Source organism: Rhipicephalus microplus, chromosome 7 (genome assembly GCF_043290135.1).
Source record: "Rhipicephalus microplus isolate Deutch F79 chromosome 7, USDA_Rmic, whole genome shotgun sequence".
NCBI classification, from domain to species: domain Eukaryota; kingdom Metazoa; phylum Arthropoda; class Arachnida; order Ixodida; family Ixodidae; genus Rhipicephalus; species Rhipicephalus microplus.
In genome coordinates this window covers 66,643,765-66,697,963 of record NC_134706.1, presented here as the reverse complement: position 1 = coordinate 66,697,963, position 54,199 = coordinate 66,643,765, and the positions used below count along the sequence as shown (strand labels likewise).

The window sequence follows — 54,199 nt, the reverse complement described above, 5'->3', positions numbered from 1 at the left end:
CGAGTACCCCCCAGCGCCGCCTGTGCGTCACTACGTGACAGTGATACCAACCCCAAGGATGTATCGCTAGGGCTAGGGATTTTCTACCTCTTTTGGCGATTTGGCGTTCTTTTCGTTGAATCTAGGGGTTTTCGTAAGGCACTGGAATTATCAAATTACGTGGCCTCATAAAGGCGTGACTTAGTAATCACGCTCTTCTTGCTAAAAAGGCTGTAAAAAACAATATTTTTGGCTATCTCATGTTTTTTTCTATTCAAGAAAGCCTTAGGGGGTAGCAGCTCTGTAACGCGATACTATTATATGCTGAATACTGGGGAATCGTACTCTGTTGTTGTAAAAGTTAAGCATACGCGCGCATATCTTGAGCACCTTAAGTGATTGCTGCTCTGCGAATAAAACAAATTTTGTCTTGTAGTGCACATAAGCTGGTGTTTACAGGGGCTGCGTGCCTTTGCCTAGCAGTGTCTTCATGTGAATTACCTTAGCCAGAGGGCTTAGAGAGGAACAGAGCCAAACTACGATTGGGTAAGGTGTTACAGCTTCAATATTGCGGAAACGTCGGCGAGATGAAAAGAGACAAGAAGACTTGTTCAGGTGTTCTCAGTGTTTCCGTTGTGCCAAATACATGAGGGCACAAAGGTAACGAAAATATTTGGTCAAACGGGGAGCTGACTGAAAGTACCGAGGAAATGAGTAGCTATCAGCCAGTAAAAGAGGGCCCCCATACATCAACTGCTAGCAATACATCTGCCTATATATATATATATATATATATATTCGTCAAATATAATATATTAAACTAATAAGTATAATAAAGAATTATAAATATTAAACTATAATAATATTTGTTTCCTGCTCACGGCTGGTTATTTTCTCACCCACTTTTCTTCTTATTTACATTCCATTGGTTGTAATAACTTCCCCTGTACATTCCTTGGCATTACTGTCTGTTAGATCTCATTAATATTGTGTCAAATACAGGGAAAAACGAGCCCTAAGGTATGCACTTCTTTCCCTTATATATATATTTATATATATATATATATATATATATATATATATATATATATATATATATATATATATATATATATATATATATATATATATATATATATATATATATATATATATATTGTGAGGAACCGGTTTATTCCGCCAGGCTCGAGCTAAATCACGCGGATGATGATATTTTTAGATGAAGAAGATGTACAGGTGATGATGATTACAAAGAGAATAAAGAGTCATTCGCTTGTCGCGCTCACACTAATTCCCCCGCGCGGTGAAAGCGGCCGCCTGGTCGCTTGACAGTATTATGAAATGCGTCGCGTATAAGGCTTTAAACGAGATATGTGCACTATCTCTGTTCGTCGGCAACGATGATCAGGACTAGCGCTAAGAGGAGAAACGCGGTAATTGACAGGAGATGTCTGGTCAACCACCGTGTATGGCCCAATGAAGCGACTGATGAATTTTTCGCATAGGCCGGGGATACGTAGTGGAGTCCATAGAAGAACTTCGTCACCAGCGTAAAAACTCACAACACGGCGAGACGAGTCGTAGCGAGATTTCCGAGTGTCTTGAGAGAGGCCGGTGTTAACACGGGCCTGGTGACGGCAGTGTGCGAGACGAGATAGGAATTCTTCAGAGAAAGGAGCCGTCGAGGGTGCAGGGGCCGAAAGGAAAGAGACATCCAGAGCGAAACTCGGCGAGCGACCATGGACGAGAAAAAATGGAGAAAAGCCGGTAGTGCGTTGGGCAGCCGTATTATAGGCGAATGTCACGAAGGGTAGAATTGCATCCCAGTTCGTGTGGTTGGGGTGAATGTACATGGCGATCATGTCCGATAGGGTCCGATGAAACCGTTCAGTCAATCCGTTGGTCTGCGGGTGGTAGCTAGAAGTGGTCTTGTGAACAGTGTTCGAGGCACGCAAAACTTGCTCGACAATGGAAGATAGGAAGACTTTGCCACGATCACTGAGGAGAATGCGTGGAGCTCCATGACGCAAAAAGATGTGGCGAAGGAAGAAATCGGCGATCTCAGTGGCAGTCCCAGATGGTATAGAAGCTGTTTCTGCGTAGCGGGTAAGGTGGTCGACTGCCGTGACAATCCAGCGATTCCCATTGGATGATATAGGTAGAGGGCCATACAAATCGATTCCAACAACTTCAAAAGGTGAGGCGGGACAAGGAAGAGGTTGCATTAAGCCAGCCGGAGCAGTTGTCGGTTGTTTTCGCCGTTGGCAATGGACACAGGAGGCGACGTACTTAGCGACGGCTGAAGAGAGGCCAGGCCAAAAACAACGACTTCGTATTCTGTCGTAAGTCTTGTGGTAGCCTAGATGAGCAGCGGTTGGATCATCATGAAAGGCTTCCAGAACTTCACGTTGCAGAGAACGTGGGATGACGGGTACCCACTTGTTGCCATCGATGTGGTAAATGTAGCGACATAAAGCATCACCGACAAGCTTAAATTGTTTAAGTTGTCGACGGAGTCTGGCGTTTGGAGGAGTAGTAGAGCCGGTCAAGCGGTCAAGAATGGTGCGGCAGTATGGGTCGACACGTTGTTGAGAAACAAGGACGGATAGGGTGGCAGGTGATGAACTTAGCGCTGCGATTGGAGAGGTGCTGTCGTTTTGGAGTATCGATGGTGAATTGCTTCCGCTGGGCAAAGGACAGCGCGATAGAGCATCAGCATCTTGATGCTTCTTCCCAGATCTGTAGGCGACATCGAAATCATACTCCTGCAAGCGAAGCGCCCAGCGACCAATGCGACCCGATAAGTTTTTGAGCGATGAAAGCCAGCATAGGGCGTTATGGTTGGTCACGACGGTAAAATGACGACCATGAAGATATGGTCCGAATCTTTGCACTGTCCAAACAACAGCAAGGCACTCCTGCTCGGTGATAGTGTAGTTCTTTTCTGGAGCGGTAAGAGCACGACTTGCGTAAGCAACGACGCGTTCGCGTGAGTTTTTGTCACGCTGCAAGAGTACCGCACCAAGACCATGACTACTTGCGTCGGTGTGAAGGATGGTGGGTGCGGTGGAATCGAAGTGGCACAGTACCGGATTCGACGTGAGGGCTTGCTTCAATGCCGTGAAAGCGCTTTCGCAGTCTTCGGACCAAATGAAGGGGACGTTCTTTGCGAGGAGTTGATGGAGCGGAGACGCAAGTTCCGCGAAACCACGTATGAAGCGCCGGAAGTAAGAAGATAACCCAAGAAAGCTGCGCAGGTCCTTTTCTCGTAGTGGACGAGGAAAATCGTGGACAGCGGCAAGCTTCTCGGGGTCGGGCCTAATTCCTTCTTTGCTGACAAGGTGGCCGAGAACCTTGATTGTCTTGCTAGCAAAGGTACATTTCTTGGTGTTAAGCTGTAGACCGGCTTTTGCAAGGCATGTGAGGACTTCGTCAAGACTTTCTAGGTGCTGCGAGAACGTGGATGAAAACACTACTATGTCATCGAGATAGCACAGACATGTTTTCCATTTCAAACCACGCAATACGCCGTCTATCATGCGTTCGAACGTGGCGGGCGCATTACAGAGTCCAAAAGGCATCACATTGAATTCGTACAACCCATCTGGCGTTGAAAAGGCGGTCTTCTCTTTATCAGACTCCGACATTGGTATCTGCCAGTAGCCTGACTTAAGGTCGAGGCTGGAAAAATACTCTGCGCCCTGTAATGAATCCAGTGCATCGTCGATCCGAGGGAGGGGATAAACATCCTTGTGCGTTATTTTGTTTAGCGCACGGTAATCGACGCAGAAACGCACTGTCCCATCTTTCTTTTGAACGAGAACAACTGGGGATGACCAGGGACTCGAGGAAGGACGTATGATGTTGCGTCGTAGCATGTCTGAGACGTTTTCCTCGATGATCTTGCGTTCTGCCTGAGACACGCGATATGGACGCCGATGTACAATACGAGAGCCGTCAGTCTGGATGCTGCGAGTAGCGGTGGTAGTCATGCTGAGGGCGGGCGAATTCACGTCAAATAGAGAACGGTGTCTATTTAACAGGGCGAGCAAATCTTTTTGATCAGGTGTTAAGTCATCGCTTATTGTTGCCGACGCAGGTGTGGCAGAGGCATTGAACGGCAATGATTGCGACTTCGGAACATCGTTGTGGTTGTTGTTCGGAAGAGTAACAATCGCAACAGGCTCACTATCGACCACGCAAGATACTGTGGAGCCACAGAGGAGCAGTACACACTCGGTCGTTTGATTTATCGCGGTTAGGTACGTACACCCATCGAAGAAGCGAATAAGCCCCGGTGTGATCACAATGCCCCTACGTAGGGTATGACCGTAAGGGAGAATCAGTACGTCGCCATCCACAATGTCGGTGCAATTAACACTTATAATTTCTTCGATGTATGGTCGAAGTACATAATCTGACTTGGTGACAAGGCGCATGCGTCCATCTTGTTCAAGCGGAGAAGAGTCAGTGGCATTTAGATGCAGGAGGCGCTGATGACATGATATGAAAGCGGACGCAGAAGACAAGAAATCCCACCCAAGAATGAGAGCGTGGGTGCACTCACAAAATACCGTGAAAACAATGTGGTGATGAATGCCTTCTATGCAGACACGAACGGTACACTGTGCAAGTGGACGAATGAGAGTGTCGGTCGCCGCACGTAGAGGTGGGCTGCCTTAAGGTGTGGTGACTTTTCGAAGGCGGGAACAAAAATCAGCACGAATAATTGAAACGGCAGCGCCAGTGTCTACAAGAGCCTCAACACGTACACCTTCTACAAACACTACTATCAAATTCGATGGCCGCTCTGGAGGAATTGTTAGCTGTCCAAGGGATGCAGTTTCCCCTCCTAAAACTGCATTGGGGAGTTTTCCGCGTGGGCGTTCGTGGAATGGGAGGCGGGCCGTAGAGGCGACACTGAACGGCGACGTGGCGAAGGCGACCTGCGGCGAGACGTACGGGAATTCCCAGGCATGTCCGTATGGTAATTAGGTGACGGTGAACGGTAATATGACGATCGGGAGGGTGGCCGTAAGTAGTTCATGGTCGGACGGAAGCTTCGATGTTCTTCGGGAGCGTAGCCGCGTTGCTCGTCTTGTTGTCGCCTTCGACAAAACCGAGCTATATGTCCTCGATAGCCGCAGTAGTAACAGATTGGTCGAGGTGGGCGCTGAGGTGCGTAGTAAGGTGGTGCACGCACTGGCGGTGATAACGAAGCCACCGGAGTATGGTCTGCTGTTGTAGGCACAGAAACGGTGGGTGCGGCAGAGAGCGCGGCAACTTCGGCGTACGTGCGCGTCTGGCGCACGCAGGGACTGTTGGAACACGTCGCACGCGATGCGGAGGCGATCTCTTGTTTAATCAGGTCTCGCAAGCTATCTTTTTCAGGAGGTGAAGTAACTTCCGCAGTACAGGACGAGCAGCGCCCGTGCAGCTCTTCACGAACCATGTCGCGAATAAGCGCACGCAAGTCGAGGGGTGCAGGCAAAGGAACGTCGGTGGTATCGTAGCAAAGGCGAAGAGACTGAAGCTCGTCAAGCCGCTGACAGATGGTTATCACGTCCTGGGTGGTGGCAGGATTTTGCGCGGCGAGGGCGTTAAAGGCGATAATGCCTTTAATAATGTGGCGTATTTGGTCGTTTTGAGACATGCCGGTGTTAACGCGCTTGCACAGTGCAAGGACATCCTCAATATAAGAGGTGTAAGATTCACCCGGCAGCTGCGTGCGTTGAGCGAGTTTCTTCTTTGCTGCCTCAGTGCGAACTGCAGGGGCACCAAATATCTGACGAACTTGCTGCTCGAAAGTTTCCCAGTCGGGAAGATCCGGGCGGTGGTTCCAGAACCAAGTTTTCGCAACATCGGACAAGTAAAATGGTACGCTGCGCAACTTCTGTGGATTGTCCCACCTGTTCAAATCGCTGACGAGGTCGTAGTTCTTGATCCAGTTTTCGACATCATCGCCTCGGAGACCGGAAAACACAGGTGGATCACGCAGGCGAGTGTTGTTGGGCGGAGCGGGTGACGGTGGCTGCAGTAAAACGGCGACGTTGGATGGGCCAGGGTTTTCTTGGGCCGCCATGGCAGGGGGTTGTATGCGACGACCCGAGCGGAGCTCCAGCGAGAATGGGCGAGAGGACTTGAGGGAACGAAAAGCACAGTCCACCACTAGTGAGGAACCGGTTTATTCCGCCAGGCTCGAGCTAAATCACGCGGATGATGATATTTTTAGATGAAGAAGATGTACAGGTGATGATGATTACAAAAAGAATAAAGAGTCATTCGCTTGTCGCGCTCACAATATATATATATATATATATATGTCATATAACTGCCCGTCCAATACATCTACTAAAAATAACGCAACTGCATTATTTTTAGTAGATGCATGGAGGCCCTCCTAATTTCCACATTCCTGTCCTGATTTTCCACATTTGTGATCACTGTTAACAGTGATCCCAAATGTGAAAAATTAGGAATGGACCGAAGTTGCAGCTAAAAAAGATTCTATAGAGTTGCAGTTGACTGGAATGGTTGCATCTATGCCTTAATGCATGTGCAAAGTGAATTTTATGTAAAGATCTGTTTCTGTGGCAACTGATGTCATCAACACACACTTTACATGCAACTTCACAGAACGTATCAGTAGAATCGGCACTTGAAATGCATGACGTAACTGTGACTTTAGCGCATGAAGAGACACAAAGGAACACGGGACTCACAACTAGAAGATTTACTGAAAAAAGAAGAATATAAATGCTGAACAAAACGAAACAGAGATCAATGCATGCGTGTGAAGGCAAGAAGGACAACCATGACAACACAACAGTCGGAAAACAAAAACAGAAAGATTATCCGAAAACATAATCTAGAAAGGCAAAGTCCTCATCATGTAGCACTTGTCCTGTGTTCATTTGTGTCTCTTCGTGCGCTAAAACAACAGTTACACCACGCATCCACAGAACATGTAGAAAAAAAAGACAATAAAGGTGGTTAATACGGCTCTTTTTACTTTCAACAAAATTCAGAACAACTTGGCCACAGAGCACGTTATCTTAATACATAGTTAACAATTAATTAGACAGAATAATGAGCTTAAAAAGTTTTCAAGAAATTTTTTCGTAGTCTGGAGATTTTTCGAGCGTCAGTCTAGGGATAAAACTTTGTCCTATGCATTACTGCTACGTGACTACATTTGATGATGAAGCAACATGACGAAATGCTCTCCAGACAATGCATATCTCAACTACACTAATGAGCAGCAAGTCAATAAAGCATAGCACACTGTTGCACCAAGTTTGTGAGGCTGCTTATACAAGAGTCTATTAATGACAGGTAGACCATAAATGCTTACCTTATTGCTATCATCGATGCTTTGTTTGGTAAACAGAGCAGCGGGAACTTCACGAACAGGAAGTACCATACTTTCTTTTTCGTTTAACACCTCCTTGATCATTACGATTATAACTGCCTGTCCCACGTTGTACTGCAGCTAGCGTTGCAATAAAGAGTCTTGTCTTGAGAGCAGCAACTGGCTACCATAGCTGGCGCATCTGCATATGCTTCGTACAGTCTCCCCTGACCACAATGGTAGAGGGAGGTTGTGGGTGAGGGTGTGGTGTACAAAGCATACACGTGCACATGTTAAGATAGGCTTTGAATATACAAGACTAGCTGCCAAACATTAGCTCCAGTGACACCCTTTGATTAAGGATTTGTCATCTTCAAGCTTCCGTCTCGTACAGAAGTTCTGCATTCCACTGCATCAAAACTCATCACTCTGTCAGCAAAGAAAAAGTAGAACAAGGCACAGAGCTGAGGGCAGGAAAGGTGTGCACATTATAAGGAAAAGGAATGCTAGAAAAAATACTTAAGGTCTCTTTGGCTTGAGAAGAATTCCATCTAGGCCTAGTTGATACTCCTTACTGTAGCACCCCCCTAAAATAGCGAAACATAAGTGCCGCCGATGTCGTTGTGTTCTTCACTCTTTTGAGCGCGTTTCTTTAATAGTGGGCAAATGTCATACAGCGAGTCTCCTATGCTATCGCTAAGGTGACTCAAAGGCGAAATCCTAGGTGCCAACGTATGTTTTATCATAATCCGACGACTCCTGCTCCATTTTGTGCCTGTCTAGCCTCCCAAGCAGTCGCGTACCACTTCGGCCCACCACACAATCCACTAGTGTGCATCTTCCATAGCACTCTCTTCCGGCATTACTCCAAAGCTGTCAGGAGGCAGTCACACGAGTGCCGCCTTTACAGCCGATATGTAAAATGTCCTCGATTTTTCGCAGTGTCCGTCCGTAAGCGAAAACCCCTAGCGCCATCTAGAAAACAGTGGAAGAAGTTGTGTATTGAATCATTTTGTAGCACAAAAATTTAACCTATGGCACTTGCTATGGAGTGGCGGAAAAAAAAACTTCTTACCAGTGCAAAGGCTTAAACCCAGGTTTCGACACTTTCTTCTCAAAGAATTTCACTTTAGCATTCTTCGATCCCGTTTCATAGCATCGCCTTCCTATACTTCTGCTCGTGTTGACCACCATCATAAAGTTCGCATTCCATTTCTTCGTACCACAACATACAGTAACTCATTTCTTCAGAAGACGTGCGCTGATTGGAATCCCCTGCCTGCCTCATTGGTGACTGTCGCAGACATTAATCTTTTTCGCGGTGCACTTACAAACCTTACCTAGAACGTATACCCCTATGCCTTACCTGCTTATCTTTTTTTCTTTATGCTGGTGATATGAAGGTGCATATGCTAAATCCAACTCTGAATTTTTCCACTGCAATCTATTTTTGAGTTCTTGCCTATGTTCACTTTATATTCGTATTGTTTATTCATATTACTTCTTAGCAGTGTGGTTTTCAGTTGTTTTCACCTTATACTTGGTATTGTTGTTAGCAGTGTGTTTTTCAGTTTTTGATCACATTTACCTTATACTTGTTATTGTACCGTAACATGCGTGTTGTGGCTCATGCCTTTTTTTGCTGTTGTTTTTTTTTTATTTCCCCGTTTTTTACGTGCCTTATAATCCACTATTGATGTAGCCCCTCCCCTCTGTAACGCTTCTTGTAAGCCCTGAGGGTAATGAATAAATACATGAATAAATAAATAAATTATTGAGAAGCCAGTATTTTGGGTTCTGAGGGAGCAACTTTTTGAAATAAACATATAACATGAGCTCTCCAACTCACTCACTGCTAATGTGCAAAGTTTGAAAAGCATTTTAAACAACTTCCATAACAGGCAAGAATCGGTGGTGCAGCCGGGATGCTTATAAACCGTTTATTTTTCTCAACAAACAGGTGAACGAGCAGCAGGGAATGTATATTACAAGGAAGGAGAGGAGAAAAATATAATATACACGACTGTAGCATAAGGCAGAGGGGGGCAGCAGGAAAAAAAAAAAAGTTCAGACGTGCACAAACACACCGTAGAGAACACCCGCGTGGACAAGAAAAAGAACACGTCCATCCTTTTCAATTGCAATACCCCAGGTAGTTTCTCCTGATCGGAGACAATGACTAGCTCAAAGTTTGATGTGTATCATACCCTGGAATTACGGAATGCTTCCTCCCACCCAGAGCACTAACTAGGTCGAGCGCTGGCCCTCCAGACAACGTGTGTGTGGGCCCAAGGTCGCAGCAGTAACCACACACGTAAAATTTCATTTTGTCTGCTCTATGGTCTCAAGCCAGCTGCACACGCTAGCACTAGTTGTGGGGCACTTCTCGCATCTGTACCCACTTGCATCTGAAGCTCTACAACCAACCCATCATCTATACATTGCCCACATGAGTTTTCTTGCATGCTTAAAAAGCAGCATACACCTTAAGAAACAATTTGTTTAACAGCAGTTACTGAGAGCAATACAAAAGTTTTGTTCTGGTGGATGCCCAAATCATACTTATGTTTTGTCATTGAGACATTAAGGTGCAACTAAAAAAAAATCCCTACAGTCATAAAAAGGTCTGTGGTTCTGTTTCTCTTGCCAATGATAGTTTTTCCAACAGACAATAATCGAGGTCCCATATCAACCCTGCTGTTGTGCCAGAGTGCAACCACACTTATCCTGTCAACCTCTCTGTTCAGCCATCAAAAAAAAAATATTTCAGGAAACAATTTAAGAATCTAAGCCATCATAGAGTACAATGAAGTTCTCTGCTGCTGAATTAATGCACAGTGCAATGTCGCGACATAGATCGATGATCGATGCATACAAGTACTAAATGCTGCCAACACATACAAGATTGTGCCAAAGGGCCCAATTGTTAGGCACTTGAAAAAATTTGACAAGTAGTTTTCATACATCATCTTAACTTCAATGAAAAGTTTCACCATGAATATTTGACTGCTGTGATTTGTGGGGTTTAACGTCCCAAAACCAGCATATGATTATGAGAGTTGCCGTAGTAGAGGGCTCGGGAAATTTTGACCACCTGGGGTTCTTTAACGTGCACCCAAATCTGAGTACACGGGCCTACAACATTTCCGCCTCCATTATTTAACTGCTGTGCACCTACCCATATAAGCCTATGTAGACAAGGTAAATGCATATACAGAGAGAAAAACGCACAATATGGCACCTTAAATTGCCTCAGCCAACATCTACTAAACATAAGGAGCCAAGTACAGCAAATCAGTATCCAGAGTAAAAAAACGAAATTATGAGATATCACTCCCCTGTGCACTCTTTGCAGCCCACAATTGTAAAGACCTCCACCAAGAAGATTCGGCATGCTAGCTGCAATGTGTAGACAGGATTATATATGCACCACACTATTTTCTGTCTCTTAACTAAATTATTCGGTGCTCCTTAGCACTATTCAAGCAGGTATGGGTGAACCTGTACCACCATGCCTGTGTGGAGTAGGTGAACCTGTCCGTGTCTGTGTAGAGCACGCTAGCAGACAGTTCTTGCTCTGCAGGGACAGAACGACGACACATAGACAAGAAGGACCCGAAGGACACTGTGTGTCATTCTGTGTTGTCAATCTGTTCTCGCGCTATAACTATCGTCATGTCATACCAACTAGCCCAAGCTGCCACACTTTTAAGTTTGTCTGCGAGCATGCGATGGCTGAAGACGACACCGAGAGGAGCTACAATGACGGCACAGTGATGCAATGGTGGCTCCACAGCTGATAAGAGTTTGATAAAATGTTTCATGAAAATCATTCAGAGGCTAAGAAATTAAGAACTTCGTTCAAAATTTTGCTGCAATTGCGTTTCTAGCATAAATGAAATGGTCAACCAATACCTACTGGCAGAACTGAATGCGAAAATCAAATAAGATTGCATGTCATTAATGAGAGTACCATGGTCATGGATGGAAGCAACTTCAGCGAGACTGCCCCTCCCTGCATGTCTGCACTAAACAGAATAAAACTCCAGAAGCTCTCTACAAGCTCAGGTTGGCTACTACTATCATTGCAGCCACAGTTTCGGGTCAGTGATGATTCAAGGTCTTGTTATTAATATACCGCAGAGGAATCAACATTTGGGTGAGTCGATACTGGTTGAACCTCTTGAAGGGGTAACGCGACAAAGGACACAAAACAGGAGTGAAGACAGGACCACGGTGTCCTCTGTTCCCTCCCTGCCTTGTGTCCTTGTTTCTTAAGCTACCCTTAAAGAACTTTCTACACCGCATGATTTTCAAAACACCAATTAAGTTTTCTGTTAAGCACAAATAAATGAAAGATTACGCCGACTGACAGAGTGCTAGGCAGTAACCTTGAGAACCATACTGTAAGACTTCGACGATTTTTTACATTTCATGACAACAGCTGCAAGGCTGTATCTGTGTGCTGGTAGTCATCAAATTCAATGAACTTCAAGGCTGCTGCTGCTGCTCTGTAATTGTGTTGACAGTAAAGAAAAGCCCCAGAACAGTTTCATGTATGCGACTCACACTCATCGCTACCTTCTTTATCCTTGCAAGATATGCAAAAAAATTTGTACACCTGTATTTCTAAACAAGCCACCTCAGCTACGAGGTTTCCTCTTGCACACCTGCTGCTGATATTTTGGTGAAGAACAGTATTAAACGTTACACTGTTATGATACTGTATGTTCTCACGCATGGTTCACGACAATGTTTTCCATTTCTGCCATACACTTTTTGTTCCCTCAGTTTCTACACATGAGCTTTCTTCGTAGTCAGTAACTGCACTTGTGTACTTCCCGTTTCGCACACAACTTCGATGCACACACTATATGCTTTTTGCTCTTCTGTTGTTTGAAAATCCATGCACCTAAGAAATGGATAAGCACATCACTTTCTTGGATAAAAAGATAGGCTTAATGTCTGGCCTAATGTTAGGCTTAATATTAGGCTTAACTGATAACTTAGGCCTAGCTTCAAGCCCCTTCATCTTAGGCCTAACTGACAATTTAGGCCTAGCTTGAAGCTCTTTCATGGCGCTTTGAAATGAAAAAATTTCTACACACAATGCTTCCCTATCTCTCCCGCACTCAAGCACTTACATTAAACATTTATGCTTGGGTGAAAGATTTTGGCGACTGATCAAAGTTTGAAAGCCTGTAAAGTACTCATACTGTTAGAAATTTGAACTTAACTTCTTTACGTATAGTGAAAATAAACGTACTTATTGAATGTTTCTCTTTGTTTCGCAAGATAAAACAATGCTGAATTTTTCATGTGTTGTCAAGCATGCAAGAAGAAATAAACAGACCTACCAATTAGGAACAGCTCAGTAGTTTCTTCTTCAATAGTACACCCGATCATGCAACATAGATGTTGGTCATCTTGGTTAAGAGCTTCTTGAGTACAAACAACTAATTCAAGGCACTGAAACAACAAAGCACACTCACTACAACAGCACATTAACGACAGATACGTCAAAGCAAGAAGTCAGACCCACATGACACCAAAAACCTTGCCAGCATGAAAGGACAGCTCGAAGTCTAAAAAAAACGACACTTGTGAAAATGAGTCTCAAACGGCAGCTCTGTTATGACAAACAACCTACTTTTTCTTTTTATAAGCTGTGAAAACTAGTGCTATTCCCGCAGCACATGTTTCAAAGCAACACGAGGTATTCATTTCTAATTCGTTTTCTTTTTACTTCAACTAGGCCTGCATTACCTTCTGCTGGTCTCGGTACAAATAATTTTGATTAACCAGGAGCTTCAAACTTCCTAACGCACAAACAGTGACAAGATCGAGCGAATCAGAACACAGTGACACACTTTTAAGTATACTGCATGCGCGTTATGCTGCATTTCTCGACAAAACCTGTGCACTAGGAGAAAATTCCAAAAGAAAAAAAATAAAGAGGGAAGGAAACCGTGGCACTGATGAGTGAATGTCCCAACCACCCGTCTTCTTCTAACTTAAAGAGACAATTATTACCCCTGCCAAAATACAGTGAGAAATGAACACTGCAACTAGGCCTAAACATCAGAGCCCAGAATGCCCCCCTCCCCCCACAGCGCATCCGAGCGTCGCCTACACAACTATCTACTCTCGGAGCTCGTCCCCGCGAATTTTATGCCTTGAGTGAGGCATCCTCATTCTCTCGTTTAGTCGTATGCTCACGTCTGCTATTGTTATCGTCTGCAAATACCTGCAATTCGCAGCTAGCATGAAACCTGTATTGAGCCACACAGGGGGGCATAGGATTTGGTCGAAAGTCCAGAGCCATCACAGTAAAGCAACAGACGACATGCTCAGCTGACATCATAATCTAGAGCACACAGCACAAAGACAGGCAAGAGTCATCATCAGTCAGTTGACGCCCAAAGGCCAGACGTAAGAGCTCTCCGGGTCGATGGCTCGAGGATGCCAGAAGAATCGCTGCGGAATGTGCAGGGGCTGGATCGTGTAATGGCACTCACAGAGGCTCCGAAAGTAGAAGCGCGGCAGACGCAGGCATGTGTGTTACAAACAGCAGTATCGTCAACCTGCAGTAGCGACGGTGGGGTAGTGGCAGCGGCGGTGGTGGTGTCCTCGGGTCTTCTTGCCGGGTGGCTGTTGTGATCATGAGGTGGCAGCAGCGGCTGTGTCGATGGGGCAATCCACTTCGCCGGAATGTGTGTGGTTCTCCTCCTCGATGGCGTAGCTCAGCTTGTATTTCAGGCGTACGTGGTCCTGTAATGGGGAGATCAAGCAGCATCTGGCTATGTGCGCCGGCAAAATCTTCGTGATCATAAATGTCGTGCCTGTGACCCCTATGGTGATAAAGGCTGTGCTCTAGACACTTGTGACGATAAAAGCACTTAATCACAGTTTCTTGTGTTACACAACATATGTCAAATTGGACATACAAATTTGATCACCACGAGTTTCTTCCATCATAACACAAAACTTGCCTAGGCAAGTGATAGCTTCAAAGGCTCCATGATCTACTACCACTAATGAAAATCTTTTAATTAAATGGAACTGCTGCCTACACAGAACTGCCTCTGATATGAATGGTTTCGTACTTAGATTCTGCACCTTAGTTCATCTCTCACTTAACAGAAGTCCTGCTAAAGAGGGTTTATTTTCCTTGGTCCCTTCTGGTTCCATATCATGGGAGTCTGCTTGAGAACCAGGCTTTGATACAATTCAGATGCCAAGATATCTGGGTTTTACTGTAAGCCATATGGCACGTAGTAAACACCGCAAACCCCAACTTTGATATCAAAATCAATAAGAGGCTCAATAGTCTCCAATCACAGGCATGCTACTTGCACCTTTATGACCACAACTCAATTCCCATTTTTGTCTGTCACATGAGTGCCTCTGTCGCATAGACCCAATCCCTTTCTGAAGACTGCTAAACCGTGCTTCAAGATGTGCTTAAAACAAATTTTGGATGGTATGCATCTTTTCCCAGCCTAGCCCAACTTGAAGTGGGGCTGACACAAAACATTGCAGGCAAGATAGCCTGGGTGATCAATTCCCATGAACATGAGTATATTACCTGCAAAATATATACAGCAAGTATGGTATGCAAGCTATTTTATATGTATTCCGAAGTTACACGCCCGACTGAGCACATTACGTTGCACTTCGCAGCAATGACACCCCCGAATATGACTCAATGATGGGCCCCTACTTTCTTCATGTCACTATGCTGCAGCCGATACAAAAAGCTACAAAGACGTCGCAGTCGTCAATACTCTTTTGCCGCAAATGTGCCAGCAAACTACCTCGCGACGACTGCTTGCGAGTTTGTGATTGCAGCGCACGCATTGAAAGCTCTTTGCTTGGTTATACTGCTTTCCCATTTCAGTTTGAAGGGTCTTCTTGATGTGGACCATGCGGAAGTGCGTCACAGTTCTGTGTGCTGACAAGGTTAAGCGTTGCACACGCTAGGTGGTAATAGCTGCATTTGGTGGCTTGTCATTTTTGGAGTTCTTTGAAATCGAAACTGACACTGGTCGGTTATGAGAAGTTCGTAATTATCTGTTGTGCGTCGCAGCAAATTATGTGCCGTGTTACGACTAACAGGCTCCCAGCAACGTATTGTAACAACAAAAAAAAACACAAAGCCACAATTTTGTGTTCCAGAGCTCTTTTAAAGATTGAAGACCAGAGCTTTCACTGGTCAGAAACATGTCTGTTCCACTCACTTTGGCAGGGTTGGCAATCAGCATAACCTGGGTGATGGCAGCAGCCGGCAGGATGGGGTTGTGAGGTGGAAGCTCAGTCGCTGACGGCGGTTGCAACTTGATCCGCATCGTCTGTTTGAGATGCACGAACGACAACACAAGCAGTGGGAGAGCGAACTAAGGGCAATCGTTTGGGCTAGTTGGCTTTTCGTGTATTTTGTACAATGACAGAAGAAGAAAAGGGGAGTGTGCAATTCATGTATTGGCGTTGTTTGAAGATCGCAGGGATGGTCTCTGCCTGCGGCGAGTGGTATTTTCATCCACTATTCTTTATTCACATTTACATTATGATTACTTTTAATAACAGCCCCTATATGTTCCTTGGCATAATCGTCTGTTAGACCTCATTAATATTGTGTTTAACAAAGAAAACAAGCCATTAAATATACACTTCTTTTCTTCATACATAATGTGGTGACATTTTTGTGCAAAGTTTACCCTACATAGTGGTTACAACTATACATTTGGGCGATTTTTTTTTAAGTGTGCGGTCATCGTGCAAGTAAACATGGTACGCAGGGAAGTACTCGGCAACTTGTTTGAGACTCTTGAAAGACTTGTGCAAAAGTATTTTCAACAGTGGCTAGAATTATGCCTAGCCACGTTTATTAAAACTTTATGGGCTTGTTTTAGGCTTGTGAAAATATTAGAATGCTTCAAATGTTTGAACGACTAGCAGAGTATTCAAATTTGCTTCGTTTCAAATTTGAATTACAGATAATTTCGAAGTATTCACAATGAATGAATAGATGTATATTAATTCGCATGTAACCACCCATAAATGTGGTTTCACTGCAGTGTAGGGATGCTAAGCCATGAAAAAACTTATCCAGAAGAAATACGCTTTGCCGCGAAGCTCCACTTCAATCTTAAGGTCCCTGAAAGATTTTTTTTAGCATGTTCACAAAACGCTGCCGATCGGTAGTCCAGGCTACCGAGAACACGCGAGCCAAATATTATAGCGCAGCACGCGGCCTATATATCACAACAAATTGTCAAGCTCAGCTAAAAATTGCTCTCTTCTTTCGACAAACGGCGCTACAAGCTAAAATAAAAAATCACTTGTCACAGCCATTGTATCAGCCATTAGCTGATTTGAGCATGGCACACTCGGTCATTACTGGGGTTACCGCGGGAGGCCGCAACTTGTCCCCGTGTGTGCATGTGATCGCACTGAAAAACTGCCTATTCGAAGAAAAGAAAAAACTGAAATAGGGCTCAAGGTCACAAGGCTCGGGTGACATATTTTCTTTCCCTGAGCCCTCCCTTCCTGCTTAGCTTCCAGTGATTTCGTCGGGGTGAGAGAAGAGAGGATGCGATTGCAACGTGCGACAAATTCTTGTAACTGTGCTCATACTGGATGGATATTAAAGGCTTTTGCGGCAATAAAATTGTGAGGCAATAAGCTCCTTTAGTGAGTTCATTCCATGGTTACTTGAAAAAGTGTTGCAGGGCCCCCTTAAATGAACATACTACCCTTAAATCTATTCATCATAATTTAAGCATAAAAGCTTGTTATGCTGGCTTACATGCCCTAAGCATAATGAACTTTAAAATGATACGTATTTTCCAATTACCACTTGCATTTTATAGAAAGCCGAATCCTATTACAACTCAAAGTTGTTTAAATTTCTTCTGAACGAAAAAAAAAGGGCATTTGCATAGAGGCCTTATTTCAATTAAGAAAGATATTGTGCAGGTTAGTTAGGTCATAATAAATATGCCCATTTTTCTTTATATGTCATGTATGCTATTCCAATTAAATTAAAACTTATTTGACTAAAATCACTCTCAATTTGTTCAAATTAACTTTGAACCTAAAATTCACTATTATCCTAAAATCTGACCTAAAGATTCACTATTCGCACCAGCCTAGTTTCTTTCATAAAAGCTCAATATATTCATCATCCTGCTCCAACAATACACGTATACTCGTCCATCAATACATCGGTATGCGAAAATTTACATGCATGATTATTTCTTCACAAGTGCAACCTTAATTAATTGAAAGACAGTGTCACAAGTGCAACCTTAATTAATTGAAAGACAGTGAAAGACAGATTAAATTAATTTGAAAGACAGTGTCGTTTAAAATTAATTTAGATACAACACCACTCAACTGTTTTCTTACGGTATGAAAACAACAGCCGCTACACAACGCAACGCTCACCTTGGGCACGGTAGCCTGAAAGGCGATCCGGCGCACGGGCAGACTGCTCTGACTCGTGACGGACACGACGAGCACCGACACGTGCTCCTGGGGCCGGTTTCGTGCAATGTGAATCACCGCGCGCACCCCGTTCTCCTCGTGCAGGTTCACAGGAGCCTGCGAGCCTGCGTTCACCGGAACAGAGATAACGAGGTCTTGCATAAAATGCGGGACAATCCAAATCGCAGTATGTTCCTAAGCAATGTGCAGACTACAAGAGACACAAGAACCGTGTGTTCCAGGTTAACCTACAACACCAGGCACTGCTAGAATAGACACCAAGAAAGAGAGACTAAACTAGTATGTTGGATTCCTAGACAATTTTTATTTTCTATATCTGTATGAATCAATTTCACAGTAGAATGTTTATTACTAGCATAGCAAACACAGGCCAAGCTTCTACATCAGCGAAAATTTTCTGATTTCAATGCTTTCTGTTGGGGTCATCGTGGTGAACCATTGTGTGGACAACCTTTGGGAGGAGCCAGAGGTTGCGTGTGTTTTATACATGGTAATAAACTATTTTGATCTATCGCAAGTGCGCTTTTCCCCATTGCACATTCACCCTTCTAGTGGCGGCATCTGCCACGCTTTCTAGCAGACACAAGGTCCTGGTTGCACATGCGGGGATTTGTCTTTTAGGCGTGCTTATATCAAGAGAGCCGTGTCTGCATTTTCCAGGTCATAGCTCTAGTAAACTGCGCTTGAATACACTGCTTGCTGTAAGTCGCTAGCCACCATGAACTGCACAGGAGGGAAGCTGGCCTTTAATTTACTTCATGAATGGTAAGAGTGCAATGAAGACGAACACACAATGGAGGGCATGTGTGCCTTCATTGTGCGTTCGTCTTCATTGTGCTCTTACCGATCATAAACAAGAAAGACTAATATGCCTGAATTTCTGCCTTCAAAAGTACGAAAAATGTCCACTGTGCCTTTATTCGTTAAACGTGGTCGCACAGCTCACCCGGCTGTATCTGCTCCAGGGGCACAAACAGGTTGTTCAGGAGATCATCCGTAGCCATCTTGGAAGGAGATCCTGGAGGATGCCCCTCCATGGGGGCCAGCATAGACGGTCCCAGCGGCAGCGTCTTTGGTCCGACACTCATGGGCTGGAACACTCCCGCTGAAGCCGGAATGTTGCTGGAGCTTGCAGCAGCCAGCAGGGGTCGTGACATCTGGTTCAGTGGAATCTTCTGTGGTGTGCTGCGTGCAATGTAAAAAAAAAACTGTATGGTTCCTGTGCCAAAACTACAAACCAATTACTTGAAGCACGCATGCCATCACAAGCGACTTCACATTAACAATTTTTTTGTCAAGAATAAATCTCACTATGTTGGGGACAACCATCCTCCGTTAGGCAGCTAAGGTTGCAGAGCCAGAGCATGTGTGCGGTAGCCGGTGGCAAATTGTATTTTTTGTCATTCATTTTGCTTCACATATACACTGTAACTATACTACAAATTGCGTGCTGTATTCTTTGCTTGGTTTATCGTCCATTCGCTCTCAATAAAGTTGTGTCTGATAAAAAAAAAGAACCCTCTAAATTGCCCTTTCATTCACCACTACCTATGGTAGTTTTCGACAATGTCAGTGCAATGGTGCACTTGACAATTCATACGAAATGATGTTGGAGAGTACTTTTTAGAACAAAAGTGTTTTGTGCGAGACTACAAGCAGAATTTCTGTAGTGTAAGCACTTAACGCAATCAACAAACCCTGCACTTTGTGGGATTCCCATGAGATTGCATGAGTTAATGCCGTTGAATAACAGCACTTCGGAATTTCAGCTTTTTCACTTTAATCTAACCATAGCAGACTCTGAAACACGGGTGTACACAGGAACGATCATCTCTCTCTACAACATCACGTGGCATGCAGTATTCAGTCACACCTCTCTCACATATTTCAGTGCATGTGTGACCCAGCAAAGCCACATGCTAAACGTCATTCCTTGCACGATACGTCTAGACGGTCTTATATTATTTTTTTTTTCTACTCGCACCTGAAATCTGGGATAACTTCCATGGTTTCTTCATAAATAACAGGAGAAAAATATCAGGTCCTTGTAAGGTTTTTACGCATTACTTGGGAAAATATTTGTGCCTGCATGTTTCCACAAAATAGGGATAGCAAAAAAAAAGATGCGAAGAATGCTTGAGTTTCGCCTTCAAAAGTAGAACATGACATAATCAAGCCCCATCACCTTCTCAATTGCTAGCCTGGCTTTGTTTGGTCCTCAGTGCATGCCTCAACTATGCCGTAAGGAAACGAACAACTGTGCACGTAACAGGGGCCGCTTAAGCTATCCTAGAATGCCTACTGAGAATAAAGCTGCTAAGTGCCCACTACACAATTGTCTGTTTTCCAAATCAGAAAAGAGCTCAAACTGTTAAAAAACCTTTACACCACAATTCCAAATTTTCCATATCAGCAAAGGGCTTGCCAAGTGTCTGTAAGGCAACACGTGAACCTACGCAGCTGCTCACGTGGTTGATGCTTTTACAGCTAATGATGAATAAATATCTGAGCGCTTCGTAATGGGTGGGTCTTTAAAACACCAGCTTGTAGCACAATTAACGTCTTTTGATGTCTGGTGTGATCGAACAATATAGCAAGCAAGACCACACAATATAGCAAGCAATAAAGAGAATCCTCCCACTAAATGATATTCACAAAGAGTCTTTCAATGTGAAGCAATTTTTAGCGAACTTCAGGCCCTTTGAGCTTCGAGCATGTCTTTCTTTCCTTGAAGGTTTTTTACTTTTTTGGGAAGGGAGGGGGGGGTCAGCTCGTGGGTCAGTCAGTTGACCGACTGCGACCCACTTACCGACCAACCCAGCAACCCAGGCACTCACCTGGCTAGCTGCCTACATCTGGGTGCTCTCGGAATCCTCAAAATTAGTCTGAGAGGGTAAGAGGCTTTGACGAACATGTCTGGCTGGTCATGACATGAATAACATGAAAATCCAGTCTCGAACGTCCTCGAACCTTTTCCTCCTGACACGTGTGGTACATACCTATGTACCACGAGCCGCGACAGGCAGGTATGCCTCACAAGCAATTGACAGTTAATATCTTCCCAAGAACAGTGCGAACAGACATTAATAATTTAAATGTGAGGGCAATAGCAAAAATTAACATCAGCAGCGTTGACCCGATGCATAAAAAAAAATAAACATTAGGGTCCCAGCAAGAATCAAACCCAAGGATTCTGTGCAGCAATCAAACATTCTACCGCAAAGCCATGCCAGGTCTTAAAACTGCTTTGGAGAAAGATGCTATGCAGGCTTAATATTGATGAAATGTCAATAGTGGTTGCAGTGCGGCTGTCTAGTTTAATAAATATTACATACCGTATTTACTAGCGTAATGAATGCACTCTCATAATGAACGTACCCCCAACTTCAGTCATCAAAATTTAGGTTTTTTTTCCCCAGGTAATAAACGCACCCCCTACATTCATCCACTGCAGTCCTGCTAACCAACACATGGCACCACCTTACCCGTTGGATCTTTTCCGGTTTTTTTATTATCATGTCACCTCAACCAGCTCCCTCTTCCCCTGCACCCTCTGCCGCGCACCGTAGTGTTTTTCTTTCCATGTGTGCACGGCACATTCCCAATCTTTTTTGATTATCTATACGCCACAGCGACGTTCACGAACGTTGCTAGTGTAGAGACATCTTAGCTGATAAGCACACAGCGAGCAAAGGTAACAAAACTGCCCGCACAAACCAACTGTCGCTTCCTGCAAATACGAAACTTTAAGGCCCAGCCACATGAATGCAATTTTAGAGCGACGACGACAGGATTTCCTGTCGCCATGGCAGTCCCGAAGGGCCATTCGTCGCCATTGCTTCGTAGGTTTCTCAAAAACCAGAAAAAAATCTATTGTCGCCCAGAAAAGATAATGACTATTTCGGCAACATGGTAGCACCCCCGACTCTCCCTTTGGTTGCAATTTGCTCTTCGTGCTTGTTATCCGCACATACTTCTGGGAACCAAAATATAGGCTACCTTTTATACAGTAACTTCTTATGTGGACAGTGAGGCGGCGGCCGTACTTTGCCATTAATCTTGTTATCGTTGGTTTGTTTTGATACTTCGGTGGTAGCTTGTTGCAATGTTGGTTCCTTGCTACAATTTCAACGGCGTCCTCCAGTCGTCGTGCGAGGTTACCACAAAGTTGTCAAAGTGCGTCGTAGGGCACGCTTTTGGGCGCCTCTCAAGATCACAGCAGATACCGCTGATGCGGTTAAACGATTGCGAGAAAAGATAACGGCGAAATGCTTTTATGGCGTGCGCAGGCAGCGCAGGGACATTTTGCAGAAGGTAGCGCCATGAACCACCGAAGATGAGTGAAGTGCAAGAAATAATCTGTTTCTAAACAGTGTACACGAATGTCAGATGCAAACGGCTAAGCGACTCAACTTTTTTTTTTGCATCACCGCATTTTTTGCACATTCCAAAAAGTTTTCATAAAATTTGCCTTGCAGTACAAAGGCACCCCCATCTTTGCTCCGATAATTAGAGAAAAAAAATGCATTCATTGTGCAAGTAAATACGGTACCTACTCTTTTGATACACGCATTACGTCGTCTTAATGTGAGCTGTATACTTAAGCGCCATCCACAGAAGTTGGTCAACGTAGGGGGCTAGCATTCTTCCAAGCACAAGCACTACATATTAGCTTACCACTTCTGGCGTTGGTAATACCCATGTTAGTGGTGGTATCGCTACGCAACTGTAAACAACTGCTTATGAAAAACATATGCGACTCTTCAACATATATCTGTGTGCACAACATTTTTACATATATTTAGCTTCATTTCATAACGTTTCACACAATAACAAAATTAAACCATAGTCCCCACTTCTCCGCATGCTTTGCATAACCGCTTTAAATCTATGCCATTAAATTTAAATCTATGCCTTTAAATCTATGTGGGGTCTGCCCAATTTTTTTCCGAAGCAGTTTTCAGCAATGGCAAAGCGTGGCTCTGTGGTAGAGTATCAGCTTGCCATGCAGAAGGCTTGAGTTCGAGCCTTCTACAAAGAAAATATTTATTATATTTATTTTGCATGTATCTTGCTTAATTTTTCGGTCATAGCGCTGATTTTTCACCTTACAACCAATGACATCGACACCTGAACTTCTGCACATTGAGCTTTTCAACGCTATTGCATTGATAAATAAAAGGCGAATAATAATGTGACCAACTCAGTAGGCGCGACAAAGGTGTTTGCTCACGTGGGGAAGTCTCCCTGTGAGCCAGGGTTGTGGGGCAGGGCCTGCTTGATGAGCGACTGGCCCAGGGCATCTAGCTCTTCCAGGCCACGTGACTTGCCCAGTAGAGACCCACCTGCAGGACGAGGCAAACGTTGCATCCGCAAGTGTTGCACGCTGAACAGAAAGCCGCCTCCTTGTCCTATGAAGCGATACAGTCGAACCTCATTATAACAAAGTTGCATCTTACATGAAAATAGCTTCTTCACATCCGAAAATTTGTTATAAGGGTATGTTCCTAACACTATATCTATTGCTAGACTATTTTTCACTTAATTTGTTATAACCAATATTTCGTTATATTCGGGATCACTATATTGAGGTTCGAGTTTATGTGGCAAAACATCTAACCAATATTTCGTTATATCGGGCCGGGATCACTATATTGGGGTTCGAGTTTATGTGGCAAAACATCTATCACCATCTTTCCACTACTGGAGCACGTGCGGAGGAGAGTCTTTCTGGTGTCACCATTGCTGGTGCACAAACTCCATAAATGATTTGCAAACATTTGTTACTGCTTCTTTAGGCTCCAACATTAGCAAATTTTTACCCGATTTCCATGACAAATTTAAGTACAATGTTAATGTAATACAATATTTGAAAGCGAACAAGAGTGCAGAAACACTGCGCCACTTTGTTTCAGCAAATGAAAAGTGGTGTGGTGCAACCAAAGTTGGTGCAGCTGCTTGCTTTTGCTGAAAGCTTTCTTCTGCATGCCCACTTAGCTCTAATATGTTGCAGTGAAATTCATTTCCAATTATTGTATATTACTGATCAACGGCAAAGGAGCCCTGTAGGGCACTGTAGTCAACAAATGCAGCCTAAGCAATTCCATGTTGCCACCGATAAGAGCCGAACCACTGAAAAAAAAAGTGCGTGAATAGTAGGCTTTCGGTCTCATTACCTGCCATTGCAGCGTTGCTGTTGCCATTGCCGATGTTGTTAATGTGGTTCCCCTGTTGGATGTAAGAGGGTGTCGGCCGCAACGGCGAAGATAGCAGGCCGCTCGCTGTACCGGGTGCCAGCATTGTGGGCTGCGCCACTGCCTGATGTGAGGGTGAATATCCCGGAAGCCGGGAGGGGGCAGCAGCATTGCCAAAGCCCCCAAACGGGCCTGCACCGGCGGCACCCCCGGCACTGGCATTGGTGCTAGCCTGAGGCAGACCCGGGGAAAAGAGAGAGCCCAGATCTGCCATGCTGCTGGTCGCAGTCGGCGGGCCAGGATCTCCTATGCCTGCAAGGCCAAGAAAAGACAACCCAGGTAATTTCAATGTTTATCAACTCTCTATGAAGTGCCAATGGGGACGTGACCGTCATGTGCAGCCTCTATTTGTGTATTTCATAAATAAACTAGATAGACTAACTATTCACAAATAGAATCTGAAGGCACCAGAAAAACATGTTTCGTTCTACAGAAGCTTCGTTTAGCGAGAGATGAACAGAAGTGCAAAATCATGTTAGCAGCAGATACTCCACTAAGAAAGTGATTCTTTTTAAGACCTTTCCTGATTAGTGAGACTGTAACTAAATTTACTGTAGTTGAATTAGGTTTGGGGTCTCGCATACCAAAACCACGATACATTTATGAGCCACCCCAAAGTGGGGGAAGAGTCGAAATTAATTTTGACCGCTCTGTTATCCTGAACATGTGCCTAAAGGTAAACATAAGGGCATTTTTGTAATTCACTCCTGAAATATGGATGCCATGTCCGGGAACAGAACCAATACCTTACTGCTTTGCAATGCCTTTAAGCTACCACAGTGGGTCCAGCAACTATACTTACTGTTCAGAAAGTGAGGTTACGCGTTCTTCATAAGCAAGTTATGGCTTTGGAATGGCAAGGTAACAGCTACACAATGAGGTATTACAGTCGAATCTCGATAATTCGAACTCGAAGGGGCTCGAAAAATTGTTCAAATTAAAAGAAGTTCGAATTAAGGAAAGCTAAATAAACGGAGGACTCTCCGTGCAGTGGCGCATGTGCATTGAGCATGTGCATTTCAGAAGACTCACATTTATTAACAAATCACAGGACATCCGTTATTGACACGTTTGCCTTGCAGCGAGTAAATCAATTTCACACGCAGCTTGCAAAGCATTTCTACTTCAGCTTCAGCATTCTCCTGGCAAGAGAAGTTGCGCACGGAAATCTCCAGCGCCGACACTTTCTAAAGACGACGACAACAACAACGACTGCGTAGCAGCCGCAGCATGGCCAGCACGTGACGAGAAAGAAGGAGTGTCTCCACGCAAAGAGAAGCGGATCGGCATTTGAGAGAAAACCAACACACCACGGCAGCTTTTTTTTTTTCTTTCTTCAAACCCGTCATTGAAAAGAGAAGGGTTATGTGGCAGGGACGGGAAAGAGGAAAGCGTACCCCCCCCCCCCCCCCTTCCCTCATGGCTCAGAGCCGTGCTCCCACAAGGGGCAAGGGCTGAAGAAAATAGTGCCATTTTCCTTTCCTTCAACCACGCATTCATTCAACCCAGCAACAGCTTTCTGTTGTTGTTTTTTTTTTTCCTCTCTCTTCGCGGGCGGCATTGGTAGGAGGAGGGTCTTTACGTGGCAGGGACGGAAAAGGGAGAAGTGTGACATGGGCACATCGCAGATCAGCATTTTAGAGAGGGCAAACATTCCATCATAGCCTTTTCTTTCCTTTTCATTTCCTTCGTGCGCAGCAGGTGCCGCCACAGGATAGGGCGGGGTGTTGAGAGCATTTTCGGAGCGCGGTATGTTCGAATTAATCGTCGCAAGCGCTTGCGTGTTTGAATTATTGGGCATCTTCGCCCATTGAAATACACAAAGCTTTGACAGGACCGCATCGTGAGTTCGAATTAACCAGAAGTTCAAATTAAGCGTGTTCTAATTAATGAGATTCGACTATAGTAACATGCACTGAATATTTCAAAATCCACTTCACAAGTAAACCTCGACAGTACCATCGTAGCAACATCGCCCACTCAATTTCATGACAATTTTATGGTCACTGTTTACAGTTCACTTATATAACTGACAATGCAGCTGTAGCGCTGCTTTGACCACTGATAAAGAGTCAACAGCATAGAAAAAGACACTAATACAAAACTATGGCTTCGGATTGCGACATTCATGCAAGTAATCAAACCTCACCGAGGGCAAGTAGCTGGTCATCGAGCAGGCTGAGGTCGACGGGGACCTTCTTTGGTTCTTCGCGAACATCGGGGCCCAGGGAGCCCAAATCCAGCAAGGAGCCCGCAGCAGCCGCAGTAACCGGGGCAGCCGACATGGCTGCATTTTGACAGCCCCATCCAAGAAATGCAGTCACCATTAAAAGTTTAACAGACCAAGAGGTACAGGAAAGAGCTGAATATTTACACTGCTCCTACAGGCAGCCTTGAATTCAGATTTCCAGCTGGCTCTACAACGCACTGACAACATGTACTGCGTGGTTCAGCAAAATGCAGTCCCTAATTTCTGAGAAATTCAATGCTTTCTTTCACCTAGTGGCCTCTAAACTTTTCACATTAGATGTAAAAAAATTTCTACATAAGAGAGAATGGGGAGAGAAAGGTACATCTAAATAATGAGTCTTCAATACGAAGATTTACCAAATAACGAGTCTTCAATACAAAGATTAGGCCCATACCCAAACATTTCACGGCAGCACACCAATACAGCAGGGACTTTCAAAGAGAGATTCTCTGATGCCTTTTCGAGAGGAAAGGCTTCAGATATGCATCACGTGCTAAAATGAAAGCAGCCCCATCGTCAACCCCGTTGGTTTGACATGCGAGGGTAGGAGCAAGAAAGCTCACAGTACAGGGACTTGTATGAAATTCCAGCACAGTTAAATATCGCTACAATGGCATTTCCCTTATAATAAAAACTTTTCTGTTCCTCATTAGCAGCTCGCAGAAAACAATACAAAAAACAACTCTTATGACAAATGATTTTTTTCGGAAGCTTTACTTTAGTTTATCTTGTTTACCTTGTTTACCTTAGTTTATCTTGGCTTGCTACTCCAGATGCCGGGTGAAGGCATCTGTCCTTTGGTGTTCTAACACCGATGCACACACACAGAAACTCACCATGGGTGTCGTTCAAGGCAGTGGTCGAGCTCCCACCGTTGACAGCCGGCTCCAGCCCCATGGTCTTTTTGTAGATGTTGATCACATTGGTCAGCTCATCATTGGCTGTCAAGATTTCGTCTGAGCGAGAGGAGCAGGAATTACATTGATGAGCAAACGCTAACTAATGCCACCACAAGCATCCCACTCTTTTCCCTCCCCTCCCCCCCCCCCCCCCCCCCGGACACATGCCAGAATCAAAGTACAGTAGACTCGGTTTAAAGGAAACCTGAAGGGACCAAGAAAATGTGTTTCCTTTGAGAGGAGTTTCGTTTACTTAGAGATAAACAGGGGTATGCTATTCAAGTACGAAACCAAACATATTAGTGGCAGTTATTTTATATAAGCAGCGATTTAATTTAAGAGAGTTTCTATTTATTAGAAGTCTACTGTACGTACAATAGCCAAACCTTACTCTGTATTTATTTCTTAAAGATGCAGGCTTCAGTTGCCCTTCTCTGTGCACAGGCTTACTCTCGTCCTCTCCCACTCGTGTTGAGGAATTGAGAGCAACGCATTAATAAAAACTATGCTAGGCAGAACAGTCTGTGCTTTGACAAAGACGAGTCCTCTTGTTGAAGCACTGCCTCCAGCCAATTTCAATGATTTCTTATCCCATTAAGACTTCATCTGCCCCTGAATTTCTGTATTGTCTGAAATGCTTAATTTGATCCCAATCTAGTTCTGTAAACTTCTTAAAGAATGGTGTCGACAGAACTTCCTTACACAAGTTCTACTGGTGGTCAACAAAAAGCGGGAAATATAGAGGTTTGAGTGCACTGAAGTCTGGCACATTCACCGTCATCATCATCATCATCGGTTCGACTATGCCTCCTGCAGGGCAACGGCCTCTCCCGAGTTCCGCCAATCAACCCAGTCCTGTGCTTGCTGCTGCCAAGCTATACTCGCAAAGTTCTTAACCTCACCTGCCCACCTAAATTTCCGTGTTGCCCTTGCGCGTTTGACTTCTCTTGGTATAGAGTCAGTTAATCTCAAAGACCAGCGCCTATCTTACCTACACACTGCATGCCTTGCCCATGCCCATTTCTTGCTCTTGCTTTCAGCTACGATATCCTTACTGTATTTTCGCGCGTATAACCCGCACCAAAAACCCAAAAATTTCAGTGGCAAAGTGGAGGTGCAGATAATACGCGGGGTTTTACTATAGTGCTGTGAAGCCCCTGACAGCAATGCGTGTTGTGCTGTGAAACCCTTTAATAGTGTAGCGAAGGCTACGGAGGCGGTTTCCGCAAATTCGTGTTGCTCCGCAAGTAGCACGGCAGCTTGCGGCCGATTTTGGTTTCGCTTGCTTGCATCGTTGAAGCGTTTAGAAAAACATTTAGGGAGAGACAATTCGATTGTTCAGTGTAAAATCTCACTGTCACACCACAAGTATATTTTTTGGACGTTCGCGGCCACTCAGTGACCCTCCACATGTCCCTACGTCACGGACGCCATGTTTACCTTTGGAAAGGGCTTGCCGAAAAGGTGGTGCTGTCTAAGAAATAGAAAGAAAAGGAAGGCATTTTTGCAAAGTGAACGATACCTGTATCTTACCTACGACTTCCCGCAACCGTTTGAGTTCCATAATAAATAAAGCAGTATTTATTTCAGCAAGGCAAATGAGATATTATAGTGCCTATAGAGATATTATCAGTAAACTTATGTACTACTTTTTGACGTGGTAGCAGGCATGCATTTCGGTTCTGTTGTTTCCAGGGTGCTGTTACAATGTACTAAAAGGGGTAGTGCTGCCAAGTTGTCGCAAAGTGTGAGCGCTCTTTACCTCGCTGATACCGCTAGTTCTCCACATCTCGACGCGTTCGCCAAGCCTAAGTCGATCTGTTCTGTCACCATGAGTAGCGTACGGCGGCAGGCCTTCATGGCACAGCAAAAGCTTAAGATCATCGCCGTCACCGAGGAATTTGGAAATTGCGATGCGGGAAGACGGCACGATGTGGACGAGTCCTGCGTGCGGCTGTGAAGAAAGAAGAAAGAGAGCCTACAAGCCGCGCACCGCGAACGTAGGTCATTTCGTGGCCCCAAGACCGGTGCCTACCCTGAGCTGGAGGCGGAGCTAGTAAAGTTATTCAAAGATGTGAGAAGCAGGGGTCACGCCGTATCGACTGAGATGGCCCAAGTGGAAGTGCAGCGACTTTCGAGGGAGCTAGGCCTACCTCACGAGTTTTGTGCGAGCCGCGGATGGCTGCACCGCTTTATGAAGCGGCAAGGGCTCTCAATCAGACGGCGGACTACAATATGTCAACGCTTGCCGGCTTCTTATGAGGAGAAGCTGCTCAAGTACCAGAGATATGTAATTGGCCTGCGAAAGCAGCACAATTACATTTTCTCGCAAATCGGCGATGCGGATGAAACTCCTGTTTATTTTGAAATGCCGTAGGACACAACGATTGAGAAGACGAGCAGCAGTTCGGTGAGCGTGCTGACCGGCGGGAACACGAAACTGCGCATCACAGTCTTGCTTTGTGCCCTCGCCGACGGCACGCAACTGGGATCGTACGTCATCTTGAAAAGGAAAACTCTACCAAAGGTTCATTTGCCTGCCGATATGGTGGTGCGTGCACACGAGAACGCGTGGATGAACACTGACTTGTTCGTAGACTGGATCAAGACGGTAAGGGAGAAGAGGCCCAGTGCGATGCTTGCAAAGAGACCCATGCTCGTTCTTGACTCGTTTCGCGGCCACACAACTCAGGAAGTGAAGGACCGCCTTTCACGCAACGGCACCGACTTAGTTGTTATACCCGGTGGAATGACATCAATTTTGCAGCCTCTAGATGTGTCGCTTAACAAGCCCTTCAAAGCGCACGTCAAGCGCTATTATGCCGAGTGGATGGCTGAAGGCCTCTACGACTTGACGCCGACAGGACGAGTCCGAAGGCCTGATATTGCCCTATTCTGCAAGTGGATTGTCGAGGCATGGAAGGCCATTCCAGGTGAGATGGTTGATTGATTGATTTGTGGGGTTTAACGTCCCAAAACCAACATACGATTATGAGAGACGCCGTAGTGGAGGGCTTCGGAAATTTTGACCACCTGGGGTTTTTTTAACGTGCACACAAATCTGAGTACACGGGCCTACGACATTTCTGCCTCCATCGGAAATGAAGCCGCCGCAGCCGGGATTTGAACCCGGGACCTGCGAGTCAGCAGCCGAGTACCTTAGCCACTAGACCACCGCGGCGGGGCAGGTGAGATGGTGCGAAAAAGTTTCAATAAATGCTGCATCACAAACAAAATGGATGGAACCGAAGATGACCATGTGCATAATAGTGAGGACTGCGGCTCAAGTGATAGTTCTAGCGAGAGCAGCGACAGTGAGTGAATTGTGACTGGCCTTGCAGACAGCGTAATCTGCTTGCTAATTAAAGCTTTTTCTGTCTACATATGTGCTATGTTGCTTGAGCAGTAGGTTTTGTACAGCCTTTCCTGTATATCAAATATGCGAGCAATACGCGAGGATTTTTTTTTTTTCTCGGTGAGCTGAAAGTGGGAGTGCGGATTATATGCAGGGGCGGGTTATACGGGCAAAAACACGGTAACTGCCATTTGTTCCCTGACCAACTCTACTCCCTCACCGTCTCTTAAGGGACGTCACAATGAAAACTATTCTTGTTATTTATGGAGATGAAGTGATGAAATTTGGCATGGAGATTTCATTTGTTGCACTGACAGCATAACTGAAATCCCTTTAAAGTTACAACACCTGATAGACTCTCACTGTCATACCGAAAGCATTTAATTATTTTAGCATAGATCCATCAAAACTTTTGCATAAAGATACAGCAATGCTTCAATAACTCGAAGTCACAAAAACTAGAAAAAACTTCTAGATTATGGATTTTTGAGATAAACCAAGTTGTGCTAATTGTCGGAAAAAAATTAGTGCTTTTCAGAAAATCCATATTACTTACCGGCTCTTAAGCGGCAGTTTCTAATCTTTCTTCTTGTGTAGGTTTAATAGATTCAAAAAATAACATACAAGAGACTCTGACCGGCTGGGTTTTGCCGCACTGTCATTTTATATAACAGAGAAAAACTTCCTAATGCTCGTCTGCTTTGCGGTCAAACTCGGGCCTAAGAAGGCGTACTCCAACTTCTTGATGCATCGCATCAGTTGACCTTTTTCGCCGCTGCACTCGACCTTATTTCAAAGCCATATCATCAATGCCGCTTCAACGTATGGTAACTTCAACCCTCGAACCCGCTTCCGCTGACTGGAGAAACTCTGCTAAAATTCATCCAGCACCTTCTGCCTGTTTTCCAGCACCCTCGAAAGGGTAGACAAAGGGATACCGCATTCCTGCGCTATGCTTGATTTTGTTCGGCCCCCTTTTTTTCACCTCCCTAATTAGGGCAACCTTTTTTCTAGTGTTGGCGACTTGCACTGCTTTGATGCTATGCTTGCCGCGCTGACGCTACCCTAAGTTGCCGCTCCTCACAGTCATAAAAAATCCGTACCATTCAGTTTGCTCAGATGAATGGAAATCACACCTCAGGAAAAATCACAAGCATTGCACAAAGCAAACGAGACAAACAACGCCAAGTGTGAGTAGAGGGTCTCTCTTTTCAGCGCATGTGTCACATGACATGCGACAGGGTCACTTGACAAAATTCATACGTTGCTGGGCTGAGACTTTGCGCACTTCGCGTTCGTAGAAAGCATAGACATAGTGGCAGGCGTGGATAAATGAGAAAATAAAATCAACAGACTTCAGGCGTGGCAGCATCGTCCTGATCTTGTGAAATGGTCTGGCGGTGGAATGTTTGTTCCACTCCCAGTCATGACTTCGTGTTATCCGCAATCTGACCCAAAAATACTTTGAGATAAAGAGAAAAATATAGATAGACGTTTGGTGTCACGGAAAATTTCAACTTAGCCAATTTTTCGTATATGCAATTTCCGAGTTAACGAGGTATTACTGTAATGACAAGGGCCCATTCTGTACCGTAATGCTATTAGTCTATTCTTTAATATTGAGGTAAGCACACAAACAAAATTGTTCAAATGTCCTGGGCATACTGCCTTACTAACAACTTTTTTTTACAAAAAGCTAATCATAAAGATCTGTATGATGCACATACAAATATGGATGGCACTCATTGAAGTCTCAAGATCTAAGTGCAGAAAACAGCATGGCTTTATCTTCCTTCATAGTGAAATGGCACAGCGATGACTGACAGCAAATGCTCAAAAAATGAGAACTGAAAAAATGGAGCTCGAAGAAATTGGAGCTACACGCTAAGAAAGCAAAACTCCGAAAGGAGCTGTTTTTTTTTTTTTTTTCATTGGAGATATGCAGCTTTGCGGCTATCTTCAGCTCTAATTGTCCTTTTTGATGATGCCAATATGCTGGCACTGTGCCAAGGGAAAGCTGCAGATTTGAATTTTCTAAAGCTTAGTTTTCTCATAGCATTATGCGACAGCCCCTCCAGTGAAATTCTTTTTTCTCGGCTTCTATTACTTATTTCAGCCTAATATTTCACCATGATGCAAAAACGTGCACAGGACTGCAGAAAAAAAATTATCGAAAAATTGAACATTTCGACCAAATTTACTATTCCTATTGTCACTCAAGGTTACACTTATCATTTTACTTTCCACTGCACGCTCCGTCATTCCCACTCTATTCAACTCATGAATCATTGTTACAATATAACCTTGAAATGCTGCATATTGCCAGAGACAATTACATCAGTCAAACCACTTCTACGTTCGACAAGTCGCTCTAAGTGCCCCGCTTCGACAGCCGCACCATATTTTTTCATTTGCTCGAAATGAAAGCAACCAATAATAAGCTGCGCATGTACTATATGCATGGGAATCAATTTTTTATGGAACTATAAAACTTGACTGACGTCAGAAAGAATGAATGTTTAGTTACACTTCACTTAGAGTAAATCAATCAATAATGCAAAATCTACACAATGCTACCTAGCTTTTCTTGTAATGAAATGTTGAGTTTCTCTGAATAATGCGTCAATTTGACACATTATTACACAGTACATCATAATTTGTGCCTGATGAGTTTAGAAGTTGAGGTATTTTAAGTCGGTAACATAAAAAAAAAAATGATTTTCCAGGTTACTGTGATAGGCCTGATGGGCAGCACCTTGTCGACCAGTGTTCACAGACGAAATTCGAAACGTGAGTACGGCAGAAATTGACATGCGTGCCACTCACTGAGCCCCTCGTCCTTCTCTTCCATCTCTCCAGCCAGCCGGAACAGCTTGGGCCGCAGGCGTTCACAGCTCTCAAACAGTTCCTGCACACGAAATCGTGCACTTACGCCTCACATGACAACACTGCAGCAGTCGCACTTAATGTAACTTAGAAAGGCTGCTAGAAAGCATGCGTGTTGAGTGCTAGACTGATATAACCTTCTGGCCACACCGGCGGCAGAAAAAAAAAACACCAGTAGCCATTTTTGTTTCGGTTGCATACTTTTGTGTTGAGTGGTCAGCTGCATCGTGCTGCCCTCTATCAGTTGACACAAAAAAAAAATACTTGCACATGCAAGTAAACTTGACCTAGCTATAACAAACACAGATATACCAAAATATCGGTTATGAGGAATAGCCTTGCAATAGATACAATGATGAGAATCACTTTAATAAAAATTTTCTATATATAACGGACTTATTTTACAGTGAGACTTGACTGTATTAGGGCCGTGTGAATGACAAATACAGCCGAACCCCTTTTAAGAGACGCTGATATAAGAGACAAATTGGTATAAGAGACACCAATTTGCCTACGGGGGATAAGAAAATTCATACAAGGTCCCCTGCTAATAAAAGACACTTCATATAAAAGACAAGAATCGCTGCCCATAGCATGTCTCTTATAAAGGGGTTTAACTGTAATTAAGAAACAAACTGACATAATCAATCAAATGTCAAGTAATCAACATTTTTTTTTTCACAGCTCTAACAACTTTTTTGCAAACTATTTCTCCTTTGTGGAATTTGTAACGGGTATGACATTGTTCGTTAGCTTCATGTGAGCAGCACAGGCACCTACAAAACTGCGCTGCTCCGTCATTACGCCAGCAAAAGCACGTAGTGTTGTTCCAAGTGCACTGCATGCTTTTAATAACCAAGCCAAACGCTATGTTCCATTCACCGCTACCTTCTTGTACGAGACAGCCACGACGTCACAGGGAGTCGACATTGGATTTTGTAAGCCCATCTGAACAGGACAGATATTATGTCCAGCTGGGATTTCGCTCACAAAAGTTTACCCTACTGTAACATCTATTCAAATGAGGTTAGAACATTCAGTTTTATTTTATTGTGTACAGTTGTCCTCCCAGAATATTGCGATATGCTAACTTACACTGTAACCTCGATCTTGGAAAGATTGTTCTCCCCACACAATGCACCAAGTGTCTGATATACTAAAGAAATCATAATGCAGTACAAGAAAAATAGCTATGGGTGGCAGTAGTCACCTTGTTTACATTATCCATTATTTATGCGCATGAAACCTGGCCGTGTTACTCGGCATTGCTTGTAATGGTGACGGCGAGTATGAAACACTTTTGCATTTTGACAGACGGCGACACGTGTGTCACGTGCTACATACACCATATTTACTCACGTAATACTTGCACTCACATAAGTCTCGCACCCCCCACAACGCCCAAGAAAAATCCGAATTTTGTTTTTTCCTCGAGTAATTATCGCACCCCCGAAAACTGCCGAAATAATGTTGTCTGCTCGTTCGAGCCAATGATGATAATAGTGCGCACCATCTGGCGCCATCTCTTAAGCATCAAGCGTGCTATTGCACGGAGATTCAATCCGATCCAAGCCAAGCCGAAGTGGCCAGTGTGCGTAGCGGCGTGTTTTGTTTGTTGTGTCGGTAATTTTGGCACGTTATGGAACGATACTGAAGCTACACGGCTGCTTCAAGTTGCAAGTGATGAATCATGCACTAAAAAATGAAAACAGGGTTGCCGGTAGGCCCTTCAGAGCCTACGAGTTTTGTGTTCGCTACTGGTGATGGCAGCTGAAAGCCACCAAGACGCGTTGGGCCTGCCATGTGCCTAAAGCTGGGATTGATGGTAAACTTTATTTCTTCAGAAGGAAACAGTGGACGATTCTGTTAAATAGCCATCAGGCCAATACTGACGTCCTACGCTTACTTTTTGAGTGCTTCCGTTGAGCGACGAACGCTACCGCTACGCCCGCAACGCCCACAAGCTTTGCGTGTGGTACTCTAATTCTCGACTATTTGCTTCCACTTTTTGTGTCTCAAATAAATCTTGTCTTGTGTTAAACCTCTGCTTTTATTGTTGAGGTGTGTTTTAATTAGTACTTCTTGAAGCTTGCTGTGAGTTGCTGGTGTGAGAATCCCGATTTGCGGCCACTTCGTTTTTTTTTTTCGCTCTCTACGTTTTCGTGAAAAGTTTTCCCCACGTAATTCTCACACCCCTCAACTTTGTATCGGTTTTCCGGCAAAAAAAGTGCGAGGATTATGCGAGTAAATACGGTACTATGATACATTTAAAATAGTACAATTAAGATAGCCTTTCATTATCAGCTGGTTTTCATTGAACTAAGGTCAAACAAAGAAATGTGCCCTGATTATTCTCTCCTTCGTTCCTAACAAAGCAAGTTTCGTCCAAATTGATTGAAAAGTTAATAGAGTTCTTTTTATTTTTTCAAGCACAGTATATTCAAAGTATTCAAAGCGTTAAGGCAAGAACATATGTCTATATAAAGCGAGTGCACTCAAACCTTGATATAATCAACCAGCATAAAACAAAATATTCGTTATAACGAAGTAAATGAAAAATTGTCTTGCAATAAATGCAGTAACCTGATATACTCTACAATGAATTTTCGGATATAATAAACTTATTTTTTTGTGAGTTGTAACTGTTATAATGAGGTATGAGTGTACGTACATGGTTGAGTGCTATACACTTCTTTTGCTTGCAAACCCTAGTGCTGTCCCAATCGAGCGGCAACACAATGAACCGCTACAGCAGAAGCATGCTCAGTCACCTTCATGAGGTCCTGCTCTTCGGCCGAGGTCTCGCCCGGCCGGTAGTTGGCCAGCATGTCCTTCAGCACCTTGGCGTTATTGTGCACCGTCTCGATCTCGGTTGCACGCCGGGCCAGCATCTCCATGCGCCGATCCGCCTGCACACAAAAACGCCGACACAATAAGCGAGCTCTTGCAAAAACGGCAAAGCAATTATGGGTACGGCGGCACCAAATGTGGAGCACAATGCTTTAAAGGGACACTACAGAGAAATAATAACTTGATTTAGATTGATAAACAACATTACGAGAACTACAATGTGGCAAGTTTCACTGTCCTGAGTTCATTATTAGCGGAGAGAATCAAGGTTGAAGCTTCGCTTTTAAACTTCATGTTGAAATCTCTGCGCTTCACGCAACAAACTTCGAAATGTAGTTTTCGTATTTTCGCAACAATGATTCGTTGAAATTTTCCAAAACATCGTACACTAGGTCTACAGCACGCACAGATGACAATGTACTTCAATTTTATCGATTAGATTGATTGATATGTGGGGTTTAACGTCCCAAAACCACCATTTGATTATGAGAGACACCGTAGTGGAGGGCTCCGGAAATTTCGACCACCTGGGGTTCTTTAACGTGCACCCAAATCTGAGCACATGGGCCTACAACATTCCCGCCTCCATCGGAAATGCAGCCGCCGCAGCCGGGATTCGAACCCGCGACCTGCAGGTCAGCAGTCGAGTACCTTAGCCACTAGACCACTGCGGCGGGGCAATTTTATCGATTAGAAGTAGGAGTTAGTAGACGCCTTCAAAATCTAAGACATTGCACTGTTCGGTGTGGGAACCTCAAGGTGGCATGTACACCCACATTTTCTTTTCATGCATCTTTTCGCTTGCCAAGGGTCATGTTACGATAAGAGTGGCGTTCTCGAGATTGTGAAAGTGTACTTAACTAATCAGCAGAAAATTGTTTTGCTCTTTAGTGTCCCTTTAATACCACACAACTTACAAAAACCACATCATACATTTGAATCAATGGCACAGTAAATGTAGTCTCTTCAGTGCAGGACACAGTGGTGCGTTGTAGCGAGAAGTGATAAATTTCGCACGAACGAAACGAACAACAATTTTTTTCCTGTAGAGGTATGCTTGCTTAACAGATCTTTAAAACCCATATTTGGCCAGTGTTGGTGGGATAACATTCATCCAAAGAGACATGTGTAATCAAGACTGCACACATGATTCTAACAGTAATAAGCGCCAAAGTTTACTGCAGAATGTGCAGTGATATTGTCCTTAATCGCAGGCAAACTACGTGGCCGTGCGAAAAGATCGGATGACCACCAGGTGTGCTCGCAGCTACATTAGTAATGAAAGCTTTCCTTCCAAGAACATTTGCCCTCTAGGCTTTCTCAATATTAGGCTTGTGTGAATAGTAACTTTCAGATTCAAAACAAATTCCAAGTAAATAGTGATTTTGGTCAAATTATTTTGAATCAAATTCAGATAATATATATATCACATATTATTTAAAAAACTAGCATATTTTATATAACCAAACTAATTTGTGCAGCATTTTTAAGAAATTGAAACAAGGACTGTGTAAATGCCATTCTTTTCGGTTCGAAAAAAGTGGAAACATTAAATACTAGCAGGACATGACTTTCGGTACAATGCAAGTGTTAACCTGTAAAATATGTTATTCTTTAAAATTTACGATATTTACAGCATATAAGTCAGTACGGCATGCTTTTAAGCTTAAGGGGAGATGCGAGTCGAAAAACGAGTTTTTTCCAAAAATACCAATTTTTTTCATTTTTGTCTGTTTTGATAAGATTAGTACCTCTACTGTTATGAAAAAAAAAATACAGGTCAAGACTTAACTGGAAATGCTTTAAAATTGCATCTAAAGAGCACAAGGTGCCTGTGGTCAAAAGCGTGCAGTCTTCGAGCACCTTGCCGCCAATAATGTGCCGCCGCTCGCCATAGTTGATCACATGAGCCGAAGAGTCGAGTCTCACTTTTCAATTAACAAGAGTTTCCCTCGATGATGCGGCGCAAGAAATAATAAAAAGAAGCACGCTTCTGCGCGTTTTTCGAGCGCCGCGACCGGCTTATGACGTAGTACTAACAGGGGACTGCCATTGGCCGCTGCGCGCCTGTAAGTGCTGTGAAACCTATTTTCGGGGTCCGTGTCTTGTCAACCAGCGGAGCTGAACAATTCTTTTCTAGTGTAATTATCTCGTTTATGAATGAAAAAAGCATTGCTTGCTAGTGAAAGCCGTTGTGCGGTGCGTTCTATAGGAATAGGCTACGAGCAGCTGGTCCGATTTGCGGCAGTTGTTGGAATGCAAAAACCAATGCACCAAAGTCATTCACACCCATCAGCCGGACAGTTCGTGATGCAGCAATGGATAATGTCAGCACCAATCTTGCGAGGTCGAAAGAGTTCCCAGTGAGAGAACTTAGCAGGGACGACATTGCCATTATGTACGATGGTAAGTGACATAAACATGGCTGCAAAATGGCATGACACTGGGCTTAGTTTGGATTTCGCAGTCCTGTCGAACTTCTTCCTAGCTTGCACTTGGCACAAGGCTCTGCCAGATGGAGCGGAAGTTTGGCAAGTGTTTCATGGCCCTGTCTGTGAGCGAAATGTCTGTGAGGAGTCGGTTCGAAAAAGACGAGAGGGACAAACTCATGGGGCTGGCGTATTTTAGTCGCAGTGGCCACTACAAGAAGGATTGTTCTTTTTGGTGTACAAATTTCATCAGATTTAATGATATCTTTCATAAATAAAAACTCAATTTTAACTCAAAAACTCGTTTTTATCAAAACACAAATTCTGCCATTTTTTTCAATGTGCCCCTCTTTTTTCAGGCACTTCTAGTGCTCGGATCTGCATTAAATTTTGTCCAAATTTTTTCCAAAGTATGGCGAATGCAATCATCTAGTTTAAATTTCAATATTTCATTGTATAATAAAGAAAGTCTATGTAAACCTTTACTAGTGTAGGTGAAATATGGACTTTCTACGTCTATTATTTTTCTCCCCTCTTAGATATTTTGTATGTGCTTCCTAATTATTTATTTGCATTCTACACTTTATTTTAAACGTTATGAACTATGAATGATAAAAAATTACGGAAGTTCAGGGATGTAAAGAGGGGGGGCAAAAGGGTTAAGGTTTTCACTTTGTCATTTCGCAGAGATAAAAGTAAGCAACTTGCAAGAAAACTAATTATATATTTGAAATCAGCATAAAAATTTCCATAAACACTATAAGTTTCATTTCTCTAGGGTGAATATTAAGAAAAAGTGTCTTCGAGTAGCATACCCCTTAAAAAATGAATAGATGCGAGGATAATATGTTCGTTTAACCTCAAAATTAAACTTCGTGGCAGTGCAGATTTCCCCTGGACAGATGTTTTCACTGTTTACTGTTTCCTTACTGCAGTTAAACTAGTGGTTTACATGAGAACTAATATACGCATGTATAGGTGTTTTCACGGCATAGCACATCTCTGCAGCAAAACCAACTTTACAAGAGTTACATTAAGATTTATTTATTTTGAATACTTCGAAATTTTTGACAATTTAAATTCAAACTGAAGCAAATAAATATTTGTGCAAGCCTACTCAATGTGGAATCATATATTTCAGCAGAATGCATGTTTTCCCTGGCACTGGAATGACTGTGTTGCACACTGAAGGGAAGCCTCTTACCTCCTTGACCATGTTGCGGATGAGACGGTTGGCGGCCTGCAGGTCCTCTGGATTCTTGCTTTGCAGCAGCTTTTGCAGCATCTGCATAGCAGCAACACATGCCACGCCATAGCCGAGGTCAAGCGCAGCGCGAGAAAAGCGCCAGGCTCTGCAGAGTTAACAGCCACAAGCTCACGGAGCAGTTGAAGAAGTGAGGCTGTGTGTGTGTGTGCACGTATAAATTGCTAGAGTTTACAACTAGCCCTTTGTAAGCCTTGTTGTACACTCCTGGGTAATGCTGCACTTCAGTTCTTCGAGTTCAACTCGTGCAGAAGATGTTCATAGAACAAAAAAATGTGGCAGAGGATCTCTAAGCATGTTCTTACGAGATGAAAACATGAAACTTTTTCCTAAGGACCTTGCTTAATCAGCACTTCCTTTTTGCTGTGAGGATGACTCTTTCCTACGCCACAGTGGCAACATGCAGTTCCTACAACACTTGTTGGAATTGCCATCAGTCAGTCTCAGTATGTGTAAGTTTCTGAGAATGTACTGGTGGGCTGCAGCTCGCTATGTTTCGAGCTGTTAGGCCACAGCGGACGCATATCCGTGAAGCCGACGTCACAGGGGGTCGTCAGGAGAGGCGGCAAGAAAGCGGTGACAGTTTTCTGGTAATCATTGCTTCGTGAGTTTGAGTCGGAGAAGCGAACGATTGCAGCAGATTTCAAGACTGTCACGCGAACGCCGCGGTCCAGGCCATGTGGCTGGGGCGACCCAAGAGCCGAAGAGGGATATCGGGTTACGTACATCGCCGATAATGGGTAACGTGCGTGGTGCAGCCGAAGGAGAGCGTTCCGCAATTTTCTTTTCTCTTTGCCGAGAGAGCAAGCAGAGGAGGAGCATATACACTGTTTTTCAACTGTGTGGTAATGCGTGGTTGGATGACTGAACAAAGGGAGTTTGTTGGGCGCAGCCCTAGCACACGGTCGCGCGGAGTAAATGCTGCCTTCGACCAGACTCTGGCTCTTCTTCCGTGTTGCCAGCTTGCACTTGGATATCACCGAGGGACTGTTGATACCAACAACGACATCATTGCAATACTTGACTCTGTTCGTTCTGGTGGGCGAGGTCCTGTGCTTCCCGGGCACGGCCTTTGCAGATAAAAGCTGGGTATGCACTTTCGCCAACCTAGTGGTGAAACGCTTTTGTGTTTCATGGCTAGGTTATTAGATCAAAACGCAGAGGCGAGCTGGTTCGTACTGATTCACACTTAGAAATTACAAGTGCTTAAGACAACAGGTACAAGCACAACAAACGGCACGACACAGATATTAATGAAACGAAGCACAATGTATGAGACAACAAAAGAAGAAACACACAGGACTGCAGCAAGACGTGTGCATGAGCAAAATACTTCTGATGATCAGCAACGTCTTTTGCTTGTGCACACATGGCCTTGCTGAGGCGATGTTTTTCCAATAAATGTCCACAGTTGTCAGTAGTGCTTCGTCCTCTGTGCCTCCTCTTTTGCTGTCCCATTCATGGAGTTTCATTTAATGAAGTAAGCATTTCCAACAGACCCGAACCTGCACCCTTCTAAACACAGATATTGGTTCAGTGCACAGTTGTGACAAGTCTCTTCTTCATTAACTTTCATTCTTTCTTTGCCTTCTTTTTACACCTCGATTAAAAATAATGGGCAACTCCCGTGCATATAGTGAACTTCCTCCCTACGAATTACATAGCTAACAAATCGAACTTTTCTGATCCATTTACTCCTCCACACTTCTGGCGCTGCGACACATGCGGCCATGCTCTAAAGGACTTCATAGACAGGAACCTCCTTGAGCATATGTGACGTAACTGGGCGTAGGCTCGTATTGAGCCGCCACTGCACGTTTTACGATCTCACCTTGGACTTTTCTTCGTCCTCGAAGACGGCGCTCTGGGACCTGGGTGCTGGCGCAGGGCCTGGCTCGTAATCCTAAACACACAAGTCCAATTGTAACTGCACGGTTCCAAATTGGCAAACAAGACTAAACTCAAAGTGCTGCAGCAAGGTGAAACAGCCTTCTAAAGGGACACTAACTTGCTCACACAGATAAAGTGTTTATCGAAACACCACCTCGGTTAATTGAAATTGGAGATCAACCATTACTACAAGTCAGACTTGTACATGTTACTGAATAAGAGTAACTGATTACAATTACTTAACTCTAGAAAGCAAGCAATTGCAATTACACTTAAACCTCTAAAGACGAAATAGAAAAATTACTCTATAGCATTCGATTACCTTCAACGTAACATTTCCTACAACTTTTTTTTTTATTAAATAAGTACACACGATCAATAGCAGGGCATAAGTAGTAAGGGTGCCGGCAAATCAGCCAGCAAACGAGCAGCGATAGCAGGAGACTCACCTCAATGACGTAGACGGGGTCGACAGCAATGACACCCTGGCGCTTCAACATCTGGTAGGCCTCGTGGATCTTGGCGTGGTGCTTCATCTCAATGCTCCAGCGGTAAAGCACCTCAATGATCTTCTGCTTGACCCGCTGGGAGGCACGATTGCCCAGGTACTGTACGAGCAATGAACATGGCTGAAACGCAAACTCTGCTGTGCGCAACGTATTGTACAACAAAACTTGTTGCTGGGCTGGTTGATACGTAACTTCGAGAAGAACCTAGACCCCTAAGGCAAGCGCGAATTCTTCTTCTTACCACCGGTGGTGCTTAGGAGTCCAGGTTTTTCTCGAAGATGCTCTAAAGCCACTGCACTTCTGTTAAGCACCATGGAGCTGTTCTCACAGCTTGTGGTGATATTGTAGGAGTATGAATACTAGTGAGATTCGTTTACCGATACAACTTCTTCAAGCTTATCCAGCATTTCTCTGGGGCCTGAAAAATTCCACTGTATTATCTGAAGATGTATCTTCTTTCTTAAAAAAACCTAAGTGACGTAGTGTTTCATAGTGTATAGTTTTTATTTGTTTATTTTTTGTGCTCTAGAGTGAAGTGCTATGACTATTTCTTGTAAAGTGCCTGTCTATTACATGTTTTAGTTGTTTGTATAGGGAGTGCTCAATTTTTGTATATGTATGTTTTTTTTCCACCCCTGCTATAGCCCAAATGAAGGATGACAGTATAATAAAATAAACATAAATTCACTCTAACCATCTTGTGCAAGGATGACCTTTTCGAAATGTGCCACTGAATAAGAAAGCATAAAAATATTGCCATGTCCTCCATCTATAATAACTACATAACATCGACAAGATGAATCTAAGCAAGAGGTAAAGCTGCAGTTATAGTAACCTGCACAGGTTTTTAGCAGTGCAGTAAGGAGTATTGACAGAAATAGATGCAAGTCGAAAAACTCAAGTTTTTTCCAAAACTACTTATTTCCTGTTTTTATTCGCTTTCACAAGTTTAGTTCCTCTACTTTCACAACAACAACAAAAAAACTGAAGATCTTAATTAAACTCGAAGCACGCTGAAATCACTGTTAAAGAGCACAAGGTGGCTACTAAAACTACAGTAAACTCTCTGTAAATGGAAATCTGTTTAACGGAACTGCTGCTTAAATAGAACAAATGCTTCTGACAAGATTGGTTTCATTCTTGCATTGTGTGCCTCTGTTCATCTCTCAGTAAATGGAACTCCTGTTAAACAACGGAACACATTTTACTGGCTACTTCAGGTTCCGTTTAATGAGAGTCTACTGTAAAAAGAGCTCATTGTCTACAGTCTCCTGGAAATTGTCATCTGGCTGCTGCCATTGCATTTTGCATGAGGAGTTCACAACAGCCATATTCTCAAAATAACACTGGTTGCCAAACCCTCATGGTAGAAAAAATCATTTTAAAAACATCTTTGCCCCATACATGAGCTTTGAGTTCTACATTTTTAATGTGTTATTCTCAAGATCAATTCTTGGGCAGCTTCTTGAGTTGGACGTCATGTCTCTGGTACTTCTGATAGCCAGATCAAGATGAAATTTCGCCCACATATTCCTTTACATGTTAAGGTTAAGGATGTTGTAGGTAGCCCGCGGATCTAGCCTTGCATAATTTGCAGGCAATATCCCCGGCCGGTTTCCTCTTTGCTAAATGAAGCTGTGTCCTTTGTTTGTTTTTTAGCTAATCACGTTCAGGCTCTTAAAATAAAAATTGTTCATAGCGTGAAGGGTGCAAATGCTTCCTTTAGAACTTGATATCGCCTGTATAGTTATTGCAAACCTAAAGCAAGCAATTAGTATGGGCTGTGGATTCTAAGAGTTCTCACATTATATTCTTTTGTCTATTAAAATGTTTTACACAAACTTTTTTGATAGTTGCTTGCATTCTACAGTTAACTTTGAGCAATAAAAGCCAATAATGACTCAGAACTATAAAAATTTTGTGGCATAAAAAGTTTCTCCGAAATTGACTACACAGTAGAATCTCAATGATACAAATTCAAAGGAAGCATGCAAAATATTTGTATCATCCCAAATTCCTATGAACCAAAAAAAGAAAAACAAGAACTTTATTGGGGTCAACTACTTCTTGCTGAAAAAAATCCATGATGTTGTCTCGAACTTTCCTGCTTTCACCACCTCTCAATAAAGTGCCGCAGTTCCCTCGTTTATCCTGCTGGCGCTTAAGGTACACTTACATTTGGCATCAAAAGGAGCAAAAGAGGCAAAACTTATTGCAAATTTACTAGCTTCGTTGTTCAAGTGGCCGAAAAAACGTGCTGCGAAGTTGACACGATTCACATCGGCCTCGCGGCATGGTTTTCCAGCCCTTCAGATGGCGAAGCAAGATAATTTCCGACGAGTTTTGCCGCTTTCGCTCTCTCCGAGGCAAATGTGAATGTGCCCGAATAAAAAAAATCAGTCCTGCAGAATTGACACATGAGAATTCAAGCGAAAACGCCAGAGCGGCCGCAAAACCATGTCCGCGCCTGTCGAAAATGTTCACATTCATCCTGCCCCTCGTATACATGCCACCATCACTGTCGCCACTTGCGAATTCATTCCATTTTGCCTGTTTCCGAAGCATTAAAATTTGTACCTAGTTCTAGTTATGCATGCAAAGCACTGGAAAGAAACTGTTTAAACCTTAACAAACGTTGTTTCAAGATATACGTCAGAAGAAACGACACGAGTGGACACACCGGTAGCGGTGGTGACGAATTCAACCGGCAGTTCAAAAGCTAGACACATTGGGGCAACCGCGTGTTCATATAATTCGTGGACACTCGAAAAACTGTTCGTATTACATTGAATCATGGCGTATTTAATATAATGTGGTCCAACCAAAGCAACCTTAAAACTAATATCATCGCAAAATTCGCATCACCCCAAATGGTATCATCGAGATTTTACCGTATTTTACACATTGCCGTGGCACATAACAAAAACTACAACTTACTATAAAACGAGTTACATATTTGAAATCAGCATAAAAGCCTATATAAACAGCAAAAAAATTTCATTGCTGTGGGCTACAGATTAACAAGACTTTCTTTTTCGAATCGCATCTCCCCTCAAAGACTCAAAGAATATAAATGCCCTGCACAAAGAGCCGTACCCTTTATGCGAGACCCCACTCAATCTTCAAGGTATGTGAACCCTGCATATGCAGCTGTAACCTGCATGATTAGCAAGTGCTTTGTTCACAGACTGTGACTGAACCGCAGAATCATTGCCGGTCTCCCTCTTCATTTTGCTTACAACTTCGAAATGGTGCTTAGTACCAAGTCCAGCTCATCTACAAGAGCTTGTACATAAGCAAATTCGCAGAAGGGTCGTGTTACCCACAAGTGTACCTCAGTGCACATTAACTGTCCAACCAGCACCAAGATGGCACGGGAGTTGCACTTGCCTTGGGCGAGACCACCTTGATGAGCTCGTTAAGAAAGCGGAACTTGCCAAGCTCGTCTTGGAATTTGGCTCCGCATCTGTTGGCACATTCCTCCAGCACCTGCACGGTGTCAAGAACAGGCCATTTATCATCTTTTTTTGCTTCTAACGTCCACTTATTTAAAAGTTCCTCAACACACTAGCAGAGCCCAGAACTATGCTTGCGGACAACTTTTCTTGGCAATGAATGAAGGCAATGAAGCGACGGGGGCGAAGCTGCTGCACATGTACTCTTCCGCGGAGCAGTCCGGTTCTGCTTGTGCTTCGAATGACCACTGTGTTTACATCATAACACTAAAGATAACCTGCTTATGTCTGCTAAGACAGCCATCTGCGAGTGAAATTCGTAACGTGCTCCTTCGGCAGGTTAACAAAATAGCTGGAGGGGAACGAGTGCTCACCTAAAGACAACAATGCCATTTTAACCGTGAGGTGCACGTAAAACGTGCGACGTTTTCACACGTGGAAAGACACAAAATGACACCGCACAAAGTAAAAGAAATATGAATACCTCCTCGGTACACGTTGCATTTCTTCATAAACAGCATCTCGTAGAAAATGAAGTAATGTTATTTGTGACTTTCATGCGGAAAGCATGGACGCAATACTAGTGGGACCATATTCTTCAGCGACGGCATACGCCCACTTTGGCTCTGTAGCCTTTCCTTCATTGCCAAGAAAAGTTGTTCGCCAGTATACAAACACTGACCCTTTAGAGGGGCTCTGTACAGGGATCTGGAATTGTAGTGCAAACATTTGAAAAGAGCATCGCGCGATAACCGACAGTTTCTCAACACCGTGACACTTCATGGTTTGCACTGTTTTACGAAATGCTCAGTGCATCTGCGTCAAAACACTTCAGCCACTACAGGATAGCAAAACTTACTCCCATCTCTGCATCAGTTTAGTCAACGCTCATTCGCAACCGCTACTAGCACCAGTCGCGAGACCAAGTTAGTCACAAAGCAAACGGTCGCAAATGGCCGCTTTAGTCACAAAGCAATGGCTTATGGCTCAGTCATTCGCTGTTAGATTTGTCTGTTGCACGACTGCAGTCTCAAATCCCTGAACCACAGAATACAACATGTCACCAGCAGCAAGTTGACTTTTCGTCTAATTTCTTCACATATATGTTGTAATTACATGAAACAGCACACCCTATACTTTTCTTGGCTTCATTGTCTGTGGATTCTCATTAAGGTAGTGTCCTTTGCACAAAAAAAAAAAAAGCCCTTCACTTCCCTACCTCCAATATAGCTTTATGGTTTTCTGGTTTCAGGGAATTCGATTCATGTGATAATTCCTACATAGATATATACATTTTGCCTTTTTCTAATAAACTTTCACTTGCAAAATAGTGCCTGTGCCATATACCTTTTCTTATACCATATGGTGCTTGCATTGGCCATCGCAAGTACTCAGTTATAACTGCTGTGTACAGCGTTGCAAGTACATCAAATATCTATATTGAAATGAAAGTTCAAATACAAATAACTATGACTATCACACTCCTACCCCCCTCCCCTATGCAGAACGTGCCTACGGGGCCTAAACAACAACAACAACAAACATCCAGCTATAATGTTGTGAAACAACAAAATGTAAACTTCGGCTAGTTGGATGTGCATGGTATATCTATAACTTTAGTGCACGAATAAACACAAAGGAACACGGGACAAGCACTTGTCCCGTGCTCCTTTGTGTCTACTTGTGCGCTAAAACCACACTTATACAATGCCGTAAAAGCTGAGGAAGTGTGTAGCATGGGCACTCAGCGATTCCCGTTCGTAGAGACAACACTACTCCATTAGTGAAACATTCAATGACACCAGTGTTTGAGGTGAGTCCGTAGGGTTTCCCCGGCACGAGCAGATTCTTGTTGAGGAGATTCTTAGTCTCAATGTGCGACACGTGCGCTACTTTTCGCTGAGCTTTGTCAACTTCCTGCTTGCGCTCTCTTGCACAACGCCGGAGTGCACCGTATGTTCCCAAAACGTCTTCAGAGATTTTAAGTTAATTATTGCAATTATGTCTTGGTTATTTATGGTAATTATATTATTTTAGACCTTGTTTATTCATTTTAACCCTATTTTGGGCACTGCTAGCCTTGTTGTGGCCTCTATTGAGCACTTCACTGTGAGCTTGACCACGCCACACGCATTTCATGGATGAACGACAAGCAGGGCCCGCAAAGTGCTGCGCACTTAAAACAAAGTGAGCACAGCTTTTATCAGTCTAAGCGAAAATTTGTGTGGTGTCACAAAGCAGATAAAAAGATTGGCCACATATCTGCGAGCTGCCCGACAAAGACATCGAAAGACGATATATCGTCTTCTGTCTGCAGAGAGATAATAAAATGTTTATTTGACATTCTGCGTGAGAAGATCAGTGCGTGCTGCGTGAGATATGGCGCTATCTGGCAGTAACATGAAAAAATGAAAGTTTGTTAGAATGGTGAGCTACTGGTAGGTGGCAGCACCGTGTCGTTTGAGCAAAGCATAGGAAACGCTTGCTTTTCCTTTCATAGCGTCGCAGTGTCAGCGCAGCGTAGTAAACACTGCAGTCTTAGAATTACGTATCGATGCGTTTTCTAAATAAAGGAACGTACTACCTAATACTTGCATATTACTGTGGCACCTGAAATATGCATAATATTTGATTTTTGATTGACAATATTCAGAAGTATGAATGCAGCTACCAGATCAAGATGGGTGTGACTTGAGCACGGGCTTAAACTTTTGGCGGGTGGCTGAATCCTCAGACAGACACCGGTCGCTATAATGCAAAAACACACAGACAGACCCAAATTGTTGTCTTGAAGCATCCCCCCAAAAAAACTATCATCTTTAAAAGAAAAAATACGCGAGAAGGAGCAGGGCACCTGAAGTGCTTGCATGGCCTCCCTCTCCTGTGGTGACTGGATCTTGTGGGCGAGAAAGCGCAGTGCCTGGTGGGAGCCGTCCCGCTCGAGCAGGATGCGCTCGCACAGCCGCTGCACCGCCTCCATGTCCAGCTCCCGGCATAGTGGGTTCGTCGCCCGCGCTGCGCAGACGCATTAGACTTGAACAGGGACTCTCACTGTTACCTCAATGGTCGTGCTCGCTTCACACACCGGGCCCTTCGCTCTATCTACACTCGAACCTTATTATAACAAAGTAGCATCTTACATGAAAATAAGTTTGTTACATCTAAAAATTTGTTATAAAGGTATATTTCAAACATTACATCTAATGCGAGACTATTTTTTATTTACTTCGTTATAAATGATATTTTGTTATATCAGGGTTTATTATATTAAGGTCTCAGTGTATGCTTAATTACAACCTACGAATAAATCTAGGCTCTGCCCACAGAACCATGTTCTGTGGGCAGACCTGCCATCCACTTGTGAAAGACAGTAGCGCTGTCTACTTTCCGATCAAACCATAAGTACTTGTTCTCGGCTAATGCCAATACTATGCGAAACCTGACGAAATTTATAAGGATGTTCAAATTTCCCACCAAGAACCAGTGACACAAATGAGTGAATGGGAAAGCCAGCTATCGGAAACACTCGAGAAGTGCTTAATGTCAGGAATATTCTATAAGTGCTATTGAATGGAGCATTTATGTTGGTTCTCTAGAGGAGGGACAGCAATAGCTTTGAGAGGAGCTGACGTTTTTTTCTTGGGTTGTAATCGAGTATAACAGGTGCCTTATAGAATGAAATAATGAATATTTGATTAAGTGTAATCAGATTGCACAAGACAATACAATTCCAAATCTGAGCACACGGGTCTGCAGCATTTTCGCCTCTATCTAAAATGCAGCCGCCACAACCGAGATTCGATCCCGCGAACTGCGGGTCAGCAGCCAAGTACCTTAGCCACTAGACAACTGCGGCAGGCTACCTGCATTTTCTAATGTGCCCCTGAAACTAAATACACATCTGACAGGAACGAGGCTATCGCACTCTGAAAAATAGAGACATTATAACACTCTAACAGCATAGTGGAGGGCTCTTTGTATATGAACCAGCTGTAACACTTTAACGTACACTGACAATGCACAGTACGCGAGCCCATAGCATTTTGCCTCATCTGGAAGGTGAGCATCACAACCTGAATTCAACCAGCATATTTCATGCCAACAGCCAAGCGCTATTATTATCGCTGCAACACCACAACAGCCAAGTACTTGAAGAATGGCTGTTGGCAAATGAGAGGAGAACATCAATTTAAAGCGGCAGCGGTTACCAAAGCATATCTTACAAGGAGTACCGACACGATTTTGAGGCGTCGTAAGACGGACTTTTTTTTGTTTTTTCAAGTAGCGCTAATGCTTTGCATACACTGAAGCCAGGAGATGTTTGTAACGTACTGCGAGCACATTATTCCCGGCATTTCTCCTTCGTCCTTTTCACCCGTATATACTCATCATTACTGTAAGCGTGGCCTTCACTTGAAGAATCGGTGACACGGCTTTGTCGAATAAACGACGTCTAGCCCCCCAATACCGCTGCTGTCTCGTGATATTTTGGTTAGATTTTAAAGTTTTCGTCACCCAGTGTCTGTAACACAACCACACTGCAATCGACGTGATGACGAGTGAACACAGGGCGCCCAGTCTGCGAACTCTGCGTACAAGACGTGGTTGACACCATTGTCAAAGCCTTCTTTTCTTATGTGCAACATGCACAACTGTACACAAAACTACAGAAAGCCGCAAGAATGTCAAGACCTGCTGTTCCCACGTGACTTTGACCTACGTCACACCGCGTTTACATGTCACTGTGACGCCACTCACACGATATCAAAATTTTTCAAGCTAATTTTTAGGAAAGGGGTATTTAAAATATATTAAGTGCATTTTGAGCAACCACGACACACTTTTATTGTTCTTGAAACCAGTACTTTTATTGAAGGGGCCCCTGCAACACTCTTTCAGTGTGGTAAAAAAAATGCTGCCGATCTATAGTTGAGGTTCCCGGGAACACGGGAGACAACGCAGCACGCAGCCTATAATTCACAATAAATTCTCAAAGTCTGCTAAGAAATTCGAGGGTTAACTGGTCAGCTGCCATCTCACAATAAGATAACCTACTACGTGATACCAAACAGTGAAGAAAGTGTTCCACATTTGCCGCAATGGCAACAGGTGGCGCTGACTGAAGCCGCCGCGATTAATTGCACATATATACCCTTTATAGTGGATGGGGGATGACCGACACTGTAAGTCAGTAGTAGAGCATCGGACACCTTATTCAAACGTCCCAGGTTCGGATCTTGTTGGTGGCAAGTCCCCTTTTCGGCCACTTTTCTTTCTTCCCCTCCATATTACAATTGCTTCTAATAACATCTCCTATAATTTCCCTGGTATTACTATCTCTCAGTTCCCAGTAATATTGGGTCTAACAAAAGAAACTAGCTCTTAAAATTACACTTTCCTTTCTCTTCTCTCAGCAAATGACGATACAAGCTCAAAAACCACTCGTCACAGCCATTGTATCCCATTGGCTGGCTTGAGCATGGTGCGCTTGGTCGTTACAGATAGGGAGTCGCTCACTGGATTTCGTGCCGACCGGTTGTGCGCCCGCGCGCTCCGCTCGCTTGCGACCTTCGGCGTCACCGTAGCTCTGGCCGACTGGGCTCGCCCTACGTCACCTCCTGCCGCCGACGGCATTCGACGACAGTGAAGCTCTGACTTACTGGGCCTGCTCTACGCCATCTACAGACGCCGACAACATCTCTCGCAAGTGTACCCCGTCCTCGGACTCCAGTGACCGTGCTTCCATCCTTCCTGTCTCTCCTATCCCCTCAGTTTGTTGTTGCTTCTTCTTCTTCTTTCCTATACCTTTACTTCTACCCTTTTTATCCCTCCTCACCCCCATCCCTTGTGAGCCCTGTGGCGGTGTCGCTCACTGAAGCAGACAATAACGGGGCTCACTTTTCTCTTCCTTTTATTAAGAACCACTCATTGGTCGTTACAGGTGTCGCCACTGGAGACAGCAACTTGCCCATGTGTGCTCGTGCAATCACACTAAAAAGCCACGTATTCGGAAAAAAAGAGAGAAAAAGTGCTGAAGGTCACGAGGTGCGTGACGTATCTTCTTTCCCCGAGCCATCCCTCCCTGCTTAGCTTTCAACGCATCTGTCGGGACGAGAGAAGAACGAATGCAATTGCAAGGCGCAACAAATCTTTGTAACTCCGCTTGTACAGAACAGATTCTAGAAATTTTTCGCTGCGGCGACTTTGTGAGGCAATAAGCTCTTTTAGTGAATCCATTCTGTGGCTGCTTGGAAGAGTGTTGCAGGGCTCCTATAAGAGCAGCAATATGAAAATTTCTTATTAGTACTCCTTTAATTACACACAACCTTCTCATTGGGACGGAAAACAAATATGCCATAAAGGAGTTTTACTTTGATGTTTGTAGCCTTGCAGCTGCCTTGCGATATTAGTTTAAACCAGACACGCACAAGCAAACCAAATGCTTGTCAAACAACGTTGACACAAAATGCGCACTGAAAATGTGCCCCTTCTGCGATGGGCCGTGAAGGCAACTCTACTGTCATTTGCAGTTAAGGCAGAGTGACACCTGTCATGTGTCCCACTTTTGACATGTCCTGGCAACCTAGAGGAAATAACTTCACGACGTGAGCAAACAGCACCTGTTAGCAAAGTATTCACGGGTAAAAACAAACTCGTCGCTTTCCGACATGTCGCTGAGGCGTGCAGTTCAAGAGTAGCAAAGGGCCACACGTAAAAAATGGTGTTTAGCAACACTTTCTTTTTTTACGCCTGTCTAGTCTTTCAGCACTTTTTTTTTGTTATTAAATAATTTCTGAGTACACTTGCAACACCTTCTCTACTCGCCTTGAGTAAAAGCTTTTGAGTTTGTTAGGAACGCTTTAGGATCCTAAAATGAAAACCCTCGCGACTGTTGATATGGCCCTTTCACAACAATCAGGTGCAGAACGATGTAATGCAATATTGTCAAGCGCACATAAGAATATCGCTAATTTTTGCTTTTCTTGCTTTTGCAACATTCGAGAACCGGCAATTTTCGACGCTAACTGGAGAACTTTCTCACTTCCGGAAGGTGCATTCATATCAACGCACATGTTTTGACCCAAACACCCATACTATCTTGCGTCTCTCATAATCATATGGTGGTTTTGGGACGTCAAGCCCCACATATCAATCAATCATCTGCATACCGGTACAGTACAAATGCGGTTTTAACGCTGAGCACTTGTAGTAAATAAAGACGGGAAAACGTAGCACGGAATGCCGAGACAGCGAGTGATCCACAGAAATGGCGTTTGATGAGGAAGCGGTCGGGTAAAAGTCGACGCCGCGACCGAACGAGCCATAACTAAGGTTGCTTTCGCTTTATTTGAGAACGAAACTGGTCGCTGGAGAAGGGCTTAAAGGGTCGGCGACCCCAGTGTGCTTACAGTCCAGTTATTAGCCGTTGTAGATACACCTTAGGCAGATGCCAGGAATGACGGGTTATCCAACATCCGTGAAACACGGTGCCTGTTCCAAACAGCGCAAGATCGCTGCAGCGCAGACCGAATTCGGAGCTCGACGATGTTTGAGCTGGCACTACTACGTGCGTGCTTGGAAGTTCCGTAAACGGATTCGCCCGTGCCAAATATGACCCTGTACCTGCAGAACAAGCGGTTTACTAAGCAATGCGATTATCGGAGTTTCGAAAATTCCGAAATTCTCAGCCAAGCAGCCTTCAAAAACGGCCGTATTCCAAGGATTACAGCGGACATTGAAGCGGCGGCGCTGACTGACAGTACACTGACACATGGACTCTAGCTTAAACATCAGCCTCCGCTATTTCGATATTTGCGACTCCCTTTACGAAGCGCAATTGAGCGGCAATTGCTACCGACGCCGATAGAACTCACCTAAGAGAGTGTCAAGCGAGCTGTCGTCGTCCATCTTGAGACCGACGGATTGGATCGCGTCGGATTGGCTTGGCTTGCCAGCTTTTCTAAGCGGCTCCTCAGCTTTCCGCGCGTTGCGCTGGGGATCGTAGGTTTCCTGTGCGGTAGCGCACTTCAACTCGCCGCTGTGCTCCCGTTACACCTTTCCTTCCTCCGTGTCCCGTTACAACACACGGATGACGCAGAACAAAGTGGCATGCTCGTTCCTACTCGCTTAGAACACTTCACATGCTGGTGGCGTTCCGATGTTGGCAGCTTGTACCAACACACATCCGGATGATGCGCGGGCCCTTTCTATCGCGATCGAATTTCTAGACCGCGATTGGTTCCCTGACGCAACGTACGTAAGCAAGCCAATAGCAATAGAAATTTTACCGGGTGAAATTACCATAATGCGACACATTA

The 54,199-nt window shown here is 44.0% G+C and overlaps 1 protein-coding gene across 1 annotated transcript; it reads right to left on the bottom strand.

Moving 5' to 3' along the window:
• Window positions 1–13,596: 13,596 nt before the first annotated feature.
• On the bottom strand, window positions 13,597–53,842 carry Gga (ADP-ribosylation factor-binding protein Gga). Its single transcript, XM_037431442.2, has 16 exons — window positions 53,756–53,842; window positions 48,736–48,896; window positions 45,817–45,915; window positions 42,367–42,525; window positions 41,859–41,930; window positions 39,968–40,048; window positions 36,256–36,393; window positions 33,425–33,506; window positions 27,181–27,300; window positions 26,243–26,380; window positions 24,016–24,345; window positions 23,073–23,184; window positions 18,786–19,024; window positions 17,780–17,943; window positions 15,571–15,681; window positions 13,597–14,101 (listed from the first exon to the last, which is right to left on the bottom strand). Exons 1-16 carry the CDS (start codon window positions 53,787–53,789, stop codon window positions 13,991–13,993), a joined length of 2,151 nt encoding a protein of 716 aa, XP_037287339.2. The 5' UTR covers window positions 53,790–53,842; the 3' UTR covers window positions 13,597–13,990.
• Between the last annotated feature and the right edge of the window lie 357 nt (window positions 53,843–54,199).

Bases quoted from the DNA above. Each gene is read 5' to 3' on its own strand.
- Gga (XM_037431442.2), bottom strand. From the start codon at position 53,789: ATGGACGACGACAGCTCGCTTGACACTCTCTTAG. The intron at 48,897-53,755 runs GTGAGTTCTATC...GCGTCTGCGCAG, and splicing joins CTCGCTTGACACTCTCTTAG to CGCGGGCGACGAACCCACTA. The intron at 26,381-27,180 runs GTGAGTTTCTGT...GTCAAAATGCAG, and splicing joins TGCCTTGAACGACACCCATG to CCATGTCGGCTGCCCCGGTT.